The 58185-nt window shown below is 44.8% G+C and overlaps 1 protein-coding gene and 1 long non-coding RNA gene across 4 annotated transcripts; one reads left to right on the plus strand and one right to left on the minus strand.

Moving 5' to 3' along the window:
• The first annotated feature begins 4470 nt into the window (after nt 1–4470).
• LOC149351494 (palmitoyltransferase ZDHHC3) lies at nt 4471–27079 on the plus strand. 2 transcript variants are annotated; one of them, XM_089580854.1, is made up of 6 exons: nt 4471–4730; nt 9333–9645; nt 11190–11411; nt 11683–11764; nt 15589–15746; nt 21062–27079. In XM_089580854.1, the coding sequence occupies exons 1-6, from the start codon at nt 4711–4713 to the stop codon at nt 21218–21220; spliced, it is 954 nt and encodes a 317-aa protein (XP_089436980.1). In that variant the 5' UTR covers nt 4471–4710; the 3' UTR covers nt 21221–27079. The 2 variants fall into 2 exon arrangements, with proteins under 2 accessions (XP_089436980.1, XP_089436981.1); XM_089580855.1 differs by having other exon boundaries at nt 15616–15746.
• A 10832-nt stretch (nt 27080–37911) lies between these two features.
• On the minus strand, nt 37912–42147 carry LOC149351495 (uncharacterized). Of its 2 annotated transcripts, XR_016290607.1 has the most exons (4): nt 41548–42147; nt 41154–41222; nt 40579–40643; nt 37912–38047 (listed from the first exon to the last, which is right to left on the minus strand). It is a non-coding gene; the product is annotated as an uncharacterized LOC149351495 (long non-coding RNA). The 2 variants fall into 2 exon arrangements; XR_016290606.1 differs by lacking the exon at nt 41548–42147 and having other exon boundaries at nt 41154–41540.
• Nucleotides 42148–58185: the final 16038 nt, after the last annotated feature.

The following is a 58185-nucleotide window of genomic DNA, read 5'->3' on the forward strand; positions in this document are numbered from 1 at the left end:
AAAATGTACTAAAAGAGTCTGCATATCACGTTTGAATGGTGTGTACAAATTTGGTCGGCAACAAAAACTATGCCTGCTATATAATGGCACACCTTTGAGCCCAATGAAAAGTGCTTCTGCAGCTTCCAAACTGCATGATAAATCTTAGGTGCTGATAATCAGTGCTATTTCTAATAAAAAGTGACACTGCCATCTTGAGCGGTGCTTCTTTCTTGGTAAAAGTAGCATTGCATAGCCAATAATGCAGGGCACCTCTTCTTTCTTTAGCCAGGATTTAGTTACAGCAGTAACATCAGGTTGAAAAAAATGCTGTGATAAGTGTACATTATAAGGTGGCATAGGTTTTTATTTATGGCACAAACAATGGAGTGAAAAATGGAAAATTTTTCAGTCTTGTACCACTTTGCATGTCGATTTCTTTAACAAAAATTTATGATTCCAGATAACCTGTACAAGATCATCATTACAGGTTATATGCAAAACACATGAGCTTTCTGCCTATACCCGCAATAACTTCCATTGCTTTTCCATTCTGGACATCAGTGGTTTACCCAGCATGACGCAAGACCTCGTTGATAAAAACTGGATTACTGACCTCACAGTTTAAGAGTGATGTATTCAGGCATTCTTATTTTACTATTTTCAAGGTTAATTATGTTCCCAACTTTCGAAGAAGCAAATTAGGCAGTGATGTTGGGCTGTCAGTCTTATAAGCTAGGGCACATGATGGATAGCCTCAACATTGGGTCCATTAAACTTAGTGTTAAAGCAATGACAGATTGATTTTATTGTTGAAATTAGATGTTTACTTGGTGTCAGTATGATCCCTTTGATTTCCACATTATATCAGCAACTGTATTTTTGTTGTTATTTCGTACCTGAATTCCTTGACTTCATTGTGATGCAGTTTTTTTCCTTTTTGATTTCCTTGTTATCTGCTTTAAAGGGACACTCACGATAACTTCACGCAATTTTTGTACTTCGATTGCACGGCTCTCTCTGGGTGTGTTGACATTTTTCTGACAGCAAGAAACATTGCAGTGAATTTTGGGTTTTAACATTTTCCTGCATTTATTGATTCAAATTGGTGATGTGTTCTCTAAAAAAGACTGCGTGATCACCGCTTTAAAGTGAATGGCTGTGCAGCTTAGCATCTGGGATCTGCGCCAAAAACTGTGTCGACGCAAGCGGTTTACTCCCAAAATCGGCCGGTGATGACAATACCTGTCTTTCATTTCTTGGCCTTTTCTAGCTTATGACAGCTGAAAGTAATGAAAGTAGTGGCTTTGTTGTTGGAATGTGGTAACTTCAGTTTGTCCTCAGTGTTCCTTTATTCTCATTATGCTAGGGCCTTCCTGAGCTGATCAGTGTTCTCAATTCTCAAGTTATTTTTCCTTGTATTGAATTCCTCAAACATTTCATTGATAGAACCCATTAATTTTCTTACACATCCAATTCTAGTTCCAATCGCATTCTTTAAATCCTTCTTCAGTTCATTTTGTTTAGTGTCAAACTCAGTACTCAAAGTGGTCGTAGCCTTTATAAGTTTTTTTGTGGTTGAAGGAATTGAATCTTCCATATCGGTCATTAATGGAGCGATCTAGGGGTCAAAAAAGAGCTATCCACAATAAAAAGCTAATACATACAAAGTAAGAGGTTAGCCTCTGCTCAGTTGTGCAGGCTGTGTGGATTGCTTTGTGAATGACAGAAAAGGTCCCATGATGCAGTGTTTGTATAGGCAAAAGCCATCGATTCCTGGGCAGGAGTGCACAGGTACAGCTTAATTGCACCTTGCCATGGGAGGAAACCTTGTGCAGACAAGAGCAGGATATACCAGTCACTGCAAAACAATGCTATCTCTCAGGAACACATTGTCAGTATGAACGAAGTAGGTGGTTAGCCTCTGTGTTTCTACAGGCTACCTGGATTGCTATGTGAATGATCACTATGGCATCTTGCATACTGATGTGCTCAAAGTTTGCTTCAATGAAGCAGAGTGCGTTGCAGGCGCCATTCCAGCTGGGTGCGTTCATTTTTTTGTCTAATATTTCTCCTTTGCATTAAATATTTTTCCTTGTATTTGTTTAACATTTTTTTATAAGAGAGAAATTAGTCCTAAATTGAATGGCTTGCCAGGCTTTACTACAGGGATGACATCTACTCGTGTCCAAACTGAAAGGCATGTTTCCTGCTGACCGAGTGTCACCGGTGTGATCCATAGCTGCTTTTTGATATGCTGTACCCAGCAAACCAAAAACCTCTCAGAGACGTCTAGCTAGACGTCTCTGAGAGGTTTTTGGTTTGCTGGGTAAGTAGATTATTTTCAAGCGCGGTAGAGGTTATTCTTTCCTGACCTGGTGTGCAATATTTTAGGTTATGCAGTGTGGATGCATGACTTTAATGCTGGAAGGGGTATTAATTCCCTGAAGACTGGAAACTTTTAATTAGCTTAGTTTATGCGGGTTTAACATCCGAAAGCGAATCAGGTTATGAGGGACGCCATAGTGAAGGGCTACGGAAATTTTGACCACCTGGGGTTCTTTAACGCGCACTGACCTCGCACAGTACATGGGCCTCTATAATTTCACCTCCATCGAAATTCGACCACCGCGGCCGGGATCGAACCCGTGTCTTTCGGGCCAGCAGCTGAGCGCCATAACCGCTGAGCCACCACGGTGGTCCTGGAATCTTTTAATGCTTGGTAAAGAGGCAGAGAGGGCATTGTGTGTATCAGGTATAGTAGCTGAAATGAGTTGCTAGTGACAGGGAGGGCTTTCTCAAGGTTGCTGTATTGTGCACCATGCAACGACTCTTACAGCAGTAGCTACGTACATGAGGGACTTTGGCATAAATGGCATCGTTGTTGTATAGAGTATGTGATTACTGGCAAAACTTCTGCCTGCTAGCCAATGAGAACTCTATCCAGGGGGGCCAGAAGGGTGTGTACACTCTTAAGATGTGCCACCTGTTGGCCCTGACCAAAAGAACCACATGCATTGGGGAGTGAGTCCTCTTGTGGGGGATGCAGTGCAGTGATCATTGTCCCCTCTTTGCCCCAATGAATGGTGAAAAGTGGAAATTTTTTCCAAAAGCTCTGTGTACCAGCTGAATTTTCTTTGTTTTCAAACACTATCAAGATAAAGCTTGATAAAGTGAATAAAAGAAATGGAAGCGTTCCAAGGAGAAAAATGTGAACATGCTTTAACTCGTGATGATACCAATGATACTTCCATTTACACTTTCAGTCTCATTGTGTGCAGCAAATGAGAATTCTTTTAGTCTTCATTCATGGGCAGTGCACATATGAAGGGACACTGCTGTGAATTCTGATCATGGCTGGCTGTATGTTGTAGAGTAAGTGCTGCAAGACACTGAGACCTTTCAGCCATATTTTGAAGCTTTCACGAGCTCGTGCCTCGATCCAGCGGAACCGTCAGGAATACCTCCGATCCTATCGACCGGCGCTCAGGTGAGTTCTGTGCATGATCAGTTCGATCATGTTGGCCAAGTTATAAGCTAAGCCAGACTAAGCAAGAGAGTGAGTGAAAACTTTATCCCAAAAAGCTTAAGGAAGGGGGCAGCGGGGGTGGCAGAGGGAGAGAGGTCCTATAGGCTGGGTAGGCCCTCTACCCTCCGAGCCCAATGGGTGTTTTGTCCTGGAGATCAGGCGCTGGGCTGCGTAGGGTAGCCTCCCACTGCTCCTTTGAATTAATATTCAGGGATTCTGGTGGGGGGTGACGAGCACAGCCCCACATGATGTGGTCGAGGTTGGCTCTGGCCGGGCAGAGATTACAAGCTGAGGAGGGATAGACAGCTGAGTGGATGAAATGGCGGAAGGTAGGAGTGGAAAAAGTTCGAGTCTGAAGCTGACACCACAGAATCTCGCGATACAGAGAGGTTTTACGGTGCCGGCTCTCATTCTAACGCCGCCGCGGTGGCTCAGCGGTTATGGTGCTCGGCTGCTGTCCCGAAAGACGCGGGTTCGATCCCGGCCGCGGCGGCTAGAATTTCATTGGAGGAGAAATTCCAGAGGCCCGTGTACTGTGCGATGTCAGTGCACGTTAAAGAACCCCAGGTGGTTGAAATTTCCGGAGCCCTCCACTACGGCGTCTCTCATAGCCTTAGTCGCTTTGGGACGTTAAACCCCATAAACCAAACCAACCATCTCATTCTAACGAGGATCTTTATAAATAAAGGCGTTCCTTTGGAAACAGCGCCATTAGACCAGAATTTTTGTGATGAGCTTTGTCAGGGCGGGTTACAACGCATAATTGGATTAATAAACATCATGGGTACTCTCCACCACTATCACAAGCAGTGACAAAAAAAGGGCAATAGCGTGACTAAGGTGGCTAGCGTGACACAGCGACATGCAAAATACGCGGTAGCGTGGTTGTGGTGAGGGTAACAGTTGCATTGCCATGACAACGACGATGGACAGACCCAGCTGGACCGTGATGACAACGAAGATAACTGCAGCAGTCACGAGCCATATTCTGCTCAAAACTTGCGCTAAAAGTGCTGTTCAGACGAGTTTGAAAACAAAGTCGCTTGATTCTTTGCATTCTTATGAGCGAAAGCATTTTATGGGGTGTCGTTAACGGGAGGCTCGGCTGAAACATACGGAGGCGGCTAGTAAATACTTGTTTGTGAATCTGATTCTGACAATTTTCCTCGAAGGTCTCCGATTCGAGGGCTCTAAATAATGGTATGGCAATGCGACTAGATTGGTACGTATGGGGAAACTTGCCCGTCTTCGACCGCATGTCGAAAATATGTCTTTACTTCTGCTCTAAAGCAAAAGCTAAACCCAAAGCTGTAGTTTCCATGGCCGAAGGCTACATTCATGCTGGTGCTACATTTATCTGTAGCAGAAGTCTTGCAACATTTGGAGGAATACGTATATTCATTTAGCCATAGTTAAAAAAGTAGTGCATGTGTTACTGTACTCCGTGTAATTTGTGTGAGCGCAGACTTGCCAATTATTCTGAGCATCATGTGTGGCTGATAGCCATCAATTGCAGAAATGTACTTTTTTCCCGTGGTTACTTTTCTTGCTGTGTCGTTGCGAACAAAAAATTCACTGCCTAGCTTCGCAAAGCAGCCTCGTTTTTGCACAAATTTTCTGGCGAAATAAGTGCATCTAAAGTCGTAAGAGCAGCGTACGACCACATGTCCGCTACTCACATCGTCCTATCAAGAGCAGTTCAGGGGCTCTTGTTTATTTGCCACCTTCTTGTGCTCTGTGTAGAGAGTGTTTTTACAATCAAGTTCCGTGGCTTCCCATTCTCGAGGTTTGAAATGTACACATTGTCAGCCTGCTGAAAAATTATACCCGGGAATTTATATTCCAATGCTCGGTCCCAATGGGTGTCGTTCATCGAATGTTTGTGTCGTGCATCGGAAACGTGCATTCTTTCGGTTTCATGAGCAATCTGAATAGCAACTGAGCATGAATTTTCACGACGCAACTGGAGCAATGCCAGCATTTCGGTTGCTCAAGTAAATGCACTAGTCACCAGTCTCCATACTGTGCCGTCTTGCTAAGCTGGCAAATAAGGTTAAGTGTACTGCTTCCTGCCACTGGACTATGCTACATGTTTGTAGCAGACTAGGCATCTTTTTTCTCATCTTGTCTCAACTGCTCGTTGGCTCGAGCATGGTGGTGCATCTAGCCTTACATATTTTTCTTAACTGCTGACTCCTTAACTCAGATTCTTTACTAAGGCTGTGCAGTATCGTTGATTTCTTGGCACCTTTCAATGAAGTTCTTTCCCTAATGTGACTAGTTAATTTCAACTCAAATTTCATGCATCGATGGTGTTTTGTTGCCAGCTTCATACAGTAGTGTACTCAGCCTGAGCACTGGCTTAGTTTGGGGAGTAGAAATGTAAAACTGCTGTCACCTGTGAGACTGCCCCCAAAAGTGAGCTCATTTTGGATTTGAATATGTGGCTTTCCCTTTGTAACTGTGGTCCTTACGAAAATTCATGCATAAGTGCCCTAGCCTATGGTGTAGGAGACTCTACAATCCGCCTAGTCGTCATGGAGATTTCTCTCCAACGTCAGTCGATGCTTCATTGTCTCCACTGCACTGTCCACGACAGGTGCCCCTCTGATATCTGCTAAAATTACTGGCAGCCGAATTGCCATCTAGTGACCATCTCTGCGGGAAACCAAGGGCCTGTTCAAAGGACATTTTAGCCGGATGTTGAAGGCTGGAGCGCTGGACATGTCAGAACATATTCTGCAGTCTCTTCTTGGTGGCACACTGCACATCACGCTCATTCCATCTGCCTTTCGCCCGCTACAGTTTGCCCTTGAAAGCTTTGTCTGTAGAACCCCCACACAGGCTTCGAGAAGTAGTGAGCTTCCTACGGAGTTGTCATAAAACTGCTCCTGCTTGATCTCAGTCTTCCTGGAGCAGAGTGACAGCAGAGTGAATCATTGTTGCCATCTCCTGAGAAATCACTGCTGAGCCTTATGGGTGCTGTCTTTTGCTGGCTGAAGGCAACACCAGTTCACTTGGATGTCTGAGCTCACTCTGTTAAAGGGGCTCACTCTGTTAAAGGAGAGTACATAAGCTCACTCAATCCCTACACTGTGTTGTCATAAACACCTGAGCCAAATAATACTTACACACGCAGCAGAGAACCCACAATTGTGTGCGAAAGTTGGCGGGCCCTTTCCAGTGACTTTTTCATACTTGTGCTCTCCTCTGTTTCACGCTCCTGCATATCATTGTGAAGAGATGGCTATTGGTTAGATTCTTTCAGACATCACATGACTGCTGTGTCCGTGACCAGCCAACCATGTTGCTCCGGCGGTTCAAGAAGCTCCGCTCCCCAGGGAATTCCCGTGGGCATCGGCAGCTGTTGGAGGCACGCCGACCTTTGAGTGTGCAAAAAAATACGAGGGGAGAGGAAAAGGCACGAAGAGGCTGCAATTTAAATTTTGTCTACAGATATCTCAACTTCACAAAACCCATTAAAAAACTTTTGCTGGAGGATTTTCATGAAGCGGTGTCCTTTAACATCTCGGGCATCATCATCATCAGCCTGACTACTCCCACTGCAGGGCAAAGGCCTCTCCCATGTCTCTCCAATTAACCCTGTCCTTTGCCAGTTGCGGCCACCGTATCCCCGCAAACTTCTTAATCTCATCTGCCCACCTAACTTTCTGCCGCCCCCTGCTATGTTTGCCTTCTCTTGGAATCCACTCCGTTACCCTTAAGGACCACCGGTTATCTTTCCTGTGCATTACATGTCCTGCCCAAGCCCATTTCTTCCTCTTGATTTCGACTAGGATGTCATTAACCCGCGTTTGTTCTCTTACCCACTCCGCCCCATAGCTCGCTGCGTTGTCCTTAACTTACTGCACCTTTATTAGAGCCCCTTTCAGAGCCTCCTTAAGGGTCAGTCTTGCAGCTGATGGCAGTTATTGATTTGGCAAGTACTGATGTCAAATGCATTACTGCGTGCAGCAGACCTCAGTATGCGAACTTGTACAAAATGTGAGGGCTAACAAAACAGTGGTGCATGAACTTTCAGGGCAGCAAAGTAATCTGCTTATAGTAACATTAAGATAAAGTGAATCTTACTCATTTGTAAATTGAGTTTAGAGCTTTAAACATAGTACGATAGCATTATAGAGCAGGTTGTCCAGACTGAAATGCATTTTTGGAGCTAAAATGGCATTTGGATTATACTATTTTCCTTTAATGACTTCCTGCAAACCTTAAACAATATTTGCATTATCTTTATGGCTGGTGTTCGGGAGAAATTGGCTGCTAGAAAAAAAAAAGCACCTTGTGGACAGGCCATGTGTCACTCGGGTGTCCTGGGGTACCCCACTTCTCGCAGTAGCAAGTGGATAACTGTTTTTTGAACTAGGCATGAAATTTCTGTCACTGAACAGGGAATTAGGTAAAGTGCATCACAAGAACAACACATGCTAAGACTGTTTGGGGAATTTTCATTGGAATCTGGAAATAGCTGAGGGAAGGAACCGTGAAGAAACGCATCAGCAATGTATTGCTCACCTTAAGATCGTAAGATCTCTGTCTGACGTATGAGTACAGAAATTTTGCTGCTAATGCAGCATAAGTAAAAAAAGAAAGGCTATGTACAGGCTCATGCTAGTGCATGTAGAGGTTTGAAGGTGCAGCAGGTGCACCTGCATTTGTATGTTTTTAACAGGAGAATAGTAATGGTGAAGGTTGGACTGATACTGCAGTGATAAGGCCAGTACTTTGTTTGCTTCTTTTTTAATTTAGGAGTATGCATCAAACAGTTTTCTCCTACCTAGCTCCATTTAATGCCTAAATTTGAGCATGACAAGTCACCTTGTGGAAAGAACAAAATGCATAGTGCTAGTTATTTTCATTGCTCATCAACGGGTCTCAATCTCTATACATCTGCATCTGCAGGTAATTGTTGCAGCCAGTGTGTAACCTGTAATTTGTTCCGTTATTTTATTGAAGCTTCTTTCAAAATTAAGTTAGTACCAAGTTAATTGATGTTAGTAGTCTACTGATATTGCCGATATCTGGATCCATAAGATTCTTTGTTGGTGAGGGAAACTTTAATGTTTGGTCACATTGCATGGTATGCACAGCGTTCTTATTATGCTGAGAAAGAGCAAGCTAACTGCATGATGCTTGTTGCAGTGAGAGAGCTTTAGATGTATGTCGGACTATTCAGGAGACATGACATCATAAGCTATACGAATATTAGTTACTTAAAGGGGCCTTAAGAGCACTTGTTCAGTGTATGATTAGCAATCCACCCAACTGTTAAATTTCGCTTAATGAACATCTGAGCTAATGTTAATTGTAAGCTTTTCACATAGAAGAGGAAGCGCTTTTCTTTGCCTGTGCATGTTTCGAATCGCTGTCCTCAATTTGTACTTCTGTTACATTATTTCTACATCAGTCACTTCATCGGAGACACTTTTGCAACTGTTAGCAAAATATCTTCTACATTGTGGATGGCAGCTGCCATTGGCAGTAGCTAAAAAAAAAGCATGTTGAGCTGATGCAGAGAGTCATGCACCTGAACTGGCAGTGTACAATGCTACCTTTACTGCATAGTCACTAGATTTATCTACGCTTAGTAATGGTCAAAAGGTCAATAAATTCAATTAAGGTTTGCTTTGGTTGAGAGGAAAGCTGTTTTTCTGTGTTAATTCTGTTTACCCAAGAAACTGGGATGCTATTTTGGAAAAGAAAAAAAAATGCTCTGAGCAAGTCGCTAGTTGAGCGCCAAGTGTCTGTCGCAGTTTATATCGGTTGTTGGGGTGATATTGGTCTCTTAATCTTCTCTCACCTGCAGTCCATTGCGACGTAGCCATCGTGTGGTGCAGGCAGGGCCTGTGCTGCCGATGGCCATGCAAGGCCGTGTTTCACCTGCAACAGATGACCGATTGAACTGCTGTGGCCGACGATTTTGGTTTGTGCGGGACATCTGTGGCATCATTTGTGCAGTCATGACATGGCTGTTGGTGCTCTATGCCCAGTACGTGGTGGTGGGCGTCATTTTGCTGCCATCGCTGCATACCTACTATGGCGCCTTCCACTTGCTGCTCTTTGAGCTGCTGGCTTTTTTGGCCGTCTTCTCGCATGTCCGTACCATGGTGACGGACCCGGTAAGCCTTTCATATTTTCAAGAGTGTTGTGAATTGTTCTACTTTTACTGTATTTATCTTTTGTGTGCTCTCTACAGTTTACCTGAGGTAAGGCATGGCTTTAATGAGAGACTGCACGTTTTGCTTGCACTCTTTCGCTGAACAAGTATAGTTATTTCATGTTCACCTGCAGCATCTCCATATGTCCTGCATCAATTAGAGGTTGTTAAAGCGCGAATTTAGCTGTCTGCTGAACATACTTTGCATTGTTGTGCATTTCTTATGCAGTAGGGGGGTTGGAGTGCCCACAGAAGGGCTTTGTTCGAATATTCTGGCTTGTCTTGATATGTTTGGTTCATAACAGTCTAAATCAGATGAGCCCGCTTAGTAACTGAGGGAAGACAACGGGAGTAAATATTACACTACTTGATCTTCATAACTGCCATGAGTGTGCCAGCATTTTCAGGTCATGGTACAATGAGGAAATAAATTGAAAACATTTGCTTAAAAGAAGGTGTTCCTGATATGTGTTTGAATGTTGCTGTTGCCTTTTGGCACACTAGGAACAATGTTATGTTGACATTTATCCAAGTATGTTCTCAGAAGAAAAAAGAAAGGAAAGAAGGCGTTTCATTATTTCATTTTGAGTCATAATTAGCAGTGCAGGGCTTTTATTGGGATTAAATGAGTGCTACATACAACATAAGAAGGGAATTGTAAGGGTGGAGTGTAGCAAAATCTCTGCTATGAAATGTCGTGCAACGGAATAGAAATGCAACAAAGCCATGCCTAAAGACCTGCATTACAGCAGCCATTTCAGTTGTGGGGTGGTATAGCCAACCTGTAATGAAGTTTCCCGTGTCAATTGCAGTGCTGTAACACGCAGCTTAGTGAGAGGAAGAAGCAGTTTCGGTAGCACCCATGGAGCTTTCATGACATCAACTGCCAGCGCTTATGCTTAGGAACAAGTGTCCACATTCGGTCGAAGCCACGTGAAGCGTATGTCAGCTAGGTGGGCCACGTCGAGAGCACTTAGATGAGGAAAGCAGTCAGCCACTTCTCTCTTTAGAATATGGTCTTGTGTTGTGTTTGTCAAGACCCAAATGGCTGATGGCAACAGTATTCAGTAGCATAGTGCAACAACCTCAGGGTCACCTGGGCGTTATAGGTTGCCTAAAGGTTATTGCAGAACAGTTGTGATCACTTTCAGTATCGTTAGGTAGAGGTGATTAGCATGGTGCATCAAACAGCAGAGCTTATTTCTGCGAAGAGCGATCGTTTTATCAGAACTTAAGGTACTAGGTAAAAAAATGTATTCTCTCTTTGAGGCAGGGATTAGAACTTTCTTTGTTACACTAGCTGCACTTACTGGTTTGCATAGTTTCTGTACTTTTCTGCTGAGTGTAATCTGTTGCCTCAGTAGTAGATTTTTTTCCTACAGTTTACATATTGTGTGGTTTTAACACCAACCCCCATGCTTCGCATCAACTTCCCATGAGATTCATTTAGCCTGTGGCGATGTGCTTTGTAAATCCACCAGCCTTATGGGGCTTGTGGCCATGCAGGGTGCAGTGCCCAGGGGCACAGCCACACGCGAGGCTGTGGAGCAGCTGGGTCTACGGGAGGGCCGATTAGTCTACAAGTGTCCCAAGTGCAGCTGCCTCAAGCCCGAGCGGGCTCACCACTGCAGTGTGTGCCAGCGGTGCATTCGCAAGATGGACCACCATTGCCCCTGGGTTAACAACTGCATTGGCGAGAACAACCAGAAGTTCTTCGTCCTATTCACCGTGAGCATCTTTTCTGCTAGGCACCCAGTGTCCTGGTTGGAGGCATTCGAAACAATTTCCAAAAATATTCAGCTGCTTGCAGAAGGGTGTGTAGCTAATTTTGCATTTAGCTGTTGGGGGAGCCCACAGAACCAGAAAATGTGTTGCATAATATTTCATGAGAACTTTTAATACTATGCACTTCAGAAACGCTGTTCTGTTAGCTCTGAGTCGTGTCTGTGAAGTCCTTTCTTTCTCTTACGTCAAGGTAATTTTTGTTTTTGTGTTCCAGTTGTATATAGCAGTCATCTCCTGCCATGCATTTTTCCTGGCGGTCAACCATTTTGTTGGATGCATAAACAGTGAATGGAGCAGTAAGTCTCGAGATTTTTGTTTCATATCTCAAGTCTTCATTTAAGGTTGCAAGTAACTGGGCGGGACTGAACTTTGTTTATTTTCGGGGTTCTTGTTAATATGTAACTTTCTGTGGTAGCATGTCACATTTGTTTACTATTTGCCTGTTATTAGTCTTGAATAAGTTGAAATCCTTAAGGGTAACGAAGTGGATTCCAAGAGAAAGCAAACGTAGCAGGGGACGGCAGAAAGTTAGGTGGGCGGATGAGATTAAGAAGTTTGCGGGGATACGGTGGCCACAACTGACGAAGGACAGGGTTAATTGGAGAGACATGGGAGAGGCCTTTGCCCTGCAGTGGGTGTAGTCAGGCTGATGATGATGATGATGAATTTGAAATCTGCTGCAGTTGTACCTCGATATAATGAAGCCATACATTCAGCTGTAAACTTATCTTACAGATAATTGCAGATCTTGTAATTGCTAGGTTTCCATGTTTTTTAACTAGTACGTGTAATCTTTTATGTTCACAAAGAACTACTTTTCTGTTGAACCTCGCAAATGGGCATTTCTAAATAAAATTTCAGTGCAAACATAAGTATTGCCAGGATTCTAAGGAGACCTCATGTGTAGGTAGTAGTGATGAAGAAAGGCAGGGGCACTACCATGACAAGAGTTCATAGACCCCAAGGCTCGTCAAGTGGTGAAAACAGTTAATCTTGGAGGCTGTTGTAAGTACCATAAAGTACTTGTCTGGAAAATTATAGAGCAGTTGATATGTTCGCTTTGTCTTTCTTGCCGTACTGTTTCAGCACATGAATGTCATTGTACCAACCATAAAACCCACTGAAACACAGTTAGGCATGGCTCTTATCAGCCCGTCAAAGCTTAGGCCTTTCATGTTAACGTGTTCCTAAGCATTCCATGAGCATGAATGAAATATATCCAGTGCTCATCTTGACGAGTTGGGGTGGTATATATTTAGGGAGTGACTTTTTGGTTTAAGCAGTGCTTTTTAAGTGCTTCTGCAGCATAGGAAAGTGTAAATTTCACTGTTTGCAAATGAACATAGTGGGTAGCCTTGTCGCTTTCTGAAATTGCTCACATTGGCAGTCTTCATTTTTCCTGGAATGCATGCAGCACTGGTTGCAATAAATTTAGCAAGCCTCTAGTGGTTTGTCTAGTTGGTGGAAATCTACTAAGCATGTGAAACCCTGGTCACCAGAAAAGTTTTCAGTCATGGGAAATTGAAAACATTGAAGTAGAAAAAGTTTTGGGTGACAAAGCTTCGCTCATTTGTGGTAGATCAAAAATCTTGACACAAAAATAAGTTACTGAAGAAGAAAGGGATTGAAAGAAACAGAAAGTCACAAAAGCTGTTAAAATGCACATACTGCCAAACAATGACAAGAAGGATATGTATGCAATTCCTTCAGCTTTAGTAGTTTTCGAGAAAATGTGTCATCAAGCGGGTCCAAAATGCACAAAAGGTACAGTACTCGCCCAGCCCGCTTAAAACAGCGGCTCATTTTATCGAGGCTTAGCTGGTATTGTGAAATGAAACCTGCAACAAATGCTGTTTATTTTAGAATCCTTGTGGCAATTAAGTCAATGGATTTCTGCGTGAGCCTCAACTCCAGATAATACCTTATTTGTCGCATTGTTGTAATTTTTTGCACCAGATTCGTACAGTACGGGTTAAAGGAGTTTGCTTTTACTTTGCTTTTATTGGGTTTAATGTCCCAAAGCAACTTACGCTAAGAGGGGCGAGTATGGTGGAGTGGAGGGCTCTGGATAATTTCGACCACCTGGGGTTCTTTAACATGCGCTGACATCGCACAGTACACGGACCTCTAGCACTTTGCCTCCATTGAAATGGGACCACCGAGGCTGGGATCAAACCCGTATCATTCAGGTCAGCAGCTGAGCAACGTAACCACTAAGCCACCACGATGACTGTGGTAAAAGGAGTATAGACGCCTAATCTTTACACCGAAAGCTGTTATAACTATGGTTTAGGCATATAACACTGCCTTCTACTGTTAAATTTAGTGGAGAGGGAAAGTGCAAGAGGGAGGTGGGAGAGGGTGGGAAGCCTAGTGGCTTGCGAGGTTATGGCAAGAGCCGAGAAATGCGCAGCCAGAAAATGGCTGCCACGGGAAGAACCCAGAGGGTGGCTACCGTGGGAGGAGGAGGCTATGGTGAAGGCGGAGTGATGTGCAACTTGAGCGTGGTTCCACAGAAGAATGCAGGGCTATATGGCTAAACTAATGCTGTAACAGCTTTCGCTGATTCATTGCGAAGACAGTAGTGTACATGAGTCACGACGTGGAATTCACCAGTGTCAGCTGAATAGTTTAGAATTGAATTTTTTTTCTCATTATGTTTCGATTTCAATGGTTGAATGACGGCTGTGACATAGGAGACAATTTAAGGTCACTTGAGTGATGCTAAAACTGCGTTATAATTGCTGCTTGTTCATTTTTTTTCATTTTCAACTCTTGGGCAGGCTTGCAAAGAGTTGGTGTGAATTAAAACGAAGAAAGCAGTGGCCACACTGCAGTCCTTCTATGCCTCACATGACCTTAATATGTTATGTCACAGCATTATTTCGACTGTTGAAACTGAAACAGCTTAAGAGAAAAAAAAATTTTAATTATAAATTATTTACCACTTATTGGCACAATCCATGTGGCTGTCCATGTTTTCTGCGCATAATCCCAAGGACAGAACACACAACTCCTTTAACACTCCCAGTGGTCTTGTGTCGCGTCTGAACTGATGTCTTGTAGGTATTTCATCTTTTTCTGACACACGTGCAACAATGTTTTATGGCGTATATTTAGTTAAATAAAGCACGCCAGGATATGCATTTAAATCAAAATTACAAGAAAAGAAAAGAGCGAGTGACTTGGGAGTTGTTTGGCCTCTGGTCGCAGAAATCTGGTTTAGACATTTCCACCTACTTGGGAGGCTGCGCAGAGCACCCCCATTATTTGACACTCTTTGAAAAGCTGACTGCGTGGGAGCACAGGGAGTGCTTTCTGACTTCCCGTGGCACTTAGGCTGCACCAGTGATGAGTCTTTTAACAGTTCCGTAAAACACAAACGTGCATTATAATGTGTGCGGGGTCTGACGAAGATGTGTTACGAATTTCAGCTATCTGGAACTGTTTTACGATTCTTTATCTGTTTGCTATACCAAGGTTTGGCTGTAACAACATGGCTTAACACCAACAGTTGGTGGGTTATATGGTTTTGCTTATGTCTGTTGTGCTCGCATTTGTATCGGTTTGCCGTCATTGGTTTATGGCTTAGTTTATGGGAGTTTAACGTTCCAAAGTGACTCAGGCTATGAGGGATGCCATGTGAAGGGCTCCGGAAATTTCGACCACCTGGGGTTCTCTAACGTGCACTGACATCGCACACTACACAGGCCTCAAGAATTTCACCTCTTAAAATTCGACCGCTGTGTCCAGGATCGAACCCATGTCTTTTGGGTCAGCAGCTGAGCGCCATAACCACTGAGCCACCACGGCGGCCCCAGTTTGCCATCATATCATGATGGTAGAGTGCTTGATTTGAATGTTTGTTTATTGCTTTTTGTTTAGAAAGCTTGGTCCCTGCTCTTACTATGAGAATCCCCGATTTTCTCAGTCATGCTAAGTTGGGCTTTGGAATTTATAATTAGCACTAGATGGACAATTAGTCTGTGCAGGGGAATGTGGGGATTTATTAAATGTGGTTGAGCTCATATCATGGGCAAACTGGTGTTGGTAAGCTGTAATGTCAGGTTTTTGTTTGCCCTGGCACTTGTCTAACACTGTGGGGGACCGGTGTCGGAAGCCCGTGGGGTTTCTCATGCTTCCACAGGATGCTCGACGGGTTCCCCAGCAGTCACGGTCATCCTGCTCATCTTGCTCATTTTCGAGGCGCTCCTGTTTGCCATTTTCACCCTGGTCATGTTTGCCTCCCAGCTGCAAGCCATCTGGAATGATGAGACGGTATGGAGATGATATAGTAACTCTTCTGGAGTCATATTGTGGTATTTTTTAAATGCATACGAAAAGGATAAGACAAAGCCTGTTTAAAGTTACTGCAATATCTTTCAACTGTAGCTAATTAGTTTGCCACCATTTTGTTGGAAAACATGAGCAAGTTAGTCAGTCATTGCAAAAGCATAGCCAAGGTTTCAGTTTTGTAGCTTGCAAGTAGTAATTAGAGCTCTGTTTTTTTTATGTGGCTGCAGGGATGGCCCCGTGGGAAAGGTAGAGGGGGCTGAAAGAGCAGCTGACTCAAAAAAAAAAAAGCTTTGCTTGTTTATTGTGATACTTCTCTGTTATATGTTGCACACCCAGAATGCATTCATTGGGCCCCTATTATTGGAACACTTTGCGTCGTAGACCACTTTACAAGAGGAAGGGGGAGGAATGACATTCATTCTTGGAGGTTGTGTGATAGTGTTAAAACTGTTTCATTATAATATATAAAGGGATTGAACTTTTCTGTTTAAACTGCAAAAAAAAGGAAACTATGCAGGGTTCACTTTTTTAAATTTGGTTTGAACTGAAAAGGGTTGGTATTCTTGGCACACAAGACATATGTTGAGTACGGGTTGCACTCAGTCAAAATTGAAAATTAGTAAGCAGAGCAGTTGTGCAATTCGCGATATCGCGCCGCTTGTCTACACGCAGACCAAGAAGCATGACCTTTTGGTCCCCTGCTAGCTAAGCACTGTTTGTTCACTACAGTCAGCTGCTTAGATTAGTTATTTGGTTAAATATAGTGTTATCAGCTTCATCTAGAACACTGACATGAAACTGTGCATGGGCGTCAAAAAAAAGTAGCATGTTCAGCGCTACAAATGAGTGGCTGCTGTATCGCTGCCATCAGCACACAGGCCACATGATGCCTTGCCATCTAGCTCATTTAAAAAGCACATTACTAAAATATGCTACAAGTTTGCTTCAGCCTGCTATGTACTGTTCCGAAGGCGACATATTTTAGTACCCCTATTTTGAAAATGGCGTACTTCGCGATATTTCTTATTTACTTTACTGCAGCGAGTCATGGGTATTCACTTCAAAAACATACTGAGGTCCTATCAGTGGCAAAAGGGAGCCGTACGCATGATGACCTTCTCGCACTGACAAGTATCTACACTTTCACTATTTTCAGAACTCCGGATAGTACTACCTTTTACTCTTGCATGAGAAACGAAAGTGTGCCTTGTTGTAAATGCCATCATTCTTAATGCATGTCCGTCCCCTGTTGTTGTTTACACTGTTATACCCACCAGAAACAAAAGACATGCTAGTAAGCTAAATTTCAGTCTACTCGTCCTTCGCAGTTTTTACGGTCAGTGCCTTATAACAACACATTGGCATAAAAATATTGAATACAGTTCCTCTTGAAATTAAAATGGCAAGTAATTTTATATTTTCTATAAAGAGGTTATAGTACTTCAGAAAAATTGATTCATAATTGCATTGCATAAAACAAGTTGATAAGGCATTATATTCTTTTTGCTTTTCTGATTCAGCATTGTATTCTTGCTTATTTTTTAACATCGTATAAATCAAGGATTTATGTATTTGTGCACATTCTTTCTTGTTTCTTAATTTTTTTCTGTAGTTTTTTGATGTGCTTTTATCCTGGTTCATCATGTCCTTTATGTATGTTTTCACTGCCGAATATATCTGTAAACTGGGCCTGCACTAGCTTCGGCTATTGGCCCACGTGTAAAAAGTCAGTTTTGTGTGTATGCGAAATTACTGCACACATTGGATGCATTCTAGCAGAAGAGGGATGATATATCACTGCTTCAGGAACATGCATTCAGACACAAAACACAAGGAAACCAGCACATTAACGTAAATCACAAATTCATGAGTACACCAATCAGTGCATCAATATGTCTATAAAATGAAACAAATACACTGATTAAAGTGAAGAAAATAACACTAAACAAGCCAGCAAGCGGATCAGTCAAAGGGTGAAAAAAAAACGACGAAAAATTATTTTAGGTTGCAAGTTCCATTCAGAAATCGTCCTTGGCAAAAAAAATTAATGCAAATTAGTATGCATAAAAACAGGTTTAACACTGCAGCTATGTTAATTAGGAAAACTTTGGCAGAATCTTTAGTGATGTAATGTTGGGGCTCGATTGCAGGTTCAGAAAAACATAGTGTCAGGAAAAAGTTGAGGCAGGCTTTCTTTTTCTTTCTACTATTGGTTCCAGATTTACGATTTGCAACGTAACAGTAACAGAGTTTATTCTGCTGTAACAATTAAAGATTCAGCATATATGAAATATGAATTGTAATCTGGTGGTATTGTTTATAGCAGAAATATTTAAAGAGTACCTATATTTCAAGTATCAGTTTACATTAAGTCATGATTTGTTAACAGTACTACAGAGATTTTGCATTATGTACTGTAAAACCATGTTAATTAAAATGTAAAGTACTGGAAAAAAGTGCCTGAAACATCAAAGACAACTGCCAAGAACCATTCTCAGCATAATAAATTTGATGAAAAACTGGCCAATGGTCACCTACTTTTGAGATGATAGACCATTCTCATCATAGTAAATTTATTTGGTGAAAAACTGGCCAATGGTTGGCTGCTTTTGAGATGATAACCGCTTGGGGTCATTGCACGCAAAAGGAGACGTGCTAGATTCTTGCCATTTTAGGTTTGGGTGCAAAAAATTCATATCTGATAAGGCAAGTGAAAATAGAAGTGTAGAGGCCTTCTTTTGCAGAAAAAAAAAAAAATCTTTTTCTCCAAACATCTTGCTCCAAAGTAAGAAATTGCCTTCATCAGGGCATTTTTAAAAAATTATTTTTCAGGCATCATTGCTTAGCGCAAAAGTTTATCTTTGCATGTAGACTGGCGTTAAGATGCCCTTTCATGCCTCAAAAGATTAACGGTATATGACGCAATTTTGGTTCAAAATAGAAGCGCTTGACAGGAAAAAAATGTCAAGTTTTGCGCAAGTTTACCTAAGAGGTGCCAACTATAGGACTTGGCATGATGTTATGTTTGTTTGACAAAGGCTGCTATGATGCACTCTTACTAACATCTGCATCAGTATGTTGCTGGGTGGGTTGGTTACTGAGCATTCTGAAAAAAAAAAAAAGCACGCAAAAAATAGGATGCAAGAAAGATGCACATGAGCACTGACTAGCAACTGGATGCATGTTATTGCTTGAGGGCATTAAATACATGCGAACAGGCAGGTGCACAAGCAAAAGGAAAACACCACCAAGGCTTGCTGCTCTTAAATTAAGATAGGCTATCCCATGGTGTGACAAGGAAGCATAAGGTTTGCCAGTACGAATGCCCCCTAGCGTGATAACAGTGCGTGTGTCTCTTCTTTTTTTTTCTGCATCTAGTATTTGTTCGTGCTGTTTTTCTTTCTCAACACTGTATGTGGTTAAATGATGAAATCTGAGGTGAGGGCTCTTATGTGCATTTTGCTTTATTTCACTGGTAGAAGAGAATGAAGAAGGGAATGAAAATGAGACTCAAGGGTGAAACAAATTGTGTTTCATTTTAAATATTGTGAAGTAGAAACTCTCTATTACCATATTTAGTCAAATCTAGGCAGATAGTTTTTTTAAAAGTACGAGATATGAAGCTCTTAGGTCGACTTAGATTCGAGAATTTTGTTGTTGTATTCATGATGAACTTTCTGCTTGCGCTGCAATGAGGAGGACCTTCACGGGCCCGAAAAAAGGCTGCCATCCTGAAGTGGAATCAGCACTGGCAGAGGTAGTGAAATTGCAGAGGTCAGAGGCACTTGTGACCAAAGCAAGAGAGCTGACAAGAGTGCGAGACATTCCACGGGGCCAGTAAAACGCACGAGCTAACTCCAGCAGGCCGAATCAAGTGCTTGTCTCTAGGAGTTGTAGCTAGCTGGATTGCTGCAGCCTGGGATGACATCCTGGAAAGCTTGGTTGCGCGCTTGTTCCGAAACTGCGGCATTTCCAATGCACTTGATGGCACAGAATGTTGTGCACTTTATGAAGAGGACAGTGATAAGGAGGTCAGCAATAATGAGGAATAGTGAGCGGCAGCTGGTTCGGGGAAATAGATGCCGTTTTCATGCTGTCCCTGAGGTCATTCCGAGCGGCTCTTTTCGGCCGGCTTACATTTGAGGATAGTTTTTTCATTATTTGGCCTTCAACTTTCGGGTGTCGGCTTAGAATCGAGGGTGGCCTAGATTCGAGTAAATACAGTAAAAGTCTGGCCGATGTCATAGTGGACAGTTTGTGGGAAATTTGAGCAATGGACATTGCTGGGACAGCAAACGCTAATGCCACCGTTAAAGGCCCCTGACCACCCTCTGACTGAAAATTTCTATACACTGGTGGTCCTGGGACGCATGGCTGCAAAAAAATTTTTTTAAATGCTCATTAATAATGGAGTTATAGCCATTATGATCGAGCCATTTCGCCACATTTCTCTGCTGTGCCCTCTCTGAGCTGATTTCACTCACCCATCCGGGCAACAAGCCTTTGCAAGTTAAATTTCCCTTGCTGCTGTGCTTTTAGGGGGAAGCATGAGTATGCCGAATGCCAGCGCCATAGCCTGCCGTGTCAGATACCTCTTCCTGCTCTTTGCTATCTGCATCATGCTATGTATGAAACACGATTATCAAAATTAGATGGCTGAGGCTCAGAAACGTGAGCAGCTTTCCTCAGAGCTGGTGTGTCCACGTGCATGGTAAAATGAAGGAATGCATGAGGTAAGCAGTGAATGAATGGCACAGTACCATTATCACGCAGCGACAAATTGCCTAGGACATTATCGGGAGCAGCTGTCAGACGACGAGACATCGTCTTCCAATCGCTCGTGGGTTAGAAGAGATACAAATGAAATGTTTAATGGCTTTGCTGTGACAATTGTGCCTTGGGTGCCCGTGGAGCGACCGAGGAGATTGGCTTTATTGAGAGGGAGTTTGCGAGGTGCTTTGGTTTGAATTTGTGCCGCTTGATGGGGCATACAGAGATGATAGCAACAGTCCGATCTATGCACTGAGCTTGTTTGAAATGTCCAAACCTAGCCAAAGGCCCTTTGACCGTGTGTTTGCAGCTAGACAGCATGTAAGAAGACTATGTGGGTGTGTTAGCATGCAAGAACCTGCTTTCCATTGTTAAATTACTGATTAATTGATTGCAGTGCTGCTGAGGTTCATGCATGTTTCTCAAAGAACAAAAAGAAATGCTTCTGGTGTGAGCACTGTGTGGCACAGATTGCGTGTACATACATCAAGTGCTCCATGTAAAGTCATGTATGTCTCTCTTTCTAGGGTATAGAGCAGCTGAAGAAGGAAGTGGCCAGATGGCAGAAACGCTCTCCTTGGCGGAGCATGCGGGCTGTCTTTGGACGCTTCTCTCTCTCCTGGTTTTCGCCCTTCACATCTGCTGGGGATTCACCACCACTTCCAGGATACCTCTATGCTGTTTAGCCCATCTTCAAGTGCAAGTTCTGTGAATGCGAACACAATGGATTTCCCCTCCCTGCTGTCCCCCAGTGCTGTTGTTTCAGCATAGGCCATACCTACCATCTCATGAGGTGTGCGCCTAAATCTTATTATGGAGTGAACTGGATGCAAAACAACCCGTCATTTATCGTAAAGGTGTTGAAAGCCAGTGACATTGAAAGATAATGCCTTTGTGAGTGAAAGGGATAGTGTGCTAGGTGTACTGACAAGTGGCATCATTGTTGGCACACTTTGATGGGCTTGCCTTTTGCAGGCTCAAATATCAGTAGTGGTAAGAAAAAAACGGAAACATAGTTGGAATGCTAATGTGCATTTCAAAGTATGTACGAGGTGGTGAAGATGATTCTTATTGATCATTCTTATGTCATCCTTTTGGAATTGTATCTGTATATCAGTGTGTGATATGCTGGTGATACAGTCTATCGTAGGAGATGTGCTTTAAGAGCCTGTAGAGTGGTAACACACATTTGCATGGCCTTGCGCAGCAGTATCAATCTCTTATGGTTCATTATTATGTTGAGATTTAATGCTGGGTCCAGACGTTCTTGTCATGATCTAAACTTAATACATGCAGGGATGGTCATCAGGCCTAAACTACTAATTGTTCTGTACTAATTTAATAAGAGATTATGAACAGCTTTTGTTGCAGCTTGATTGCAGTAGCCATCTGTGTTTAAAATTGCATTCCTTTCTGAAATTCTGATTGTATACTAAACAAAAGAATCCTTGTTATATTGTTGATGGATTCTCACATTTTTATAATGCCAAAATTACGGAAAAACCCCGGTGAACAGAATACCTATGTCCATTTTCTTACTTTCTTTTTTTAATAGCAGAAATTTTGACCCTCAATTTTTATCGCATTAACTACTATTTTGTAGGTGTCCGAGGTGTAAAAATGAAGTTTGCAAGGGGGCATTGCTGGCTTGCTAAGAAAGTCGGCTGTTCAAACGGGTTTATAGGGGAGCGGTGATTTGCTTGCTTATTTGTGGTACTTTGCGCTCTGTTGAAAGCTTGTATGATACTGTTCGCGTGAAATTTCATAGCATTTGAGCACTTTGTCACAGTATCATGACAGTGACAGCAAAAACACAAGGATGCTAGTTGATGTGTTTAATTTCACATACCATTAACATATTTTTAACACTAAAAAGTAGCAGATTTCTTGAGCTCAGAAGCCTTCATCAAATGAAACTACACATTTACTGATCCTTTCTCTGCATATTGGCACTGTATCACAATGCACAGAAAAGCGTTAAGGTAGTGTACTTTGTGCTTTGGCTGCGCAGCGCGATTGATAATTTGTCACCTAATTAAGGCTTAACATTAGAGTGTTGTTGTTTAATACATGTGTATTCACCGCCCTTGCTGTGAACATTTTCCAGCATGGTCATTTAACAACACAGTGCTGTAAATGTTGTTCGGAAGCTATGTTATTTATTGTAGTGTCATTGTGGGGTGTTCTTGGATTGGGACATTCTCATTGGATTAAACCGTGCATGTGTTGCTGGCAGTCCTTTTGAGTAATCCTTGAGTATTTACCTGTTGATTAATTAATTGTTAATTGTGCTGGTAGTAAGAGTAGGTGCTGACTTCTTTTAATTGTAGGGCATCCAAGGTAGCTAGTTGTGTTAAATAATCTAAAGTGTTCAGCTTTCTGCGTTCTAAGCTTTGCATATTCCTCGTGGGAAAGGTGTATAATAGTTGTACCTTACCAGTACTCACCTGTGGAGCAGAAACTTGGAGGCTAATGAAGCTGCTTAAAAGTAAATTGCAAACAGTGGCTCAGCCTATTCAGAGGAAAATAGTAGGGGCAAGGTTAAGAAGCAGGAAGAGAGCAGATTGGGTTAGGAAAGAAACTAATAATGATAACCTTGCTGAAATTGAAAAGAAGAAATACACATGGGCATGACAACAGATAACCGATGGTCCCCTAAGTCGTGATAAATGCACACAAACAGGTGGCATACATGCCCAATTCACAGTGTTGAAGTTGCTTTTGGCATGTGTGAGTAGCTGCATCTTGCACTTCTCTAGCATTCTGAGCACTTTTGTGTGGAGCAGAGAAAAAAGGCAAAAGTTCCTGGGAACAGCATTGTTTTAAAATTATGCTGCATCTGATCTTTTGTCTGATGCTTTGCAACCTTATGTCAAATTTTTTTTTCTACAGTTTAGGTTTCAAGAGTAAGGGAGAAAACAGTGGTTTGGCGCATAAAGTAGTTTTTACTCAAGGTGACTGCCTGTGAACCAGCAGTGTTTTCTGCATACCGTGAAACAAATTTGTGATGTGTTATGTACAGTTGTTTTTCAAACGCTGCCCACTGTGCCCTTCACAGGAAGGACTGCAGGGCTGCACCTTGGCGCTGTTATCTCCGGTGCATATCACTGTGAGGATAACCTGGGTGACAACAAACTTAGTCCTCACTCTCCCACATGTTTTCATCGCACCTGGTGGATTTCTTCTACATGCAGCATGCTACATGCTGAAAATATTCTCGGGCGGGACACTGTCATGCTTTAGCAGCAAGCGGAGAGCTGTGCAGCCTCGAAGTGCTGCTATGTGGAGCAGGAAAACCCCACTTTGTTTGTCTGTACAGCTTTTTATTTCCTTCTCATCAAAAAAAAAAAATTGCGTTTTTACCTTTAATCATAAATGCAAGCTCATCTTCGTAGTGTTTTGACCATCAAATGTTGGCTGGTAGCATCTAACCAACAATCTAGGGCTGCTCCTCTCAATCGCAGTGTAGTTTACGTAGAATACATTATACATTGAGCTTGCTCTGAAGAACGGAGGTAGCCTAAAAACAGTGAAGGGGAAACTAGGCATAAGTAAAAACTAGGATGTGTGCACTAAGAGATAAAGAGGGCAATGTCATTAGCAATATTTTCATGAGTGTCAGCAGCAGGGCGGCTGAACGTTGTGCAAGGAACACATCAAGTTTGTTGCACACACGCGTAAGAGCGAGGGTGAAGTTTGTTATGGCTCAGCATATCCTTTCGGTGAGCGTGCACTGGAGATAGCAGTATTGCACTGTGGCTACGCAGCACCTAGGCCCCGTGGGCTGTGTACTTTTGGGAACCGCTGTAAATTTATCAGTTGAAGTTTTGTGTTTACACTCATGAGCTGGATTTTTTGTCCAGAAACTTTGTTAACTTTTTATTTTCATTTTATGATTCATGTATTGTTGTATAATATTTTGTTGCTACAGTTTTGCTTTACTGTGTTCTGCAGTTCACATCGAAGGCTCACTTTTTTTTTTTTTTGAAAGATTTGGAATTTTTAGGTAGTATGTTGACCCATGTGTTATGTAGATGTGCCGAATTGCAAAAATTGATTGCTGTATCTGCTATGTGTACGGACGTTGTGTATATTGTTTATTTTCACACATGAAGCTGAAAAGCGGGGTTCAGGCTGTTCTATAGATGGATGCAACTCAAGAACGAAACGACAGATTACCCTGAAAGAAAGCTAGCTCTCCAGCCAATGGCGTTGACTGATTGTCATGATATCATGGTTAATCTCCTTGCACCTGCTAGCATGACATTGCAAGGGGATTAACCACACATTAACTGGATCTATAATGACATCATGACAATTGGTGGGTGCCAATTGGCCTGCCTTGAACATTTTCCGCTTTGTTTTTGAATTGTATCTGACTATAGGTGTGAGAAGATATGTAGCACCAGTCCTTTCAGTTATTATTAGTGGCCAATATTTTCTGCTAGGAAGTGCTGAACATGGTAGCAGTCAGAGGATTCCTCTGCCATTCTAAAGCTAGCGTAAGGTGGCTGCCGTGCTTTTGCTCGTGCTCGAACAAAAAGTGGGGCATAGAACAGGTAGCAACATAAACGTTATCCTAGAGCAGATGCTTCAGCACTCAGTTGCACTATGTTTTCATGCTGCAAGCAAATTTGGAATGAGTTATGCTTGTTTTTGTGGGTAGGAAACGTTGATAACTTGTTTGGTGCAAAGAGGACAAAAGTGAAGACATTTATAATTTTTTTTTGTGTGTGTGTGCAGTAGTTCTTGAAAAAAATATTCCTCATATTTGCTTTCCGGTATTGGAACATCAGTGGTATAGTTGCTATGTGTAATATGAATACCATATTTACTTGCATAATTTGTGCCCGTGCATAATTTGCATACCCCCAACTTTTTACCCGGATTAAAAAAAAAAAAAACAACTTTCACTCGCATATTTTGCACTCCCTGCTGCGCAGCACACCAGCATGCATAGGGATGCGCGCAGGGCAGGCTTGGGAGGATAGGCGTGGCTGCGACACCGTGTGCAGCTGTGAAAGGCGATTAAGTGGTGTCAAAAAAGTCAATTCATTTGTAAATCGCTTCCGGCAAGAAAAATTTAATTGCACACTGTTTGCCCAGCTCGCTCGCGCCAGTGGTCGCTTTCCCGTACAAGCGGCTGTGAGAGCAAACTTCCGGTAACCTCCGAAGCGTGCATTGCACCACAATCTGAAACTACCAAACCGTTGGCTATTCTGTTTTCCACTACTAAGTGGGGCCACATGCAAGGGCACCGTTTTAGTGCCTTGTATTTTCATTTACCTCTGACTGCTAGTTTCGAGACTGTATTGTTCCGCATTTATTGCTTTGAGTTGCGCACGTGCAGTCATACCATCACACGGGGAACTACATAACGTGGCTCAGGTATGATGGGGGTGGGGGGTGAGTCAACTTTTCTTTGGCCATCGAGGGGTGTGAGTTTCAGAGTCGACCGGAGTGGCGGCAGTATACCATATACATTCCGCGTTATGACCTTTGCACAGTTTTTTAGAACATTATAAAAAACAAAACTGCAAAAAGAGACCGGACCACCCTGTATCGTGGCCTGCCTCTGTCCCTTCTTATTTTGTGTTTTTTTTTTTGTAATGTCTCACTAACTGGCCGGCAATTATGCCCTCTTAAGTTTTTAGGACGTTTTCTCAAAATCGTTGCATAATTTATGCACCCCCTTTTGAAGCCTTAATTTTGGAAAAGAAAAGTGCGCAAATTACGTGAGTAAATATGGTAGCATCATATGTTTAAAGACATAACCTTGTGGATGTTTTAATAGGTGCTACTTCCTTCTTGCTGTGTATTAGCACACCTAAATTTAATGAAAACAATGAAAACTGTCTTTTTTGCTGATATTTTGGGTAGCATGATCCAGTTGTTTGGAGCCGAAGTGTTGATGTCATCATGCAGTGCAAGAGTTATGCTACCAGTTGTACTTACAGCTTTTTGAAATGCAGCATAACCAAGGTTAATGTGGCAAAAGATGAATAATGTGCTGCTGTTCGGTGTGTCTCTACTAGAGTTGTTTAATATCTTTTTTCTTGCTAGTGACATCGATCATGGAGTTTTTATCCCATTCAGTAATAGAATCAATTTTACAGCAGGCCATACCAGGTCAGACTGATGTTTTACAAGTGTAAGATCCCTTGTGCTAGTTATGTGGCTGCTTTTTTGTGACATTGTAAAAGTCATTGGGTCCATATTATTTGAACAGTTGCGATATTCATGTGTGTGCTGTGGAGCCCTGCTCTCTCTAATGTTAGAGCTGCTGTTGATGTGTGTAACATGTTACATTAAGTTCCAGGTATATTTTTTGGCTCCTGTGGTGACGTAAGGCAGAAATGACCATTCTCAACGTAAGACACTGTGATTTAGTTGGTGGTTGTGTGTTAGCATCGTGGCATTCATATTTGTTCAAGTGTTGAAGGTCCCTTTTTTGAGTTTTCTGAAACATGTGCTGCAACAGTGATCAGTGTGGAGAGGAAATGGAGTGACCCTAGGTTGAAGAAAAAAAACATGATAAATGAGAACTTGTTATTGTGTGTCTCTTGGACAGCTTGTCACAACTTGCTAACTGCAGCATGAAGGGGGTAAGAACAGGGAGAAAAATTCAAAGACAAGCACTTGTCTTTGTGCCTTGCCTGTGGACTCCTGGTTCTTTGTACAGCTGTTAGTCTTGAAACTTCACATAACCAACTAGCTTTGCTTTTGGTTCTCTTATTGTCACAGTCTGTGCAAAGAATCATCATTTCATTGTTTATCGTGAACAGTGTACCACTGAACAAAAAGATGAAGCAGCAAGAAGTGTGCCACACATATACAACACACAGTAGTTATAGTAGGATACAACTTCAAAAAACAACAGTTGTTAACACTGGGCTGCGGTCTGCGGCGTCCTGTATTACTCCGCTGGTGAAGCACAACTGTAAACAAAATCAGCTTTTTAATGGTTGATTATATCAAACAATCCACGTATCAAAATTTTAGAGCTCATGATTTTTTTCTTGTGACAAGCTTGTTTACGTAACAAGACACGTTTAAATAGCAGACTACTTTTCGTCGTGGAGGAATTCTGTGCGCGGAGGCTGAATGTGGGCGGAGCTTCACTGCAGACTTAAGTTGTATCTGACTATAGCAGCCTTTTATGTTTACTTTCCTCTGAGAGCAAAAATTCATATTCTGGTGAAGGGTGCTTTTGAAGATGTGGTGTCTTGATGCTTATTATGTTGCTTGTGTTACTTCTCGGCAAGGTGGAGAATCGCTTTTACGTATCTGTGCTCCCATAAGGTGTCACAAGGGACACGAGGTAATTCTATGAGTGAATATAGTCAGTCACTAAGCCTAGTAAAAAGCACTAATATGAAAGGATGCTGCACCTGGGATGCTGCACCTGGGCAGGATGGCACAGTCCATGTGTGTGCCATTAATGTCACTATAAACTTGCTCAATCACTACTACATCGTGTTTTCATGAACACCTGAGCCAAACAATATACACTTTTTTCACGTAGAAGAGAAGCCACAGTCATGTGCGAAAGTTGGCGAGCCCTTTCTGGTGACTTTTTCATGCTCGTGCCCTCTTCTGTCTCGCACGTCTGCATATGTTGTTTAAGAGATAGCTGTTGGTTAGATTCTTTCAGACGGCCAGTCAGCTGCATCGCTCCAACGAATCAGGGAGCTCTGCCCCCTGGGGACTTCCTACATGCATCAGCAGCTGACAATGGGGCGCCAACGAAGGAGCGCCGACTTATGAGCATGCAAAAAGTGACGAGAGGAGAGGGAAAGGCGCGAACACGCTGAAATTCAGATTTTAACTCCAGATACTGTTTCTAACAAATGCATTAAAAAATTCTTGCTGGAGGATATTCATAAAGTGGCGGCCTTTAACGTCTCTTGCACACCATACCTTCATTGAGAGCTCCTTTTGGGACCCCTTTAATACATGTGCATGCAAATGCTGCTTGTGCACTAATGCATAACCCAAAAAAACTTTTCTTCACAGAACGCACAAGAGAAGTTCTGATGCCAAATCATGCTCCATATTATTTTGGCTGCATCTGTACATTGGTACAAAAGCAGTGTCCACTGGACGTGTTTTTCCATCCAAATATGTTGCTTAGAGTAGCTACTGCAGTACTGTTGCCTTTGTCATCTCTGGTACAGTAAGGTACGAGTGCACTTTACCATTGGAACTTTCAGTTCACAATTTTTATTCATGCTGATAACTTCTGTGGCAATCAGCATGCACCGTCTCTGCCATCACCGAAGTTCCTATGCTGGTTTGACAGAAATTGACAGGCTGTGATTAAAAGAGTCATGCACACGTGCTCAACTTGGTATTCAATAAAATGCAGCTAAAGAGTAGTTTAAATGCATAAAGGACACCTGCTCTCTCTTCAATATTATGCAGATCATTGAAAGAAGCATTATCTTTGCTGTTACTGTACATTTGTTTAAGGTTGTGAATTTTCTCTTTACCCCTGTTACCATGTGTAGTGTCTAGCATGTGCCATTCACTACATACCTTTAGATTTAAGCCAATTGGGCTGTTTAAATGGCCTTTTTCTATGTTTACTACATTCAGTGATCTTTCATTATAGAGAAGTTTTTACTGTTGGAAGTTACAGCATGAGTGCATGGTTGCAATCATCTTTCGTCATATGTTTTCTGTGCCATTGCGTGCATTCAGTCTCTCTGTTTTTGACAGATGCCGGCACGCTGGAGCACTCCTAAAAAATGCTCTTCTGGTTCTCACAGTCAACAATGAGCTGACAGGCAGCACAAAAGCATTGTGCGAATGTGGAGGGAATCTGTCAGTTATGCAAACTGTTGATTTAACCACTTGATTTATGTCTCTGAGTGTCTGGATCAGCCCAAATATGTCGATAAACTAGTTGGCCTGCTTCTGGCTTTTTGTTTTGGATCATGGATAGTGGATCATGGAATTTGTTGCCAAGCTGTGTACATTATGAGTGCACTGTTAAGTCTGAGAGCTTGCTTTGCAGTGCTCGGTATTTTTGCTACAAGGAATTTGTAGGGACTTGCTCAGAATCTTTTTACCACTTAACACTGCATGAAAGTTGCAGCTCTACCTGCAAGCATGTGCGACTGTGCACTTGTTGCCCGGATGTTATCCTGTCTTCCACTAACACCAGCTCTGCATGAGATTATTGTACGAACTGTGCACAGGAGTTCAGGTGTGGTGGGTGCATATATATAAACGTTTCAGCTCTTTTCAGGAACAAAGAGTATTCTGCAGCGGACGTAAGTTATTTTTAAAAATCTCATTATTTTGTTGGCTAATTAACTGGAGTTGACTTACTGAAATTGGCACAGTCTGATGGGCTAGCAGACATGAACAGGATGGTGCCATACCAGTTTTTTAAACAGAAAATGTTTTCAGAAGCCCTGCAGTGTGAGGAAGTCCAGTGCTTTTTCCCGCACAAAACCAAAACTGAGCGCATGAGGTGTGTATAGAAAGCTCAGTATGCCCGCTGGTGGCAATTCAATGCTTACGGGGCTCGATTCAAACTCTCTCTGCTATTGTGCTGAGGCATGCACTTCTTTGCTTCGTCACTTGGCTTGGGGAAAGGGAGAGTCAACTACGTGGCTGCCATTTTTGAAGACTATGAAGCAAAAGAAAGTGCACGCCATGGCACAGTAGCGCAGGCAGTTCGAATTGGGCACTGCAAGCATTGTGACATGTCACCAGTAGCCAGCGGACATAGCATTTGGACAACTTCCTGTGCACCTCGCACGGTCAGTCGGTTTTTTGTGGAAAAAAGCACCAGATTTTCTGGGGAAACAAGACTATAGAACGACTTCTGTGTTTCAAAAACCGATGTGGCACTGCCTTGCATGTGACTATGCACTCGCCATTTACCATAACTACTACAAGAATGGGCTGCTTAAAATAATGAACTTTAGTTGCTTTTTCAATACTGATATCCGCTGTAGATGATAGTTTGAAAGTTTGCTGAAACAACCGGTATGTAAACCCGCCGCTGCGGAGGCTGTCTTTGGCATTCGGCTGCTGAGCTCAAGACCAGACAATCGAGCTTAGGCCAAGGCGGCCGCATTTAGATGGAGGCGAAATCTAAAAAAAAAGGCCATGTGTACTGCACATTAAAGGAACAGTGATGACCAATTGAAGCTGACCTGTATCGGTAATTACCGCGTTCTAATGGCAAAGAGGCTACTTTCACTGGAAATTTAAAATTAGCCGATGATTACGCTTCTGTGGTTCCTAAACAGTAGGCGACCGCATACGGAACACGCAGTGCCGAACGGAGGCGGCTCTGGTTTCATCTTGGGCGGCGCACATAGCGATCCGCTGCCGCAGCCTTGCCTCGGTTCACTGTACTTCGGGCGAACGGAAGGCGGCGTGTGCTACTGTGGCGCCATCGGGTCGCCGTCTTCAGACTGCCGCCGCTCCCTCCTCCTCCGCTTTCCTACTCGCGCTCTCTTCGACATCGCTGTGCTTTCATCCTCTTGCGTTAGACCACACGGGAATATATTAGTGCACTGACATCGCACCTCCGCTCGGCACCTCTTTATTTTCCTCCCTCCCGGGCCCTTACGACGCGGTTGAGGTGTCCACCGAGAAGTGGGACAGTTACTGCGCCATAACCTTTCCTCAGAAACCACTATCCTCCGCGTTCGCTTTCTTTCATGGCTTATGGGGTTTTAACGTCCCAAAGCGACTCGGGCTATGAGGGACGCCGTCGTGACCCAGGTAGCACCGAACATTAGAATAGTGTTATAAAAATATTATGTAAGTTGGAGTAATGTTACATGTTGCATAGTAACTTTACATTAACATTAAAAATTCACATATAATGTTATAAGTTACATAGGAAACATTACTTTCACATTCTAAACAAACGTTGTTTTAATATAATCTTCTAAATTTTATTATAATATTAGAGTCGCAACTATAAACAACACTGCAAATATATTTCGAGCACGGATTTCTAGACATTTTCTCACTGTTCTTAGCGTAAAGATGTTTTTCAACTAACAATAACTGCTAACCACATCTCTTCGATAGTACTCGCCATAGATTACATAAAGAGCCCCATTATTTTGTCACAAAACCTTAGTTATTACCCATTCCCCACTGTCGCTCATGGGACATCCCGCGGTAGCGAGTGTATAAGCTCGGCGGCATGATATCCGTTTGGAGGTGAGTGAATACGAGTTGCTGTGCTGTAGTGTAGTGGAGAAGGTGTCGCTCCTGTTGTTGGTTCTTGCAAAGTGTTGTAAGTTGTGTGCCGTCACCACTGGCAGGCCTTCATGCTTGTGCAGGGCTGCTTCACCATTTTCGAGAAAGTTCCATTTATGTTATTTACATGTTTCATGAATGCTTGGGGAAGGTTGTTGGAACATTTATATGTAACATTACAAAAACATTAGAAAAAAAAGGACATTGAAATAACAATTGAGCGTAATAAAAATGTAACATTATCGCAATGTTTCGGTGCTATCTGGGGAAGGGATCCGGAAATTTCGACTACCTGGGATTCTTTAACGTGCGCTGACATCGCACAGTATACACTGGCCTCTAGAATTTCGCCTCCATCGAAATTCAACCGCCGTGGCCGGGATCGAACCCGCGCTGCTCGTTCGCTCTGCCGGTTACGCCGAGGCCGACGCCGCTCAACCCACGAACGACCTCTAAACCCACGAACGACCTCTAAACCCACAACAACCTCTAAACCCACAACAACCTCTAAACCCACAACAACCTCTAAACCCACAACAACCTCTGCCAAATGAAATACGGTTTCGCCACCACCGGCAGTTTTCGCAAGCATGGTACGTTAAGACAGGTTTTATCTTTCTTGCGTGCAGATGCACCGCCATTCGCTTCCAAATGGTGACCGTGACGTCGAGTGGCGGGAAAGTTTGAAAATTTCAATTTTCTCGCCAATAAATGCGTATTTTGCTGCTGGACATGCATCAACATAGCTAGAAAGAGCCACGGAATCGTTTTTTACTCTGAACAAAAGCTGGATGGAGTCGTCAGTGCCCCTTTAAAGAAACCCAGCTGGTGGCCAAAACCAATCCACAGCCCTCTACTATGACGTCCCTCACAACGTTTACAGATATATCTATAAACGGTCCCTCATAGCCCATGTGCAGCTCTGGGACATTAAATCCCACATAACATACCCTACTTCATTATAAAAGTGCGGATTAATGGTCGACTACAGAACTTCGATTACGCGACTTTCTGGGGTCTGCGCGAAACCGGCGTGTAGTCGGAAACCTCGCGCAATAAACGCGCCCGGTATTTTGGCTGTAAAAATGTGGCCCTCCTTCCCTCTCTCCAAATGTACACAGTCTGTTCAGACTCACAAGCCGCTATACACCTCATGCAGAACCGCACCCTAACCCCTTCTCTCCAACAGGAGGTCGAACGAGCGGTCTCTGCACTGCAGCCTTCCATCGTTTCCCTCCGCTGGGTCCCTGGACATTCAGTGATTGACGGCAGTGAGCTGGCCCATCAGCTCGCCCGCGACTCACTTTTCCGGGCACCGTTGATCCCCAGGCCCAAGCCCTCGGAGGACGGTTGGAAACTCACCCTTCGCCTCGACAAACGACAAACCCTCCCCATCGTCCATCACTCACGGTGCCGGATGCTCGCCTTCTTCGGCACATCCAAATGAATGCAGTCATCACCCCATCCCGCCTCTTTCTCTATCGCTATCGATCGGACCCTTCTTGTCCCAACTGCCCATCTATGCGGACCATGGCCCATTGCCTCTTCTATTGCCCGGCTGCTCAGCAGCAGTCGGGTTCCTACCCCCTACTTTCTCTATCCATCACCACCTGGCTCGGCTGGCTTGGCGCTGAAGGGGAGGAAGAACAGCGACTTCTGGTCGCCCAGGCGGTCAACATGCCCTGCATGTAAATTATGGCCGAATAAAGGTCTACTACTGCTACTACTACTAAAGATGTTTTTTTTTTTCATAGCGACAGTTGTTTATGCCTAGTTTCCTTAGATCACGGCATCGCCGGTTTTGTTCGCAGACGAGAGAGAGAGTAAGCGAAGGCGCTCGTTGGGGAAAGGGAGCAAGCGGCGAGCAAGTCACTGCTGGTTCGTCGACGCCAGGAGCCCATAGGCATCGTTAATAGAATCTTTATAAACGGTGCCCATAGGAGCCTGCGTGTGAAAGCGCGCCGTAGACGAAAGTGGCGCGGGCTGAAGAAGGCTGAAGCAAACGTGGAGTGAGCAGCTGCGGTGTGCGTTAGCATGGTAGGGTGGAGCCAACACCCTCTCAATATACTAAGGCCTCTCCACGAGCCGCGTGACGTCACGCCAAGGGACCGTGCCGGCGCTGCGCTCCGCGATTTCAGCGGGGCCGCGCGCCGCGCCCACCTGCACTATTTGGGTACTGCCGCACGTAACTGCTAAGAAGTTCCTAGCTGTTTTATAAGTGATTCCTTCATTGTTATTTTTTTCGTTGCTGCAGGAAAGAAATGCGCGAGTTTGTGCGCGCCTTAGAATATCATTTGATCAGTTCGTGAACGTTAAAAAAAAAACACCGTCTACTGCGCATTGTGATAGTTTTATTATTTATTATGTTTTGCTTAAAACTTTCACATACAGGTATAATGACGCTCACAATAAAGTTGCCCTGTTGAAGAGTATTTGTACAGCTAGTCTCACGCCTACAATAACAAACGACGAGACAGCAGCAATGAAGTGTTCGCAAAGCATTTTTATTGCTTTGGGAATAAAACTTACTTCTTCTTAAGCGTTGCTGCTTTCCGGGCGGCAGCCTTCTGCTGCGCATTGTCTTGTATGGCGTCATTTCTCAGTTTGCAAAAGTTGTTTAAAACAACGTTGGTTGCAACGCGAACCACCAAGCGCACGAGAGTTTGTGCAGTGTGGCCATTTTCACATGTCTCAATGTCATGTTCTTCCAGGAGGGAAATCGTGTGTGAAATCACGACACCGCGTTGATTCATACAGGAGAGAAAATCTTCCGCGTTTGCTCCCAAAGACAACTTCTCTGCAACTAGTTTTGTCATCAGTACCATGTGAACTGTGCATGGCTGGGGAAACTTCAGCCCTCCTCTTGACAGGTTAGCTATCATGGCAGTGTTTTCCGCTTCGATCTCTCGATTTTCAATCACCAATGTGCTGAAGCAAGCAGAACATGAAAGCTTCTTTAAAGCAGCATGAGCAGCATATCCTGCAATATAAACAATAGCATCCATGTCAGAGTGGGCGCGTGTAATATCGTCGTCGCTGACAGCCACAGAAAAGGTGCACGCCACAGGATCCTCATTTACGTCTTCAGATTCTGTTTCCTCGCATGGAAATGTCAGAAGTTTTTGAAGACGAAGCTTCTTTTCACATTCGTAGAGCTGACGCACGGAAATGTGGTACTGTGCTCCTGCCAGCTGGCGGTAGCGGCCGAACCGGTCTTCTAGCGGATCCGTCTGAAATTTGAATTCAGAATACTGGCGAATACCAGCAGCTCTGCGCTATACACAGGCTGTTTCGCGAGGAGAAGATCTATCTGCTCAACCAGAAATTTCAGCAAAGCAGAGTGCTCTTTCGTCGTATCACTCTCCTCAATGAGGTCTGCAAGCAGTGAACTGACAAACTGTAATACTTTAGTATGTTTCGACACTTTCGTCACCTCAGGTATATTACTCAAGCCTTTCTCGAGTTCCTCTAGCAGTAAGGACAGGCTGGAGATGTCACATACTTGAATTGGCACAATTCTGCCCGAAGGAAGCGAGAGAAGCTTCACTCCGTTCAGGAAAACAGAAAGTGACAGATCAGGGAGAACTACGAAGGCGCATTTCACATTCGGTGAAGGATCATTCTCGATGAGAAGGAACCTAACGCACTGCTCATCGACAGAAACGGTCCAGAATTTCGTGTTGCAAATCCCAGGCAGCTTAGATTTGAAGTCCTCGTAAGATGAAACTTTGTTTTTTTTTTTTTCTGTTCTAGTTCATTAGACACAAGTGACTTCCTCATAGCCTCCTGCAAAGCAGCGTTTTCCCTTCTTGCTTTTTTGTCTCTGGCGATTCACTCCGTCCTGGCGTTGAGGACAAGTATTTTGGACAGTTTGCAAACAGAGAAGGCACAGCATCATTCTTCAGCTGCAGTCTATCACGCTTCACCTCTATTGTCTTCCCTGTCAATTCATCTTGGTGAGACAACGTCGTAATGAAGTCGCCTGCGTGGAAGTGCTGTTCACACACCTGCACGAGAAAATGACGCAAGGCCATTCGCCATGACTCTCCATTGCCTAAAACACTAAGTAAAAAGAGTTTTAACAGTGCACAGCTTTTACACATTTGCCACACAAACAAGAAAAAATCGCAGCGCGGAGGCCAATACAGGAAAACTTATACCAAGCAGGACAAACATCAAGTTATACGAGCTAAAACATGAGAATGACGTTCGTCTAAGCTACGGCAGCGAAAATATTCACATCCCTGACCAAATGCATCGCAAGCCTTATGGACATCCACAGAAATAAATGCTTCCTCGACAATTAATACATAAGTTAAAGTGCTATCATTGCCTATAAAGCCAGCATGCCTTTCCCGGAGTCACAGTCTTTAACAATCGCGAAAGCTCACAACTAAGATAATTACCAGCGCCTACTAAGCAATATTTCAGAGTCTTACCCTCGAATGCACTGTAGGTGTGAAATCCTTCCGTGGAATGGCTCGCAACCAAGCTTTTCTTCTTGCTTCGTCTCTTGGAAAGCAATAAACACGTACTTTTGGGCCATTCTGGTAGTTTCCGCGGCACCCGGGAACACAGCACCGGCCCATGTTTCACGAAGTTGTACTCACAACACGGCAGGCATTCAGCGATTAACTCCAGGCGAGAGCTAGCACTGGTACGCACGCCACACAAGGAACGGCCACACGGAACCGATACAGTCGTGCGAGGACCGAAAACAAATGAAATCAACGCCAGACTGAAAGACTCTGGCAGCAGCTAGACGCTCACTGCAAGACCGCGTTCGTGTCTGTGCTTGCCCAGGCAAGCGCGAGCACATCGAGGGAGACAACCGTGCGGAGCCGCGCTCGGCGAGCAGCCGGACACTTGGCGTGACGTAGCACGTGTGGAAAGGAGGGCCTGGAGAGGCCTTAAGAGTTTTTAGAGGGTGTTGGTGGAGCAAGCTGGTTTGGTTTGATGACGTGGCGCGCTAGATATGAAATACAGCTTGAGAAACAAAATCCTTCAGTGACTCTGCCTCAGACGCCATGGAGATACCGGACCTTGCAGACGCACAAGCTTTACGATGGACAGGAGATCGCGAATGATAGCGCCGAGCCCACCAAGTCGAAACGTCGTAAACTCGTGCAAGACATTTCGCACCTCGCAACGCGCTCCGGCGACCACAGGAGCACAGTTTACATGTAGCGGCCTTTGCTAACGCTGAAATTCACGTTACAGGTGGTAACCACCCTGTGAAGTTCTTTTTTTTCCCACGAATTATTAATATGCCCCAGTTTTCGTCCTCCGTGTGTGGAGAAATCGTACTGGGACTGCTCTGCCAGGAGCGTGGACGAGGGCGCATGCGCTCGCGTCATTGCGCGTTAAGTATATAGACGACACATTTACCATAAGCTCCATAAGTATGACTGTTCCAGATATTCGAAGACGTTTCGTGTAGAGGTGTACGCATATTCGAAGCTTGGAATACGACTGGAATGTTTGGTTCATTATTGGTTTATTAGGTTTTAAAGGGGTGGAGACACCAAATTTTGAAGCTATAAAAAGCCTGCTATGGGATTCCTATGTATGCAAGGGCAGTCACTGCCAGGTGTTGGACGCAACAAACGTTTAAAAAATATTTTAATTCGGTTCCAAAGATTACCTAAATGCTCACTCTCACGACCTAGACCCATTCGCTAGCGCCATCAACCATGACGTCACAAGGGGTGTAGAAAAATAAAGTTTTAGTGACGTCATACCAAAATACAGTGACGTACGATGAGCGGCCCCCAATCAACCAGTGTACATTCACTGGACGTCCGAGGTATGTCCATTACTGGATATACGGATATCCGTGGGAGATCCGCCGACGTCCAACGGCTCTCGCACGGACCTCCGACGGAGGTACAAATATAATTATTTAGACTGCCGACAGATATCCATCTCGGATATCCGCCGGCGGATCTTTTGAGGATATTTGCAGGTAATGCATTCTTCACCATTATGAGGCAAGCCAGAACTACAACCACCAATCAGTGCACCTCCCAGGGCCACTGGGCTTATTAAAAGCCCGCAGAGTGTCTGAAATCGGACATACACCTTGCTGTATGTAATCTGCATGAATCTGTAAAGCAATCGACCAAAATGGCAAAGCATATCAGTCGGGATGATTTTATTATGACATAAATGCCGTCTTCAGTCTTCATGAGGAATTCATCAAGCCGGCCATACACAGCAGCAGGAAGGGTACTGTACAGACCATGATGAATTTGTAGACAAGCCGGGGACGTATTCTGCAGAAAACAGTAAACATTAAGTTCAGAATATGTCATTAAAGCAAGCGAATTTGACAGACACCATTCAGTTGTATGCAGTAAGTCCACCGTGCCAAGTAAATTAGTCATCTGCCGCTCCGAAAGCATGTTTACATCTTGAACAACTAGTAAGTTGTAAGCAACAGAGGTGAGAATATTTCTTGCAATACAAAATATTTTGCTTTTCCAAAAAAACTGCAAAAACAAATGCCCGACTGCAAAGCTTTGTACCAGTTCATGAAAAATGCGTGTACATTGCAAGCTTGAAGGAATTGGTGAGCGCTATAAAAACACGGAAAAGGGATAAACACACAGGACAACTGTTTAATCTCAGAAGAAACATGACTAAATACACACATTTGACTTCATATCATACACAGAAGAGGGAGGAACACACGCGCTGACAAGAATGAAGGAAAAACAGGTAAAAACTATGCGAGCTTACAACAGCCGAAGATTACTATTCTTGAGGTAGGTTAATTCTGTTCCCCCTAACATCACTGAAGGGGAGCTGACGCATTGCTTATCTGGAGCAACGTGCATTGCAAAATTTTCGATAATTTCTCGTTCCCGTCAGTTTCTAGCCCTACCTATTACTTTGGTGTTTTTTTAGCAAGGGTATGCATTTACAGTGTGCGAAATGAGGTGCCAGATTACCGGACTTTGCAAGTTGTTCACTTGATCTTTCGTGTTCCCGGAGCCTCTTGTTAAGGCACCTTCCCATTTGCCCTGCGTAAGTTTGTTGGCAGCTGAGGGGAATGCTGTAAATGACGTTTTCGTCACACTTTACATAGGTGTTTTCGTGTTTGGTTTTGCACCCAGGTTTCTTTTTGTGGTCTTCATTCTCGTTGACCTTTTTACACATTCCAATGAGCTTATTGGGAGCTGAAGAAACCACCTGGACTCCGTACTTGTTAGCTGTCCTCCTTATTCTGTGGGAGATATTGTGAACATACGGCATCACGGCAGGGCGTCCCTCGTAGCTCGTTTTCTTAGTTTTGTGGGACCCAGTAAGTTCTCTTAGTAAGCTTTCAGCAGTACAGCAAAGTAACTGCTACGGGTAACCGCTCTCCTTCAATCGGGAGACCTGTTGGTCTACGCTGTGAATTATCAGTCATTCCAGAATTGTAAAGCGAGCTGTAGCTACGTCTTGCCTGAAACCAGCTATAAGAAAATCTTGCCCCCACTCGATAATTCAGAGCGTAGACCAACAGGTCTCCCAATTGAAGGAGAGCGGTTATCCGGAGCAGTTACTTTGCGGCATTGCTGAAAGCTTACTAAGAGAAGTTACTGGGTCCCACAAAACTAAGAAAATGAGCTACGAGGGACGCCCTGCCGTGATGCCGTAGGTTCACAATATCTCCCACAGAATAAGGAGGACAGCTAACAAGTACGGAGTCCAGGTGGTTTCTTCAGCTCCCAATAAGCTCATTGGAATGTGTAAAAAGGTCAACGAGAATGAAGACCACAAAAAGAAACCTGGGTGCAACACCAAACACGAAAACACCTATGTAAAGTGTGACGAAAACGTCATTTACAGCATTCCCCTCAGCTGCCAACAAACTTACGCAGGGCAAACGGGAAGGTGCCTTAACAAGAGGCTCCGGGAACACGAAAGATCAAGTGAACAACTTGCAAAGTCCGGGAATCTGGCACCTCATTTCGCACACTGTAAATGCATACCCTTGCTAAAAATCACCAAAGTAATAGGTAGGGCTAGAAACAGACGGGAACAAGAAATTATCGAAGCTTTTGCAATGCACATTGCTCCAGATAAGCAATGCGTCAGCTCCCCTTCAGTGATGTTAAGGGGAACAGAATTAACCTCCCTCAAGAACAGTAATCTTCGGCTGTTGTAAGCGCGCGTAGTTTTTACCTGTTTTTCCTTCATTCTTGTCGTCAAATGTGTGTATATAGTCATGTTTCTTCTGAGATTAAACAGTAGTTAGAAAGCGCTTCGTCCTGTGCGTTTGTCCCTTTTCAGTGTTTCTATAGCGCTCACCAATTCCTTCAAGTATGTATTTCCAACTCGCCCCAGTAGTAGCTCTTTTGTCTTTTACATTGCAAGACACCACAGCTACTCCCACAGGCAGTCACTTCCACACTGATGGTCAAAAAAATTCAAGTGCAAGAGTAGGGATCCTTACCACATCGTTGCAAGCTAGCTAATGACTTAGGTTGGGCACAAGGTACACTCATAGAGAAAAGTTTGCTGGATGTCGATTTTCCGAAAATATTTATTTTTGCATTGCCTCGCCAGGCAGTCAGCTGAAAGTTGTTCAATAAGATCGAGTATCTATGTACCCTCCTGATTCTAGGCTTTTGATTAAATTTCTCTGGCTAACAGCACAGAGAAAATGTTTCACAAAGAACTCTCATACCACAAATTTTTATCCATTATTGTACAAGTACACTGCAGTATAGCTAGATACCCTCCGCTGCACAGAGCAAACAGAAGGAAAGTATCCATTATGTGACAGGGTCAAACTTGCACTGTAGTTCAAACTTACCTGAAGGTTGCTGCTGTAAGCTGCAGGTACTATATAGCTGCTAGCTTAGGTCAGTCACATCCACACTGTATGGACAAGAAAATAAAGTATGAGAGAGCACCTTATACTGCACGTTGTCAACGATGCAGCAAAACACAATCTCTGTCGAAACTACAATGCCCACAGGGTTCACTGATGAATCACGCATCAGGGCACTGACAGCATATTTGATGATCCACAGCTGCACAGGAGTAAGGAAGAGAGGTCTGGTCACAATCCAGGAACATGTGGCTCTAGGGGTGTCATATATGGTCCTGCTATCTGGCTCAGCATTGAGCCCTGTGGGCATAACATGTTTGGCAAAGTTATACCAAAGCACTGCAAGAGCTCATTGCACTCAGTGATTGGGAAGTGAAAAATGTGACTGAAGCTCGCAAATTTAACACAACAGTTAAGCTTTCCTAAACAATGCTACTGCACAGTGCAAAGTACTGTGTAGTGAGTGGATGGTTGGAGACTTCCATTTGGCAAGCCTAATAAATAAATTAATAAGCTGTGGAAGTATGCACAACTTTTATATGACATTTTCAACCTACCTGTGCTTTCCACGGCTTGGCATAATTAATGTAGGCACCAATACACTCGGTAGCCGGGCCACATCCACACTGCAAAGGCAACAGAAAAGTAAGAAAAACTAAGTCGCGAAGCACTGAAAAACTAACACCGTCCTGGCACTATGCTTTTCGTGCATTCTGTTTTATCGTAATTATGAACCTACGCGCAATTGCCTTAAGATTCACACCATGCAACTACACACCGTCTCAACTTTTTTTCACAAACACGAGAAACACGTTTGCGGCAGCTAATGCATAGTGCTTGCAACTTCCACTCCGTGGCAAACAAGTAGCGCAACAGAGTACAACTGCGTTAATGCGGTTTAGTCATCCCACAGCAACACCCTGAAAGTAATTTTCAAGCACAGTTACTTACCTCGCAAGTGTTAACACCATGGCCGTTTCTTTCATCCAAAGCAACAAAGCATGTCTCGGCAAGGGGTCAGGCGACACCGGAGCTTTTTCACGAGAGCCTCAGAATCAAACGAACGTCTTTTCGAGCACGTAGATGACACAACACATTTGTAGCACAGCCAAGCAACCACAGAGCGAACAAACCGCACATTGCAGCAAAAGTAAAGGTCGAAAGGAGCACCACGCGACGAAAACCAACGAGACCATCGCGCCACAAATATTGGCTTGGCTGATAGATTGGATTGGCTTGACTTTTAGGCTTACCGCTCTGCCGCGGCCCCTGGTAGGAGTTTATTAGGGTTTGTTTTCATGGAAGGCAGCATGCATGGCTACATGCCTCGGTTACCTCGAAGGAGTGCTGCAGGATAAAAGGGCGTTAATTATGAGCACTGGCGCCAGAAAGCCAAGCGATTCGTTTAATTCTGGTTCTTTAACATCAACACCATAGTTGAGTGATCTTAATCAATCTGAATATTAAACTAGTTGGTGGTAGAAATGTGATTGTGTGAATTTTGGCATTGGCAAAATAGAATTTGTTTTAAAATGTTCATCTGTGGGAAAACAAATTATATATGTCATGTAAGCTCACATCCCAAGAGGGATGTTTACGGATACTCCTCGGACATCCGCCGGCGGATGTCCGCCAGCCATCCAAAAACGAACGTCCCTTGTACATACACAGAATCTCCGATGCGTATATCCGAATATGGACATACGTAGGCATGCCCTATGGACATCCCAGCCTGGCACTGGAGATTCGGACCTTACTCGGATATACCACGGATATCCGTGGTTGACTGGGGGGGCACAGCCGCGTGAGCGCAGTCGACGCACCAGCGAGCCGCGTTTGCTGCTAACCGCCACTCGCTCGGTTTGCGGCGCGCCGTTGCGAACAGCGTCGCAACGTCCGATTGCAGCTCGTTGCCTGCGTCCGGCCTGCTAGATGTCAACGGCGGGCCGCTCGCGGCAACAACGACGGGAAGCGGCAGCCAATGCGAGCGCGGAGAGCGGCAGCGTCATGATGACATAGGGCGCACTCCTTGGAGCCGGGCGGCCTGCGCCAGTCTTCGTGCTGAACGCCGGCATCTGAAGAACGCGATTGTATTGTTTGTTCACGTTCATAGCAAACCCTGGGATATATGAATATCAAAAATGCATCGTTTGTGACGATCGTTGGCAAATACCGAGTTCCTGGTAGAAGTGATGACTGCGATGCAAGCAAATTTCATCCCATAGCCGGTTTTGTGCTGCTGCTACCTGGTGCGGTTCGCCTGCCGTCTGCTAGCTCTGTTGCTGAAGACGTCGTGGAAATCGAGCATATCTTTTATTATGGGACGAGTTCACAGTAAAGGGGTGCCGAGCGGAGCACGTTTCTGAGCGCTGGCCAGTCCCGAAGCTCCCTCAGCTGCGGAGTCGATATCGAAAGCAGCTAGGCCTAGCGACGACTAGGGCAGTCTGGGACCAGCGCGCAGGTCGTCGGCCGGCGTTGCCGCAGGCAGTGTCGCTGCCGAAAGATCCACTTTTAGCACAGATGCATGCTGTCGTATCTCGAATCTAGAAAGCATCCTTTCTGGTGGCATGGCTGTTTTGTATTTTCTTGTGCGGACGTGAAGTACGCCGAGTCTGCCGGCCGGTAGGTCAGCCTGGATACCGTCTGCCGACGTCATAAAAGCGAGTTAAAGAGTGTTCTTGACGTAAATAATAAACCATGGGACAAGAAATGTGAAAAAAGTGTCATTTTTGAGGATCGCTGACCAATACTGAGCTGCTAGTAGAGGTAACAACTGTGATATGAGCAAATTTCTCACAACCGCGCCTAGCAGCTGCCGCTGGCGCGACGTCGGGGTCCGGCTCGCCTGGCGCCCGCTAGCTCCGCTGCCGAAGGCGTCGAGGAGATTGACCATACTATTATTTTATTGTGAGATGATTCTGTTAACACTACAGCTATTTGTGAAAAGTAGGCCTTTTATTATAGCGCAGGCGACTTCCGAAGCGCCTGCCGCTTGCTAAACAGGCTATAGGCCTAGCGACGACCACGGCAGCCAGGCAGCAGCAGAGCTCGTCGCCCGGAGCGCCCGCGAGCGGTGCCGTTGCCGAAAGCTCCCAACATAAGCAGACATGCTTTGTCGCTGCTCGAGTATAGCTGGCAGTTCTGATAACAAGGCGATCTTGTCTTTTCTTGTGATATTTGTACACCATCCCAAGCAGCGCTCAGGTACTGCTGCACGGCAGCGAAGTGTGACACCGGTTGTGGGCGCAGCTTGGGTAGAGCGGCGCAGCGATGCTTACTGGCATTTTGCAAAGTGTTTCGCATCCTCACGCGAACCCGCGAAGGCGATATTAGCGTGCGAACAAAAAAAAAGTCGATGTCCTCACTCGTTGCAATCAGATCTGTCAGAATCCGAGCTGCTGGGACTATATAGACGTGCAGTTGTTTGTTTTCATATGCGCTGGTCAGCACGTGTGTGGGAAAGCAGACGATGCAGCAGTAGGTGCGTCACAACTTTTGTGGGCCCACGTGACCAAGCGAAGCAGTTGATCTTCCCCCTCTGTGACGTCACTGTACAACTCGGCGTTCCGAAACCGAAACCGAAAATCGTTCACCTAAAAATGCTATAATAAATTATTCACTGTGAATATATGAATCTTTGAGTGTGTATCATGCTTCCTGGAGCCATAAGAAACGTTTGCAACTAAGAACGCGCGAACCACAAATTTGGTGTCTCCACCCCTTTAACGTCTCAAAGCGGCTAAGGCTATGAGGGACGCCGTAGTGAAGGGCTCCGGAAATTTCGACCGCCTGGGGTTCTTTAAAGGGCAACTGCATAGGTTTTAGAAAGCAATGAGCTTAAAAGGGTGGAATGTGTATAACTTTCAGATAAAGCAGGCGTAGTCCTTTTGGGCTAGCATTTGAAATAGTGACGTAATCAACGATTAAAATCGCGACGGCCTTCAAGCTTCTCCGCAGCGCACAACGCCAAGTCGGGGGACGCTTGATGACGTCATCAAATGTATCGGTACATTTGCAATGCATAAACGCCTGCTTAGACGGAAAAAGACCAACACCACCGAAGGCAAAGCCCGCCAAACGTTGTTTGGCAGCATCCAACAAGGCAATGCAGGGTGTGGCTGACGGCAGCGGTAATTTCAAATCATACCTTCCATGACGTCACACTAAACTTCCCCATATTCCTCCAGTGCTTTAAGGAGAAGCGCGAAATTCAATTGCCGATTACGTGACTATTTTAAATGCTAGTGCAAAAAAACTTGGCGTGCTTTACCTACAGCCTACATAGATTTGAATCCTTGAATATCACAAAATTCTCAAAAAGTGGTGCAGCTGCCCTTTAACGTGCACAGACATCGCACAGTACACGGGACTCTAGAATTTCGCCTCAATCGAAATTCGGCCGCCGCGGACGGGGTCGAACCCGCGTCTTTCAGGCCAGAAGCCGAGCGCCGTAATCCCTGAGCCACCACGGCGAGGCACGACGACTGGAATGTATTCAGTTGATATGCAATTCGGGAAATGGACACTCGAAAAGTTCCGAATAATCGGCCACGATCGAGTTTTGCCGTCTCGTAAATCTGGCCGTGGCAGAAAAACGATATCTGTGCAAATTATCCGAAGGTCAAGTGTCAGGAAAACAGTTAGTTAGTTAGTTAGTTATACGGGGTTTTATGGCGCATAAGCAACTATGGCTATCATGCGCCAAACACAAGGTTAGATGATATTATGTTAAGTGTATAGAGGTTACATTATAATAGATTTAAAACATTGGCTTTCTTTAGAAACTTACAAACAAGTGAAAACTCGTCAAGTGTTTGCTCGCCTAAAAGCAATGCAGGATGAAATGGAATGTGTTCATTGTAAAACACCGTAAAAATTTTTTTTCGATGTTCTTCGAGATGCGAACAAGAAATTAATGTCAGGAAAACAGTACAACTTAAAGTGACTTCTTCGGTTTGTTCTGCGTTGTTTATCGCGTGGTCCGGTCACATCCTGCAAGTTATGCCATCGGACGCTGCCCCAGGTAGCACCGAAACACAACAATGTTACTTTTTTTGGTCAAATGTTCATTCAATGTTCTTAATCTCCTTTTTTTTTATTTTGTAACGTTTTGCAATAAGCCCTGGAAAAACCTCTCCATAACATTAATTGAACATTTCAGCAACGTAAATGCCGCATTCTCGAATATGTTAAAAATCAGCCCTCTACGAGCATGCAGGCACGCCAGTTGTGACGGTTCACGACTTTGCTTTGCAAGGACCAACAACGAGGGCGACACTTGCGCTGCGCTGCCTCTGCACTGCAGAGCTGCACTGCAGAGCTGCATCACAACATGCAGCTCGTACACACTCACCTCCGAACGGATACCATGGAGACAAGCTTGCATAGCCCGTACTGAGGGGTGTCTCATGTGTGGTGTAGTGGCGAATGGATAATAAGCAAAGCTTTCTAATAAAATAAGGGGCCTGTGCATGCAGTGTATGGCAGGCACAATCTAAGAGATTTAGTTGCAAATTACTCGTTAATAATATAGCCATATCAGTGCTTTTAAAAATTGGAAAATGCGATTACCTTCGACTGCGGTTCAACTATTTTGGGTCGTTTCTCGCACCATCCGAAAACCGCACGCCTGCGGGGAGCGCAAAGCGGTGCCAATCAAATCGCGCCACTCCCCGCTCCTCGTTACCTCGCCACCGCGCATGCCAGCCCAGTTGTGTCGTGCTGAGAACAATAGAGCCTTGGTTAATATTTTTCAGGGCATAAGGTTTCCTTCTCAGCCCTTCAGTGGGGCACTGACACCCTTGAGAAATTTGAAAAATTAAGATACAGGCTCTGCTTGTTGCAGAGCTTCAAGGGAGCCATAAAACCGCATGGCCTGAAAAGTTTTGACCAAGGCTGCTCTTTCTGTGCCTTGAATACCTATGAATTGCACCTAACAGCCTGGAAAGCAAAAAAAAAAAAAACGAGGGCAAAAAGCAACAGAAATATGGCGCATTAAACCATGTCCTTGTTTACAGAGCACTGAAGAAATTTCGCGCAAAAAAAACAAACTATGCCAGATTCTTTATAAATGGGAATTAAAATTGCTATGACTGTGGCTCAGGAACGCGAATTTTTACTGCTGAGGCTAGGAAAAAACTTCTAGTTACTTTGAGCTCCTTTCAGAAGTGTCTCGTGTCGATATGATTGTGTCCCATAATCTTAATTTTTTTTTTCATTTCACCAGGTGTGCTCTTACATTTCCAAGTTGCTCGCAGCCGCAGTTATCCAGCATCCTACAAGAATTAAATTTCTCACAACGTTTCTGCTTCTGGCGACCTTTTCGTGGTGCCTTGGCGCAATTTTAGCCTTTACTTTTGACAATTCGGTGGCAGGTTGGCTACTTTTTGGGCTATCGTTGCGATTTTTGTGGCTATTTTCTGAGTTTAGGACCTGGAACCCTAGGGATAACGGGCGGCCAGGGCTCGCAAGCGGGAAGAGAAGCAAGCGAAGCAAGGGCCGTCGCGTCCATATAAGCGTTCGCGGCACGAGTAATCGGGCGCCGAGGCCAAGCGAAAGGCATGTGTAAACCCCGAGGTGTGTGCGCGCGAGCTCTAAGCCGCTCGTGAAAAACGGAAAGGTCCTCGGTTGAGTACGGGTTATCGAAGACTGGTGGCCTTCCGACAGATAAGAAATAAAGAAATCAAAATAAACTGTCTTCTAGCCCACTTCATCATATCCTCGTGGTAGTGGGGCATTCATCATAGCCGCGGCAGATACAAAATGAAAAGTCCCAGAAGCATAAACCCGAAAATCGTTAACCGGAAAAGCACACCTGAAAACCCGCTAGCACTCATCCGCGTTGCCCCGAATATGTAATCGCCATATCATTTTCTCATACTTCACGGGGTCTCTTTTCAACACGACCAAAATATATATAAGATGAAGGCTAATGAATTGGAGGTTTGCTGGGACACTCTACAATTTGCCACTGGCATTTTTTTTTTCGTAACTGAAATACCTGTAAAACAGATAGTTTGCATTTACTCTTTACTCAATTGACCAGTGCATGAATAAAATTCAGGGGGCACTTTGACTGTCTAAAGTGCGTAGAGGCGAAAGCGTTTCCCGCACCACTTCGACTGCCTCTCTGGCACTGGTGACGTCACCACTGGATGACGTCACACATAATTAATGAGTAATTACTAAGTAATGAGAAATGACTAATTAATGACTAATTACTTATTAATGACACAATATTAATTAGCTGCTGGAATGCGACAGCGTGTTGTAGCACTGCCAGGGAGTCCACGGAATGCCACCACCCGTTCGGCGCGATACCTTGCCCTTTGCACGCAACGCTTTTTGAGGAAAGGAAATGGCGCAGTAATTCTCTGTCATCTCGGTGGACACCTGAACCGCATCCTACAGGAAGGGAGGAAGAGGGAGTGAAAAAAGAAAGAGGGGCCGTAATGAAGAAAATGAAAATTGTATTTGAGGAAAGGAAATAACGCAGTAACAGTCTCGCATATCTCGGTAGACACCCGTCATCCGTTTGTAGAGGAAGGGAGGAAGTGGGAGTGAAAGAAGAAAGAGAAAGAGGGGCCGTAATGAAGAAAACGAAAACTGTATTTGAGGAAAGGAAATTACGCAGTAACTGTCACACATATCTCGGTGGACACCCGCCAAAAGCGTGACACCTCTGCTGACAAGCTTCTGCTGACAACCTTCTGCTGACAACCTTCTGTCGACAACCTTCTGTCGACAACGATGAGGCATTAAAGGCTTTCGCCTTGAAATATCTGACCTGCTTAACATAGTGGCCGAAATTATGGATACTGCGCGCCGGTGTATTTTTTAACCTAGCTTGGCGGAAGATAAGTGGGACACCCGGTATATTTCATTATCAACATTAAGGCTTAATTGTCCTGCACATCTCACTCCCTCGTGACGGAGGGGAGGCTATAGCCATCTTGTTATAAGCAGCACAAACTCCAGCCAGAAAAAAAAAAACATTCCAGGAGAGGGCACCTGGGTTTGAACTGGGGACCTCTCGACATGAAGTCGAATGCCCTATCCCTGAGCTATGCCCCTCCTTTTTCTTTTTTTTTCTTTACTGCCGGCAAACAAAGATCAAGACAATGATAAAACAAGTCAGCCTGACTCTGGCAGACGCGAGCCAATTAAAATTTCTTCATGCACACCAGTTCATTAAGTCTATAGATCCGTGCATGGTCTCAGGTTTCTCTCACGTAAGACGCACTTTGAATGAAATTTTCGTGAACGAAACGAACATATGAATATCTGCATGGCGGCCGGTCGTTCTGGTCTGCCAGAGAGGCCCAATAGCTTAAACATATCTGTGAGCATTTCTTCATTACTCTCGTCAGGAAGAAACCGGATACCGTAGGCTGTAATGGGCAGCCATTTCTTTAGTGTTCGGTGTAAAACGTCTCAGTGGAATACGGGTTCTCCGTAGTCAATAAGTACGTGTTAAATCGTTTGCGTTTTTTTTTTTTTGCGAAGTAACCTATTAATTGTCCAGGGTAGAAATATTCCTTTTGGGTACAAACATGCTACTACTGCATGTGTGTTGGTGTGCAAATTAAAGAAAAATGATTTAACGTTATATATTACGTTAAATTAATGTGTTACGTTAAAATGCATTAATGTAATGTCTTGTGCGCCCGTGGTGTCCTTGTTGTGTGTATTTTCTTGGCGCAAAAATCTTTTTAGTATGTAATATATTAGCTGGCATTATTTAGACCCGTTTTACACATCCTTTCCGGGGCCCCCACAGTAAACAGACCAGTACAATGCAGTTGGCTGCAGATTATAAAGTAAATCAGCATAAATTTCTTTTGTAACACAGCGCAAAAAATCCATTGTGAACCTTGCACGCAACGTACGAAAGGAAACAACTTCATGAAAGTAGCCATTCACTCGGCGGCATCTCATATCTCTGGTGGTGGACAATGATTGAGCCGCGCTTTCGCAAATCGGACTTGCATGAGTGCACGCAGAAAAGTGCCACTTCGATCGCGCAGAAAAGAAAACCTTGACAGAATCTGCCTAATAAAGGAATGAGAAAGACCCAGTCACCCACCGCGGACTGAACGATAAAGGTTCGTGCGGCTGACCCTCTCCCGAGTTGAACCCCATGCAAAGACGGCAAACGCCCGGTGCATTCTCTGCACATTTTCCCGGGTCATAAACAAGTGCAAGACATACAAGAACTTGGCAATCAAAAACTAATTGCACACAATGACGCGAGCAAACATTGAAAGGCAATGGCCCTGCCAAGCTTCCCGTTTTTTCCCGTATTTCTTTGCGTTGCATCGCTCCAACACTGCGCAGGGCCCTGGTAATGCTGTAGCAGTAATCCCAGATACGTCATAGGCGTGGCTGTCTACGCAGTACAAGCAAACCATTTCGGCTTCATGTCCCGGTTACCATGTCATATTAACGCTAGCGCTACAGAAGACGACGACGTGAGGACTGTTAAGAGAGGACAACGAGGTACTCCTCCGTCGGTGTCGGCCGCGGACGTTCTCAGAAGCCTTCCCAACCGCCCTAGTGCGTTAGCGCGTCTTTACACCGACGTGACATCTGTTGGAGGTGCGGGGTAGATCTTTCATGTACCGGACGCCCCCATCAAGCCGCGATTCAAGCAGAGGTCGACCACCCCGGATAGACACGCCTGTTCACCAGGGCAGCCGACAAGGCCTATCTCCCGAGTTCGGGCTGCACCCCAACCTCAAGTCAACAAGGAGAGCCAGCGCTGCTACAATGAATCCTCCAGCATCAACGGCGCCAGTCCTTCTCCGCCACCAACGGGATCCGCCGCGTTTCCACGGCCTATACCTCATGAGGACGCCGAGGACTGGCTGGACCAGTTCGACCGGGTGGCCACATTCAATTTTTGGGACCAGCCGCCGCGGTGGCTCAGTGGTTATGGTGCTGGGCTGCTGACCCGAAAGACGCGGGTTCGATCCCGGCCGCGGTGGTTGAATTTCTTTGGAGGCGAAATTCTAGAGGCCCGTGTACTGTGGGATGTCAGTGCACGTTAAAGAACCCCAGGTGGTCGAAATTTCCGGAGCCTGTCACTACGGCGTCTCTCATAGCCTGAGTCGCTTTGGGACGTTAAACCCCATAAACCAAACCAAGCCAATTCTTGGGACGGGGACTCGAAGATGTGCCATGTCTATTTTGCTCTCGAAGGCTCTGCAAGGACATGGTACGTAAACCATGAATCTGCCCTCCGAACATGGGAGACGTTCAAAACAGAATTTCTCCTGGCGTTCACCAGTACGTTTCGCAAGGAGAAGGCCGACCTTCTTCTGCAGAATCGCATCCAACTTCCGAACGAGATTGTGATGGTGTACGTGGAAGAGATGACACGCCTCTTCCGTCGCGCAGATCCAAGTATATGTCGGAGGAAAAGAAGGTGCGGTTGCTGATGAAGGGTGTAAAGGAGCAGCTTTTCGCAGGCCTGGTTCGAAGTCCACCCGCAACAGTAAATGACTTCGTCAAGGAAGCAACATCCATTGAGAAATCGCTTGACATGCGGGCACGGCAGTACGAGCGCACCAACGTATCGATGCTCTGCGCCCGTACTGAGGGAACCTCCATAACCTCAGCAGAATCACTACGTGAGGTCATTCGAGCCATTGTAAGGGAAGAGCTGGCGAAGGCTTTGCCGCAGATTGCGTCATTTACGGATGTCATTCGCGAGGAGGTCCAACAAGCATTGGGTAGGTCGCAACTTCCGGCACCCACTTCACCGCCTCCACAAACATTGAGTTATGCTGTCGCCGCAAGCCGTTTCATTCCGGCCTCGACCCCACGATACGACGCGCCTACGCCAGCCGCTCCTCAGCTTCCACCTTCCCAGTCGAACATTGTCCAGCGACCTAGGCATCGCAGAACTGACGTCTTTCCTCCCAGTTCATCTCAGATCCATTCAGCTTACAGAGCACGGTGGAAGATATAGGTGGGGACGTAGCGGGTAGCGCCGCTACCAGATGAAGTCTCCTAGTTCCTTTAAGCGCCACGAGATGGCTTCGCTCAGCGGCCTGTGAAACTCTAGCCTGTGATAGGGTGCCTCGATAGCCAGCGCAAGCGGAGGCGCGCGGACATCAAGACACCCTGGCCTGCGACGTAGTGGGCGTCAATGCTTTTCTATGAGGAATACGCGCTCTTTGAATGTCGTTTCCCCAAAAACTGCTGCTGATCAAGAGAGTAAAATACTATTGCCGCATTGTTTTCGCATAGCTTCGTTATAAACTACAATTGTGTGAAGCAGTCGTTTTGTGCACGCTTAGTTGACGGCGTCGGTGATGAATTTTGGCACGTTATTTGAACCTGGTACGCGAGTAAGCACAGGCGTCTTGACAATCAAGCAGTAACCATCGCTCGTTTCATTCGTTCTCTAGACTTGACTCTTTGGTTCGCGCGTTAGTATGCCCGCTTACTCGTTCGCCCTCTTCACGCCCACTCCTTGGTTCGCTACTTTGCTCGTGGTCTAATCTAGGCATTTGTTCCTGCTTTCGTACATCCCGCTCGTTCGTACTTCAGTTCACTTGCTTATTATCTCGTTCGTTCACTCAGTCTCTCTCTTGTTCTCGTTTTTTTTTCTTGACTTTCTCCCGTTCGCCTGCTTGAGCGCGTGCATGTTGTGTGGTATGTGCGCAGTTTCTGTACATTAATTTACGCTAACTTCGCCTACAGTAGAATAATCATGACTCAGTGGTTGGGTGATGTGCTCCTCACTCCCCCTCATTGCAACATCAAGCGCGACATCAACCGCTTCTCTTCACTGTTGTAACTAATAAAAAGCCTCGATAGTATTAACACGCAAATAATAAATTATGTTCTTCGCTTCTGCACTGAGGCAATAGGCGCTCTCAAACTTTCACTATAGGCCACAGGGTGCACTGAAACGAAATGAGGATACTGACTTTTGATCTACTTTTTGCTGCACATATCCATACCACACTTTTTTGCGCGTCACTTTTGCGTTACTGCATTTCATTGGTCTTACCTTTCCCACACATGCCAGTTACTCGTAAGCCGCCGCGGTAGCTGAGTGGTTATGGTGCTCGGCTGTTGACCCGAAAGACGCGGGTTCGATCCCGGCCGCGGCTGTCGCATTTCGATGGAGGCGAAATTCTCGAGGCCCTTGTGCTGTGCGATGTCAGAGCACGTTAAAGAACCCCAGGTGGTCGATATTATCCGGAGCCCTCCACTACGTTGTCCATCATAGCCTCAATCGCTTTGGGACGTTAAATCCCCATAAACCTAACCCAGCCAGTAATTCGTGACACTGAATTCCCGGTATTCCTTCTTGTAGTATTTACAAAGGCAATAAAATCGCTACTCTCCGATACTTGATAACGCTCATTACCAAAGTCTTCCTTTTGTAATCAAGAGCTTTCACTGGAAATGTCTGCAATCAGAAAAGATGGCGTGTTTAATTGAACAAACATTTGTTCATTTTCGTTGTGTGGGCTGCTGTTTCAGCTAGTTTAGGCAAAACGCGTAAATGAAAAACATATGATCTCAGCGAAAGAAATTTTTTCACTGCCCTTCTTATCTTCATCTGAGCCATAAGAGCACGTAAATAGTTCATCCGCCTGGGAACACACAAAAAACAAAGACATGCAATATTTGAATGGCGTGTGTGGAATAACATCTGCATTAGGATGCAGGAAGCTGTGAGGCCTCTCGGTTACGGCGCTACGACGATGCTGCTGGCGACGACGCAAGAAACGGTTCAGGCCTCGCGAACGGCTTGTGCAACAGAATTGAGCCGTGCGATATAATTTTATTGTCATCGCAACGAGATCATTCATGTCTATTTTTTTTTAGGAAGTTTCACCGCTAGGCCGGAGCTGACGCTGCGATCAGCAGACCGGTTCGGAGGTGTGTGGCTGATAGTACTTTATCTGGTCGCTTGCGCCCGGTGCATCGCCCGTGCTATGTCCCCACCTATAATCTTAGATTGTTGTTTACAGTAAGCCGTGGCGAGGTTAACTGCTTCTAACAAACTTTCGCGATTTTGACAGAAATCGGCTGTCATCAGTGTAAGGCAGTAGTTTTACTTCAGCAGAGTGCATCTTGAAACCTCGCATCGTTGCTTGATGAATCACAGTCAGATAAAAAGGTGCGACAAAAACAGCGAACAGTTGGGGAGACAAAAGAAGATCGCACTTTCACTCTTTCCGTAAAGGATTTGTTGATTATAAGCTGTGCTGTGCAGTCTCGATAGGGCATCATAACACCGTCTTCTATTGTGCAGCTAACATTCGTGTGCTTTAATATGCATATTAGGACTTTGTGCGACACCTTGTCAAAAGCTTTCGCCAGGCCGAGTTGCAGCATGACAACTTGGCCTTTCATGCCATTACAACGCTATAAAACGTATCTGGCGCTATGCATGTTTGTGAGGACTGTTCGAGCCTTTGACGCCGCATGTTTGATGCGGACCAACTAAATGCTTAATGACGGCTGGCACCCTTTTGCGAGCACGTTCATAAATATCTTGTAATGTGTGTTTGTAAGGCTGATAGACCTATACGAAACTACTGACAGCAGCTTGTCTCGATCATCCGTTTTATCAATTAACACGACGTGTGCAGTTTTGAAGGAAGGTGGTGTACCAGTCTTTGTACGCCTGACTCAGCTCGCCATGTAAAATAAAAGCCGGTCCGTGTGAAAAAGCCTTGCCGGCAGTTCCTCGATAGTGGACTCAGTTTCACGTATGCTTATCGCTCCCTTGATGCTATCTATGACACCGCCTTCTATCTTTGGCGTACCAACCATCAATTCTGTCAAAAAATTGTTCAGATTTGTAACATTCCAGAACAGCTCACGACAATATTCCACGAAAGCGCGCTGCATCAATTCTTGTTCCCCGTCAACTCGTATTTATAGCGCATCTATTCGATGTCATTTTTTGACGCATTCCTTTTCGTGTCACTAAGTGCTCGTTTGTTAGGCGTCTCCCCTAGCCTTAATCGTTCACCTCGTGCACAAGTCACTGCTGCACTACATCTTTCATGTCTAACATCAATTCGCTTTCGATTCTAATTATTTCGGCAGCCACTTTTTGAGGCTCAGAACTTTGTGTTCCATGAGAATTCTTGCAGTTCTTTCTTCATTTCATTTCATCGCCTAATGCTCGATCCTTCAATTGCTACGATTTTAACTTCGCTTTAAAATTCTTTCCAAGCAAGTGCGTTATCTTCTGGCTTGTTCATCAGTCGGTTTATTTTTTTCTGTGAAGAAATTTAGCGTCAAACTTCCAAAGGGCCCAGTTAAATCTTGGCTGCTATTGCAACAAGGGACCTAAGAAAGAAAAACAAACTCTGTCAAGCCTGGAATAACCACCATTGCTGAGTGCGTGTGAACTGACACCATTTGTTAACATTTGGCCCGCATCATCGAAGTTGTAATCTTGCACTGAAAAATTCAGCAAGTCGGCTTCTATCTCGGACATATGCAGGCCTATAGATAGGAAAACAAGTGCAATTAAAATCTCCTAGAAAAATCAGATAGCGGTCACAATGAGATACTGTAAGATTATCAAAGAAAAGGCATCGTTTGTTCATGATATTGGGAGCTTGAATATGTCAACCGCTAACTTGCAGAATCTAACAAAAATTCCAGCACTATGAGGCGGCCTGTTTCAGACACAGTCATTTCCTGAAAAATTCCCACACTTTTTCGTATTAGTACTGCACGTCTAGCACACTTGCCAATGGCATGACATACACAGGTATTATAGCTGGTTACGAACGGTGGCACCACGATCTTTTTGCTCTTGCTCCTTTCCCTTTGTTTCTTGAAGAACTGTTATATCAAGCTCATTCTTCATGCAGAGACGACTAAGCTGATATTGCCGCCGCCTCGCTGACAAACCTTCAAGATTAATTGTCGCTACATGTAACGACGTTTTAAAGTTAGTCGCTATTTTCACGCAATATGTCCGTTCGTGGCAATGCCATCTTGAAACACTATGCACGCAGCCATGTCACTGTTACCGTGTGGTATAACAAGATACCGCGGCATTAGTAAGTCCGACAAAGTCCTCAACCATACCTTGAAGATGCAGCTCGAGGACCCCTTCGTTCTTTCCATTCAAGAACTGTAGCGGTCGGGTGCCTTGGACGGCGCCGGTTACGTCTGCTAAGCGTCGCCCAACGTCCCGTCGGCGTATCTGGCGGGGGTTCATCATTGTGTAGCTCGCCTGGATGTCGATCCTGGACGTCGCGCGTTCTCTTCGACGCCAAAACTACTTGAGCCTGTCTCGCTTGCATCCACTGCACTATTTTCCACCACAGCATGTACTCTGCCATGCGGGCTTGAAGCACTTACCTTCTTCGATACTTTGGTGGCAGTCTGTCCCGGTTTATAAGTCGGGGAACGCGAAGGATCACCGGGCTAGGCCTTGTGCCCAGTTTCAGTCTTCGGTTGGCCTTCGCAACCTCCCCAGTTTGTTCTGCTCCTTTGGAAGATTTCTCCTCGTCGGCTTCATCCATGAGCAGGTCGCTGACGTCATCGTTTGTCGCTTTCTCAGAGACAGAAGCATACTTATTCTTGCACTGGTCTTATCCGTGGCTGCACCGATGACAGAGTGTGCAGCGTGGAACTCGCCCTTCACGCCTCATATGGCCCATATTGCGACAACGCAGGCATAGCGGGGCCCTTCCCGGCACCGCAACTAGAACCTGTTCACCCAAAATATGAAGCTGGTGGGACAGTTAGTCCATTGTCACTCCCATCTTCGAAATTAAGGCTACCAAGAGCGTCGATTCCTGGAATACGTCCATCACACTGACATACGGTAAAAACGTTGTCCGTATGTCGTCGTGGTATCCGTTACGAAGCATCCAGTGTAGCTAAAATCTTTCACTACGCACTGGCACTCCTTCACAATCACCTTGCTGCCAAAAGCCTATTCACGCAGTCTCCGTTTTTGAAAGTCACGGCCTAGACGTGACTCATCTGGTGCGCCCCTAGGGCGATAAATTCGGACAGCAGGTCTAGGCTATGCAGTGCGTCGCGGAAGTTTTGCACATCGGCATGCAAAAAAAAAGTGTCAAAACAACTCGCCTTGTTGGTAGCAAACGCAAAAGCACTTGATAAGCCGGGTAATCGGAGGCAACCCCGTTAACGAGGCCTTGGTGGGCCGCTGAAGCCGCTCTATATGGAGCCTATGACACATGCGACCGTACGCTATTGCGTCAGGAAGTGGGCTGAGCTAAGCCCCTGAGACGGAGTATGAGGGCTCCTTCCCATAAGTTTTGTGTGGGCTGCTAATTGGGAAAGAACCAGCCGGTCGAATCTATTTAGACATGTTAAGGACGGTGGTCTGGGCAGCTGGTAAGCAGGTTCTTGTATCTTCGCGATGTTACCGATCCTTTTTTGTGCACTGCGTGCCAAGTAAGGCTCGGGCGCGCCGCAGGACTATGTAGATTGTACGGCAAGTGTCTCGGGGAGAATTTTTGGTTATTTTCGAGAAATCGTAGCAAGTGTTCGCTTTCTGTCAGAGCGTTTTTCAGTCGAATATTGAAACAACGCAAAACAATGGACAAACAGTGCTAGCGCGCCGTCATTTTCTGGAACGGCGAATGACACGGAATGGTCCGTCGTAGGCACGGGTTAGTGGCGCTCGTCGCGGCAAAGGATAATGTGCGTGAAGGTGGCGAGATCCGGGTGCACAAAGATGGTGACGCAGAGGGAAGGGTGCTCCAGGTACTCTTGCGGCTGGGCTGGTAACTCCTCTGACGAGAACAAGTACCCGGGGAGACGGAAGGAAGTACCGTAAACAAGCTCTGCCGCAGAGCACTGGAGGTCTGCTCGGAGGACGGCCCTTAAACCAATTAGGAGCACAAGGGGCAAGGACTCAACTCAAATGGCGCAATTGAGCCGGGTAGCTAGGGCGACCGTCAGTTGGCGCTGAAGGCGTTCCACCATGCCATCGGCTCCTCATTGGGAAGGTGTTACTTGAATTGAATTACTAAATGTTAGAGGTATAATACCTCTCTTCAGTGATGTCATGCGTCTCCAATATTTTTAGTGTTCACTTCCCTGTACTGACTTCATCAGTACATGATTGAGATGGTAGCCAGAGAGCCATTTTTGAGGTTGACGTTAATGTGTCCGCGTTTAAATCATTCTGGCGTCTCATTTTCTTTGCTTATTGCGAAGCTATTATGTTTTGCTTACTTGTTGTATTGTATTGCATGGGATTTGCATTTACGGCGTTTACGGGGCTTTAATGTTGTTTGGCCTGACGTGTGTACTGTGTTTTCTAGGTTGTGTACTGTGTAGGTTGTGTTTTGTTGAGCTGTTTATTGTCAGTACAAGTTGTTTCTTTAAATTAGTGAAAAGAAATAGATGGTGCCACTACCAGGCACCAGCCTCTCCTTTGATGTTCATGTAAATAAAAAAAATGTAGAACACTGCACTCTGCTGCCTTGAAAAAATGCGAAAGCATTTGCTTTTGAACGTCAGCAACTTTTTTGCAAGTCATTGTTGTCACGTGACACTCATCACGCGACCCTTGGATGACGTCGGCAACTCTTTTGCAAGTAATTGTTGTCC

This window comes from Amblyomma mixtum, chromosome 3 (genome assembly GCF_055824585.1).
Source record: "Amblyomma mixtum isolate Tamu chromosome 3, ASM5582458v1, whole genome shotgun sequence".
Classification (NCBI taxonomy): Eukaryota; Metazoa; Arthropoda; class Arachnida; order Ixodida; family Ixodidae; genus Amblyomma; species Amblyomma mixtum.

What these genes read in the sequence shown, in the direction of transcription:
- LOC149351494 (XM_089580854.1), top strand. Translation starts at nt 4,711, where the DNA reads ATGGCAATGCGACTAGATTG. An exon ending in AGTTCTTCGTCCTATTCACC is followed by an intron (nt 11,412 to 11,682) that starts GTGAGCATCTTT and finishes TTTGTGTTCCAG; the next exon opens with TTGTATATAGCAGTCATCTC. An exon ending in CATAAACAGTGAATGGAGCA is followed by an intron (nt 11,765 to 15,588) that starts GTAAGTCTCGAG and finishes CGGTGTCGGAAG; the next exon opens with CCCGTGGGGTTTCTCATGCT.